The 70,396-nt window shown below is 45.6% G+C and overlaps 3 protein-coding genes and 1 long non-coding RNA gene across 4 annotated transcripts; 3 read left to right on the top strand and 1 right to left on the bottom strand.

Annotated features, from left to right (window-relative positions):
• The first annotated feature begins 1,523 nt into the window (after positions 1-1,523).
• Positions 1,524-8,790, top strand: Fga (fibrinogen alpha chain). Its single transcript, XM_050158796.1, has 6 exons — positions 1,524-1,670; positions 3,768-3,896; positions 4,228-4,411; positions 5,365-5,510; positions 6,003-7,137; positions 7,910-8,790. Exons 1-6 carry the CDS (start codon positions 1,617-1,619, stop codon positions 8,629-8,631), a joined length of 2,370 nt encoding a protein of 789 aa, XP_050014753.1. The 5' UTR covers positions 1,524-1,616; the 3' UTR covers positions 8,632-8,790.
• Positions 8,791-14,662: 5,872 nt separating this feature from the next.
• Positions 14,663-16,904, top strand: LOC126511582 (uncharacterized). Its single transcript, XR_007594737.1, has 2 exons — positions 14,663-15,537; positions 15,883-16,904. It is a non-coding gene; the product is annotated as an uncharacterized lncRNA (long non-coding RNA).
• Fgb (fibrinogen beta chain) lies at positions 16,780-24,447 on the bottom strand. The gene is made up of 8 exons (XM_050158823.1): positions 24,297-24,447; positions 21,229-21,420; positions 20,588-20,771; positions 19,434-19,661; positions 18,867-18,980; positions 18,424-18,549; positions 17,771-18,056; positions 16,780-17,165 (listed from the first exon to the last, which is right to left on the bottom strand). Exons 1-8 carry the CDS (start codon positions 24,372-24,374, stop codon positions 16,937-16,939), a joined length of 1,437 nt encoding a protein of 478 aa, XP_050014780.1. The 5' UTR covers positions 24,375-24,447; the 3' UTR covers positions 16,780-16,936.
• A 5,707-nt stretch (positions 24,448-30,154) lies between these two features.
• On the top strand, positions 30,155-44,016 carry Plrg1 (pleiotropic regulator 1). The gene is made up of 14 exons (XM_050158854.1): positions 30,155-30,280; positions 32,040-32,146; positions 33,422-33,564; positions 34,127-34,180; positions 34,627-34,717; positions 35,346-35,433; positions 37,555-37,656; positions 38,374-38,466; positions 39,772-40,023; positions 40,572-40,674; positions 41,546-41,654; positions 42,376-42,515; positions 42,912-43,105; positions 43,860-44,016. The coding sequence occupies exons 1-14, from the start codon at positions 30,272-30,274 to the stop codon at positions 43,917-43,919; spliced, it is 1,545 nt and encodes a 514-aa protein (XP_050014811.1). The 5' UTR covers positions 30,155-30,271; the 3' UTR covers positions 43,920-44,016.
• The last annotated feature ends 26,380 nt before the right edge of the window (positions 44,017-70,396 follow it).

Raw genomic sequence — 70,396 nt, forward strand, 5'->3', positions numbered from 1 at the left:
AAGGGACGACACTTGAGGATTAGGAGAATGTCCAGCAAACATTTGGGTGCTCAGTAAGTACTCGGTAAAATGCTAGTGGCTGCTGTTACCAGGAGTGGCTTCACGGAGGACCAGGATCAGACAAAGGAGGACTGGTTGCCAGCTAACAGAATACCCCGTTAAGTTTGAATTTCACATGCACAACAACAACATTCTAGTATAAGTATATTCCAAATATGGCAGAAGACAGGCATGCACTAAGATATATTGTTCGTCTGAGATTCATATTTAACTAGTCATTCTCAGATTTCATTACTAAATATAACAAACAAGTCAAAGGCTTCTTCTCACGTTGTTGAATCATGACTGATTATGTATATGCTTGATGTAAAATAGCCCGTTTGGCTAATAAGCATATGAATCGCCCCATTTAATTATCTTTTTCTTTTCTCCTTTTCTGATTTCCCTCATTTTTTTCGTCTCCTAGTTACCATACTGTGTTCCCATCTCTGAGCTCCACGTTTTACGATTCATATAGATGTGAAATCACGTCTTCCTGTTGAGTTTTTTTCCAATTAGTGTGGTGTCCTCTAGGCTCACGCATGTCTCCCCAGAGGCAGGGTTTTCTTCTCTTCCCGGGCTGAGCAGTAATCTCTTGTATTCATCCGCTGAGGGGTAGTGGGCCGCTTCCCTAGTGGGGAGCTGTGAATGACTGTCGCAGGAAGTCAGCTCCAGACCCAGCTGTTGCTCTGTGGGGGAGACACAGAAGTGGGTCAGTGGGTCACACAGACTTCCACTGAGCCCAGAGGAACCGGACGTGGAGATGGAGAACCAGTGAAGAGGGCCCATGTCCAGAGGAACAGTGAGGGAGGAAAGGGCGCTTTCCACAACATCTCTGTCCTCCACTAACGACTACCACTTTCTGCCAGGCAGTGGTGGCAAACACTACTCTGAAAGCCTTGAAATAATGCACCCATTTGTTCACTAACATGTGTAGTAGGTTGTCATTGCCTTCATTCTTTAGTGTAGGACACCGATTCCCAAGGATGCAAAGTAGACTTCATAGGAGCACAGCGCGCCAGGGACCTGGAGTTGGGATCGTGGAGGTAGGTGTTTGGCACCAGTGGCCGCTATTTTGACACTTGAACGGAGGAAAACCATATGTTTAAAATAAGCTCACTAAAGGCTTTCAAGCCATTTTGAAACTCGATGAACTCTGAATCCTACACAGAGTCAAATGTCACTGGTTATAGCTCTAGTTCACAGAAGTGATAGATAGATAGAATGTCCTAGCTCCCCACACCCTCCTGCTGGTGTGGAAATGGTTCATCTTCAGAGTCCCCTACTTCCTGGAATGTGGACTTCTCCCCCCAACTGCTGGCTGCACAATCAAATGCTACCATTTGCAACAACTTATCAGAAGCAAACAAGCTACAGAGAATTGAGCAAGAATTTCTGGGATGCCAGCTTTATGGTCAGAGCAGAGGACTCGGTGTGAGCTTTGGCTCTTCGAGCAGGACAAAGGTGATGATTAACTCAGCCTCCTGCAGACTTAAGTAGGATGGGAGCTGAGAGTAGTCAGTCCTCCTGTCTTTGGCTGCAGTGACTTTCATGAGCCATCCTTAGACACAGGAAGGATGCTCTCCCTGAAGGTTGCCTGCCTCGTCCTGAGTGTGGCCAGCACTGTCTGGGTATGTCCTCCTTATCTCTCATGTTCTAGTATTTCTCTTGCAAGGTGCTTTGAGTTTGGAGTCTACCAGGTCTAATATAGCAGACAGACTATTATACCAGGTCTATTATAGCAGACAGACTAATATACCAGGTCTTCGTTCTAATACCTGTTTTGTTTTATAATTGTCAGGCCATGGAGGCAGATTCCTAGATGGGCCCCACAAGTCCACGGGTAGTGTGATGTCAAGGGAAAGGCCATGGAGAGGCCTGAAGGACCACATTCTCGAGGGGTCCTGACATCAGTCATACAGGGTCATTTGTCAGATTCAGCCTTTCAACACGGCACTTTTGTTTGTTATAGACTTTCATGGTGCTGGGGATTGATCTAGCATCTGGGTGTGCCAGGAAAACTTTCTACAGCGGAGTCACACTGCCGGATTGTCAGCCTGGTGAATCTCCCCGAATTTGTCCTTCTAGAGTCTGGAGACATCCCACTAGCAGAACAGAACAGTTGAGAATTACTCTCTGACTTGCGCTCTCTGGCTGTTTGTCTGCAATGAGCAGAACGCTTTAGGTTTGGTGTTACTGTTCTCTAGCTTTTTTGCTTTGTTTGTCGTGGTTTGTTTGTAACGTTGAGGACTGAACCCGGAACTTTCTAGACGCTAACAAGGACTCTCCGATTGTCCTACATTCTCAGCTCTAAAAGATAGTTTTTCTATCTCTTTGAAGACCTGAAGGAAAAAAAGCAAATTTGTTCCCCTTGAAAACATACAGCATATTCAGAAGGACTCGGTTATGAGGCATTGTGTTCTTTGGATTTGTCTGCTTTTTTTAGATGACATGTAAATACTGAAAAAAAAAATCCAAAATTAAGCTCCAAAAACATATAAAAGAAAGAAACCTAAATCTGTGGGGCTTCTGGAGCATTCTAATTTACCAAACATGTCACCTATGCCCAAGGAACGCAGTGACGTCTTGATTAGTGATCCAGGCAGCGTGTTATTTCAGTTGCCTTCTTGCCTCGCCAATTCCTAAATCTTGATATCAGAAAGTAAAGAATAAAACATTTTTTTATTCTTTTATTTAGCTAAAATCACCAGCTAAGGCGATATTTCTGGGTAATTCATAGTTGTTATTTTCCTAATCTCTTATTATTGTATTCAATTTCTGTCTGCTTTATTGTTGGATTATTTTATTCTGGAATGCAATTGAATTTACCATTATATTTCTGATACAAAAGGATTCTGCTCGTTCTTTTAAAGGAATTGTTCTTCGTTCCTTTAATTATGATAATTAGGGTTATTTGAGTCCTCACTAGTGAGACTTGGTCTGTGTTGACTAATTATCAGGAGGAACTACCCAAACAAAAGCAGTGACATTTAAAGGCTTGTCAGTTGGCCGCGCAGAGTGAAAACAATGGACCCTGAACGCCATCTTCAGCCATTGAACTACAAAGTCTGCATTTGGTTTATAGCTGAGAATTTTTAACTCTGCGTTTCTAATTATAAGGTGTTAAAAAATTGCTAGCTGCTGACTACTGCTTTAACTGTTTATTGCTTTCACTGTGAATGAAAATCTGCAGTTGCATGATTGTAGGACAAGAACACTGCCAACTCCTAACTCCCTACGTTTCTGCCCTTGATCAATGCTTGCCTGAATCGTGGACCCTCTCCAGAGGTTACCATAGAAACCTGAAGGCGCGAGGGAGAGAGCAAGAGGGCGCGGGTCTTCGCCTACAGAAGGACTTGCAGGAGGAAGAACTAGACTTTTTCAGCTATTTTTTTCATCTGTGGTCATGAAAGGAAAAAAAAAAGATGGAATTTAACTAATTCTGCTAATCCAGATTATTTTTCGTTTAAAACCCCTGACAGTTAGCAGGTGTTTAATGAACATCAAACACAGTTTAAAAAAAAAATTCACGACCTTTATCTCCTTTGCTTCTCATAATGACTTCATAAAATAAGTAGAATTTTCATTTGACTGTAAGAAACTGGCCTTTTCCCTCTGCCTTTTCTTTCTTGGAGCTTGTGAGCATCACAATGTCTCCACCACGAGCATCATAATGGCTAACATTGTTGCCTCTGCTCCCTTCCCTATGTCTGAATGAACCCTTGAAGACCTCAGACACTGACACGGGAGGTGAATTCTTGGCAGAAGGAGGCGGAGTGCGTGGCCCAAGAGTTGTGGAGAGACAGCAGAGTCATTGCAAAGAGACAGACTGGCCCTTCTGCTCTGATGACGAGTGGGTAAGCCGAGGACCTGATGAGCAGGGCGTCCTTCCTTGTGGGTCCTGGAAACCTTTCCCCATCAGAGATAATCCAACAGGAAACTAGCTCCTCATAGGGTCTCTGGGGGGATGCCTGAACAGTAGGACTTCACAATTCTCAGAACCTCACACAAGACTAAGTGGTCCTTCACTCTGGAGTTTCCCCATGGCCTCTTAACTAGTCCTCGGAGCTATCCTGGGTGGATAGTTGGAAGAGCTGGGGAGGGGAAGCTGCAGGAACTGTTTTAACAAAACTTACTAGGAGACAGACCTTTCATATAATCCCGCCCCCCCCCCTGCTTTATTTTCAGAACCACAAATGCCCTTCTGGCTGCAGGATGCAAGGTTTGATTGATGAAGTCAATCAAGATTTTACCAACAGAATAAACAAGCTCAAAAACTCACTATTTGATTTTCAAAAAAACAACAAGGATTCTAATACGCTGACCAGGAATATTATGGAGTATTTGAGAGGGGACTTCACCAATGCCAACAGTGAGTAGGACATTTTTAATGCTCAGACTTTCTAACGAAGACAACAAAACCCCCCAATTATAATGTTTCCTTGCAGCTACCATGATCCTATTCCAAAGCTCTCAGCGCAGAAACCACTCAAGTTTAAGGAGATGTATGTCATTTCCAGAAAGTTAGAGAAGTCAGCTTAGATTTTTAACATCTCGTATATTGAAAATCAGGAGAGGCAGACTGTCCAAACAGCTATTTTGCTTCCGGCCCTTAGACAAGGAGTTTCAGAGGTCAAGGGACTTCTCAAAGACACAAGTTAGATGTCAGCTCCAGATTCTGCTGAGTCAATTACATATTTGTTTTTTTAAAACAAAAATTGAGATACAGGGCCATGCTCAGTGTTCCCCGTAGGACTCTCCAGTGCTGGGAAGCACTGAGGTCCCTCTGGACATAGATAAGAACTTCATGGAAGTCCCCGGTCTTGTACACTGAACCGTTTAATGTCAGCGACGCAGCCATAGCTGGCAGGTGACTGACCCTGGTAATTCCCAGAATGCTTAGAAATGATTTCAAAGTTCCAGGTAGAAAAAAACATAACCTCCTCAACATTAATATATAATAATAGATTCAAGTCCCTTGAGTGAAGTTACGATAAAATAGTTGGATGTGATCAAACTCGCTATTTACCCAACCTCTGTTTCAAACTCCAAAGTTATTTCCTTCTGGATTTATTTAGATTGCCAGTCCTAACTAAGACACGTGGATGGCTTCTGTGGGGGACAATCTAGTTAAGTCTGAAGCTCGCAGAATACACACCCGGAGAACAGGCTGCAAAGGAATAAAGTGTGGAAATGTTTATGAGCAATTTTCCGTTTTCTCGTTTGTTTGGGTGTTTGGTTTTCTGTTGTTGTTGTTGTTGTTGTTTTGCTTTACTAACCAAATCAGTCTGCAGCCACCTGAATGCCTTGAATTTTCTGTCTCAGACTTTGATAGCACCTATGGCCAAGTCTCCGAAGAGCTGAGACGCAGAATTGAGATCTTGAAGCGCAAAGTCGTAGAGAAAGCACAGCAGATCCAGACTCTGCAGAACAATGTCAGGGCTCAGCTCATCGACATGAAGCGCCTGGAGGTAGGTGTGAAGCCCAGGTCCCCACTCCCTTGGGTTTGTCTAAGGAGGAGGAGGAAGACGCTAGTCTTGTGGAGTGGCTGCTGTGTCCATTAGCCACCCAAAACAGAAGCGTCTCCATGCTAGAAATGAAAACAGAAAAAAATCTTAAAGGGTAAACACAGCTTATTTCAAAAGAACACACTTTGCCCTGTCTGCCCATCACATGCTGAACCCTTGGCTCCAGCCTCACGAGGCTCTTCAGTGAGGGCTTCCATTCACAGGCATTAGTAACTTTCTCTTTCCCCATTCAAATTTTAAAATGGATCCAAAGAGCTCCCACTGCCTAACCTCCCTGCCCCTGCAGGGCTTCCAGTGATGATACCTTGGGAAAAGTGAAAAGTGTTTTTTCCCTGGTAGTCCAAGAAGTGAAACCCATTTCCAAAATATAAACCAATTACCAGGAACCAAGTTTGTCACGAGACATAATTCGTTTCTCTGTCTTCCTCTCTTCAGGTGGACATTGATATCAAGATCCGCTCTTGCAAAGGGTCCTGCAGCAGGGGTGTGGTCCATCAGCTAGATCTGAGGGACTACGAAGAGCAGCAAAAGCAGCTGGAACAGGTCATCACTAAAGACCTGCTTCCTGCCAAAGAGAAGCAGCACTTGCCAACGCTAAAGATGCTTCCCCTTCCCGACTTGATTCCCGGAACTTACAAGAGCCAGCTTCAGGAGGCCCCTCCAGAGTGGAAGGCATTAACAGAAATGCGGCAGATGCGGATGGAGCTGGAGGGGCTCGGGAAGGGTGGGAATTCACGCAGGGATTCTCGAGGAGACTCTACAACACATGGGCCAGAGGCAGAGGCCGAAAGCCCCTTGAGACCGACACCTGGTGTCTCTGAGCATAGGCGGCCTGCAGGCTCCCAGCCTGGAAGTGAGGGAAGCTGGAGCTCCTGGGCTATGGGGTCTGATGGACGCGGGGGTTCAGGAAGCTCTCAGTCTGGAGGTTATAGGCCAAATAGCTCAGGCTCCGGAAACCCCATGCCTAGCAACCCGGACTGGGGTGAATTTTCAGAGTCGACAGGAAGTAGCAGCCCAGCAATAAAGAAAGAGTACCACACTGGTAAACTGACCACCTCTAAAGGAGATAAAGAGCTCCTGATTGGAAACGAGAAAGTCACCTCCTCTGGTACAAGCACCACCCGCCATTCGTGCTCTAAAACCATTACCAAGACTGTTACGGGTTCTGATGGCCGCAGGGAAGTGGTCAAGGAAGTGGTCACCTCGGATGATCCCTCTGATTGTAGTGGAGGCATTGACTTAGGCGTGGAGCATAATTTTGGTGGCAGGTTTGACTCGTTTCCCCAAAATCTCCCGGACCACGCTGAGTTTTTTGGCAGTCACTTCGACTCGCTCTCCTCTAACTTCAAAGAATTTGGCAGTAAGACCGAGGCAGTAGGCTCTGACATTGGCTTAGAAGACCCAGGCTCCCACGTTCCTAGTTATTCTTCCAGTGGTAAAACCTCCACTGTCAGAAAGCAGCAGATCACCAAGACCTACAAAATGGCGGATGAGGCAGGAAGTGAAGCTCACGATGCTGGAGAAGCTCGGACCACTAAGAGGGGCCGTGCCAGATCGCGGGCATCGAGAGGTATCCACACTTAACCCCCTAGATTAAGTTAACCGTTTCCGCACCGTTTCCTAACCTTCTAGAGTGCCTTGTTGAAATCGCACTTTTCCTTTTTCCGTCAGTTTTTCGTGCTAGACTGTACGTTCCACGGGGGCAGGGACTTTGCCGCATGTCTATCTCTGTAATTCCCAAATGTCTTAACAGTGCATTCGTTTCTCAATAAATATATTTCAAATAAATGAACAAATCCTTCTGAAACTCAATTCTGAGTCCGTTTAACCGAATCCATGCAAAATGTGTGCCATGATGACATCTAGCTCACTAACCTTAAATTTGGTGTTACGTCTCAGTTGACATTTAGATCGGGTTAAAAATTGTTCTCTTACTATATTGATTGATGGATGCTTAGCCACCGCTGATGACCATCTGCTATTAGTATGTGCAAATAAGATTTAGAATCCATTTGAAGAAAGTTTGCACTTTGAAGACATAAGTATTCTTTACCTATTTAAAATTACATCTCAATGTAGGTGTGTCTTTTTCCATGGGAGGAGGGAAGGAAGGAAGGAGAGAGGGAGGGAAAGAGGGAAAGAGGGAAGGAGGGAAGAAGGGAAGGAAGGAAGGAAGGAAGGAAGGAAGGAAGGAAGGAAGGAAGGAAGGAAGGAAGGAAGGAAGAAAGACAAGCAGACAGACAAGCAGGCAGGCAGTAACTATCTTCTTTAATCTGGGCAATGTTTTCTTTGTAAACTTATATGAGAGCAACTACTTCCAACCAGCTTAATTTTTCTTTTAGACTGTGATGATGCCCTCCAAACACATCCTTCAGGTGCCCAGAGTGGCATTTTCAGTGTCAAGCTCCCTGGATCCAGTAAGATTTTATCTGTTTATTGCGATCAAGAGACCAGTTTGGGAGGATGGCTTTTGATCCAGCAGAGAATGGATGGATCACTGAATTTTAACCGGACCTGGCAAGACTACAAGACAGGTTTCGGCAGCCTGAATGACAAGGGGGAAGGGGAATTCTGGCTAGGCAATGACTACCTCCACTTCCTCACTCTGAGGGCCTCTGTCCTCAGGGTTGAACTAGAGGACTGGGCTGGAAAACAGGCTTATGCCGAGTACCACTTCCGGGTAGGCTCTGAGGCCGAGGGCTATGCCCTACAGGTCTCCTCCTACCAGGGCACAGCGGGAGATGCTCTGCTAGAAGGCTCTGTGGAGGAGGGGCCCGAATACACCTCACACAGCGGCATGAGGTTCAGTACCTTTGACAGGGACTCGGATCAGTGGGAAGAGAACTGTGCCGAGGTCTATGGGGGAGGCTGGTGGTACAACAGCTGCCAGGCTGCCAATCTCAACGGCATTTACTACCCCGGGGGCACCTATGACCCCAGGAACAACAGCCCCTATGAGATAGAGAACGGGGTCGTCTGGATCCCCTTCAGAGGGGCTGATTATTCCCTCAAGGCTGTTCGCATGAAAATCAGACCGCTGGTGGAGCAGAAGCTGAAGAAGTAGGGAGTGGGGCCTAAATAAGAAAGATGGAGTCAAGAATCTTGTCAGCGTCTTACAAGTTCCCAGGTGCTATTTTATTGTTCTTTGTACTGTAGCTAACTGTAACAGAGATGTATTCCTCCTCCGAAAAATAAAACTATACTTTTTTTTTTCACCTTTAAATACTTCTGTGAGTTTCAAAGCTTTTGCAAGGAGATGCCAAGGAATACTCATTCCGTCAGGAAGAGGGAGTCAAACCTGAGCTCTTCATGGCCTCCATGAAGGGTGCTGATTTAAACATGGCTCTTCTCAGACCGCCAGCCACAGGCCCCCTGGGAGGACAGAAGTTAGTTCCTTGGGTTTTAAGCTGACTCAGACTAAATAGTCTCCAGTGCTTGCCTGCCTTTGCTCTCCACCTTGCAGTTTGAGTCAAGGTCTCTCACTGAGCCTGGAGTCTACCAGTTTTTCTAGACTGACTGGTCGGTGAGCCCCACAGATCTGATTGATGGGGTTACCAGGGTGTGTCTCTGCTCCTGGCTTATTGTGTGGTTGTTGGAGAGTTGATACATTCTTCTATTTGCACATGGCTGGATCTTTACTGACAGAGCCAAGGCCCAGGCACAGAAGTTTTTGTTGTTTGTTGCTTTTCTGTTTCTGCCTTTTAGTTTTTGTCTGTTTGTTTGCTTGTTTTCCCCACTGTAGTTATGAGTGATACAGGCAGAGAAAGCACCTAAATTGCGGCCCCCTCCTCTCCATAGCAACAGGGGCTGCCTGGCCCTTCCCAAAGCCTTTCTGGTTGCTCTTGGTACTAAATGCTACTCTTGCTTTTCCAGCACTCTCCTGGTTTCTAAACTGGAGTTTGTTGGAAGGAAACTCACCATCCCTTCCCCAGCCAATATGTAAAACCCACCCCCCCTATTGAATGCTTCTGGATATAAAAAAAAAAAAAACACTTTTAAGAATCAGCTCAATTTAGTTATTATATTCACAGCTATCAATATTTTTTTTTCTGAGAAATGATAACTCCAAATTCCACTCTCGGTTTGTTAACTGTAAGAACATGATATTTCTAAGCGTTACCAAGAATAGGTACTGGATTTGAGGATTGTACTGGGTGGGGGAGGGGGCGGAATCACTGTTGAGTTCCTTCAGAAAACTCAGCTGCTATGCTCTAGAGCTCAGGAATTGCCGCTCTTCACTTCTTGAGGGGCGATGGCAGTAATCACCCCGGAGGAAGGGATGGGAACAGACCCGTGAAAGCACAGTGTTCGAGGAAGCAGGATCTCCCTTACCAGAGGTTAGAGGTCATCTTCTGGGCTCCTTGCCTGATTCCAGTCTGAGTGCGAAGGGCTACAAGGTGCAGCAAGCCAAGCACAGGAAGACAGAGCCACCTATTCTCGTCTGGGAGAGAACGAGGAAAGAAAAACTGATGAATTTCAACGTAATTCAGGCCAGCATAGAGCTAAAGTCTGTGCTATAGAAGTTACCTAGCAGAGCTAGCCTGTGCTAAGGGGATAATAGCAGAGCTAACCTATGCTATGAGGATAACTAGCAGAGTTAGCCTATGCTCTGGGGGTAACCAAGCAGAGCTAACCTATGCTAAGGGGATAATACCAGAGCTAACCTATGCTATGGGAGTTTTCTAGCAGAGCCATGGGGGCAACCTAGTAGAGACAACCTGGAGGATTCGGGGAGCGCGCATAGGCACCTTCAAAGGCGACTCCTCCCTTCTTCCCGAGCACCATGAGAGGAGACTCAGAATGCTCCTACCACTGCCCCGTAGGCACACGGGACACACGGGAAACTTGTTCAAACAAGGGCCCCTGGCCGGTCACTACAGGCCAACGGCCATGATGCATCTTAACTTTACACCAAGCCTGAGCACAGTCCTGTATCATCAGCCTGAGTCGAGTCACCGTAACTCTCTAGTCACCTACATGATTTGAGGGGAGATTAGAGTGTTTTCAATCCTCAGTGAGCTGGGAATAAGTGGATGCCTGTAATTTCAACACTCAGGAGAATCTAAGAAGCAAAAGTATTCCAGAGCCTTTCTCCCTTGGTACAGACACACACAGCTTCCTGCTGAGCATGTTGAGAACAGAGAAAGTGTGTTTAAGTCTAAGCATTTGTCTCCCAAGGGACTTCAAATACAAAGTCCGCTAGAGCACGCAGGAGCTGCAAGAACATACAATTACCTCTAACATATATGTAGGCATCCCCACCGGAGACTGCAGGGCGGACTGATAGTAAATACACACAGGAAGCAAATAAGGCCCCCTCCCCCACCTTTACGAAGTACTGACTCAGTAAAAACTAGTGTTAAAGGAATGTAAGACTTCTAGAAACCCAAAAGGCAGACGTGTCTGCAGGAACACTGCCTTTCATTGGGAGTAGAGTTGCTGTTGTTGCGGGTAGCTAAGAAGCCCACCAAGTGAATGGAATGCGGCTTGATACTCCATCCCCAAACTGACAAGTATAACTTCAGTCGTTATGACAACATTCCAACCGTAAGCATCCTGTATTTGAATCGCATCCTAAAACTCCTTGTCAGTTCTTTACCATGCAGCAAGACAGCAAAATGACTGCCTGCAACTGAGCCTCTCTATTATAAAATCAAAGTTCATGTGATCTTAATGTTCCTTTATCGATGGTTTAGTAGGTACAGGTACTTCTTGCTGAGCCTGCTGATCTGAGTTCAGTCTGGGGAAAAAAAAAAAAAAACATGGTAGAGAGACGTGACCCACTCAGGTTTCATCCATGCACGCGGCATACACCAAATACACATAACGTTTTTTAAAAGAACAGTCTAAAAGTTACCTTAGGAACCTGAGCAAGTGAGACAGCTCAGCTTGTAAAGTGCTTGGCACATAAACCTGATGGCCTGGGTTTGATCCCAGGAACCCACGTCTATAATCCCAGCACCTCCACTGTGAGACACAGCATGCTCATACCCTCCTTCTATTTCTCCCCTGCCTCTCTCTCTCTCTCTCTCTCTCTCTCTCTCTCTCTCTCTCTCTCTCTCACACACACACACACACACACACACACACACACAGTACAAAAAGTCTTAAAAATTCAGAAAAAAACTTTTCCTTATATAATCCTTTGTCTAAAAAAAATTAGCTGTCATTCAAAAGAAAAAAAAACCACTAAAGTAGGCTATTGAGAAAATAAATTTAGATTAAAAGGCAGGGGGAATACAAAAGTTAAATGTCATTAACTTTTGAATCTTCTAGCATCATTGGCTTCTTAAATATTGATCCCTTCAGCCCATGGTGTGCACAGTGGAGGATGAATTCTGAGGATTCTCCCCAACTGCTCTCCTAAGGCTTGTGAAAAGACCGACCTCAACAGCACAGGGCCGTTCTGCCATGCATGGTTTCTTTAGTTCCTTGAAGTCTTAGTCTCTCGCTTTCAGACACATGGGCAGTTCCAGGGCTTCAGACTAACTAAGCAGCAAAGACAACGTCACAGAAGCAGCGTTTGGCACCGTGCGGTGAGTGAAGAACACAGCTAGGGAACTATTGTCCTGGGGTGGGATGCTGGGATGCTGGGCATCCAGGAGACTGTGGTGAGATTCCCTGCAGCAGTGGGGGGATGGCGACACACTCCACACTGTGTACGTGTGGAAGAGAGGAACGGTCTGCCACACATACTGTGAGATGTCAATGCACATTTAAAACATTAAGAAAAGTTTCAATCTGCCGTTTTCATAAAGGAAACTCTCAACTCCTTGTGGCTGCTTTTCACTTTAACTGAACGTTTGCTTAGAAACTACCTACTAATTTGAAAATAAGTCTACTTCTTCCTTTTTATCCCTAAACCAGGAGACAACCAGCCAGCCAGTCAGCCAAATGCATACATGCACACACACACACACACACACACACACACACACACACACAGAGGCATATGCACATGAAGCAGTAGGAAATAAAATCAAGTTTTAACGGCCTCATTTGCTCTAAGTTGATTTAAAGAACATGTAGCAGAATAAACAGATCACTGTCTTCAAGTCTTTCTGAAGTGACAAGTGATGAAATACAAAACAAAAGCCACACTCGGACCAAAGCCGGGTAACTCCATTCTCTGAACAGGCGTGTCTCTGGGGGCGTGTCTCTCTTACATTAACTGACAGGAGAAGGCAGAACTCACAGTGGGTGGCACCATTCCCTAGACTGGGGTCCTGGGCTGTCTAAAAGAGGTAACTCCTAGACGCGTGCATGCATTCCCTTTTCTTGACTGCGGTCGCCAGGACTATCTTTAGTTCCTGCCACTTTGGTCTCCCTGTTGGTTTGGACTATGACCAGGAACTGCAGGGACTCCATAAGCTGCTTTTTGTCAGGATGTTTTCTGGTTTTACCATAACAACAGAAAGACACTGGGGCACTTAGCATTTACTGAAATAGTTTGGGATGATAGATGTTTATTTATTAGCCCTAGTAATAATACAAGTTCTCTATAGGTGACAGTCTTTACACAGAAACAATTTCTGAAATATACTTGATTTATTCTCCTATTTATGCATTTGCCACCTCACTGATGGTTGGGAATTTAGTTAGTTAGTGAGTTAGTTTTTTGAGACAGAGTCTCTTTAAATATCTCTGGACGTCCCGAAACTCACAATGTAGGCCAGGCTGGCCTTGAACTCACAGATGCACCTTCACAGCTTCCAAAGTTGCTGGAGTTAACGGCATGGGGCACCACACCCAGCTTGATGGATTGTTTTAAACCGAGTGCTTTATAAATCTCAAGCACAGGGTAACATCCATAATTAATTAAAGGCAAGAGCAGGGAAGGCCTTAAGTATCCCAGAGGGGAGTGTGAGGCTAAGAAACTGGGCCCTGTGAAGTCAAGTCAGCTTGAAAGCACTGCCAGGTTTCCTGGGTGATGGCTGAGCAGAGGTCTAGCTGGCCGTCAACTCATTGCCGAAGGTGGGTGACGGCGGGCGATTGCAACAGAGGCCTCTAGAAAACATTTGCTAAGCTCACCTTTGACCCGGCCACACGGTCCCCGACCCCAAGTTTGCACACCTACACAAGGGGTTGCAAAACTGTGCTAGGCCTCTCCTTTGGGGAGATCCAGCACACACAGCAGTCGCTGGCTGTGGGTGAAGGACACAGGGTACTCATTAAACTCTTCCTGTAACTGCTCTTCTGTCTGAGCCTTTCAAAATAAAGTGTTAAGACAAGAACTAAATACAATCAGAACAACAAACAGTAGCACTCTGCCCTTCGATCACATTTGCCTGAGAAGAGACATGGGGGGGGGGATGTGATAGTTTTAGGTCTGTGGATAACCAATGGGTAAGCTTCAAAGAAATTTAAAGTCCAACTGAGAGGTCCAAAGTGAACCTGATAGGTAAGATGATTTTCACCTGGTTTTAGCCTTTGGCGACATGTTAAGGTCACCTATGAAGTCATAACAGCTTCAGGGATGACACTGTGCTCAACAGTGCTCCGTGGTCACCACTGTCCTCAGACTAGCACTAGGTCAGAAGGACGGAAGGAGCCTCTAACGAACAGGAGCATACGGGTAATCCCGAAATCCAGCTAGCGACCAGAAGGTCTCAGGCTGTTAATTGAAAAGCAAAGGATCGTTCTAGTAAATACAGGTTAGCACTGGGAAATCTCTGTTTTTAAGGCCTGCAGATTGAGCTGGGCCTGGTGCCCCAGGCGTTTAACCTCAACACTACTTTCTAGAGAGATTTCCACATGCCAGATTGCTCAAGAGGCACCTATGTCTGCTGTTTGACCACTGAAAATGGACTCGATGGTCTCTGCTTCCGTGGATCGACTGTGGCTTTATTTTAGGTTCCAGGGACTCATTCCGCCCCCCTGTGTTTGCTTAAGGGAGAGAGCAAAGGTCTGAGGGGCATGCTTTCCACCTGCTTAACTCACTGAATTTGTGTAATTCCAAATTCTACTTCCAAGTATTCTGCATTCCGAATGTGTGTGTGTGTGTGTGTGTGTGTGTGCACGCACACCTTTGTTAGAAAAAAAAACCCAGCCTACATATAAAAGAGACAGATCCAAGGCCTTGTAATTATTGGGGTTTATTCATTCAAGATTTACAAAATTACAATCTGCCCAGGCTGGAGTCAAAGCTGAAGAAAAGTTTCTCAGGGAAGCAAAAGCAACAGCCCAATGTCTGGCATTCATTGCTAAAATGTGAGCCAGTTCCGAAGACTTTCAGAAAGTCCTGAGGGGCAACAGATGGTGGCGGGGGAGCGGGGGGAACAGGGAGAGGGAGGGAATTTCAAAATCAACAGTAGTGTTTCAGATAGCGTTGGGGGAAGCACACTGCTGGGCCAGAGTGATGTTCACAGGAGTGCAGGACGTTCCTAAAGACTTTAACTTCGGGTGTTTGGACATTTTCTTTTGTTCAGGAGTGGGGTTGTTGGATCGCCAAATGAACTCATCTTTTGAGACATTCACGTTTTGTACAGTGGTCTCTTTATTTTATACTCTCATTAACAACGGGATGATAGGAGGCATGGGACGGGAGTGGAGAAGGGGGAAATTGTGATGTGTATGAAGTTACGGGAATGAGTAAGTTCTAGAGCTCCCCTGTGGCCTGACGTGCAGCACTGTGCACTTTAAAAATGATCTCCTGTCAAGCGTTGGTACCTTAAGACAATGAAGCAAAGCAGAAAGATACTAGGGAAGTTCAGGAGGTTATGGATTGCAATACCATGTGGGCAAAGGGCACATGTGTGCAGTAAAGAGATTTGATTTTGTGTGAGCATGTGCAAGCATATGCAGGCAGGTTTCCTGGTTTGTTGTTTTGTATTTGTATATGAGACGCAGGCGTGCAATGAAAGGGGCAAGAGATGGTAATGGGAGATGTTAATCATCAGCCTTGCCTCTAAGAGTGGGACTCGGGTGCAAGGCATTCAGACATTGGTAGCAAAGAGCTAACTTGAAGCAGGTAGGTAACTTGGGCAGAATTGTCTGTCTCTGGGGCAACATAGAAGATAAGTACGAGGATGGCAGGCGTGGAATAGACTGTGATTTTGTAGAATCTATGGCCACAAGGCCAGGCAAAAATAAAGCAACGGGAAAAGAGAGAGCACTTCTGAGCAGCAAATTAATCTTTGTTTACGTAAGTGAAAACTGAGAAGATGGGACTGGGGGCACTATGTCTGTACAACAGGCAGCAAGGACAATGGCGGGGAAGGAGCGCTGAGCTGGGGTCCGTTGAAGGAGTGTTGCGATGGATGCCAATGGGGAGAGGGATAAAGGATAGTAAAATCTACTTCCACCTTGGTTCCAGTGTAACTTTCTACAGAAAGAACAATCTGAGGATGATGAGAAACCTGGGCCTCCTCGTCCACCATTTCCCTAAGAGACGCGGTGAGACTTTTTCTAACTGCTTGCTTGGACTCTGCTGGTTTAAGGTCCTCGTGAGAGGCAGAACGGTCCTTTCCCCATGGACTCCTCCCCCATGGACTCTCCAGGTGTTCGATGTCAGCTCAGCAGACATTTGAGACTGTGTACACACCTTCCTGCCTACAAATTCAGATCCTGACAGCATGGACCCCCCCCCCAGATAAGAAAACAATAATTTATGATAACAGGGGCCAGTTTATGTAAAAAACCTGTTAGAAAGATCATCTTTTGCAAGATGCCTTACATGAATAAATGGGATTTTTGAAACCAGACTTATAAACATTGGCTTTCATTTGTGTAATGCTTTTCTCCAACAGGGACGGACGGTGCCTCGCCTGAAAAGCTCTGTGGTCAGCTGGAGTCAACAGACTCTGTTTATTTATTTTATTTATTTATTTTTTTTTTTGAGCCAGGGTTTCTCTGTAGCTTTTTGGTTCCTGTCCTGGAACTAGCTCTTGTAGACCAGGCTGGCCTCGAACTCACAGAGATCCGCCCGCCTCTGCCTCCCGAGTGCTGGGATTAAAGGCGTGCACCACCACTGTTTATTATGCCCTTCTCGTTAGTTCTCTGCATGGAAGGTAAACGCAGGCTAGAGAGGAAGACGATCTGACTCCAGCTCCTACATCAAGAGGCTCACAGCCACTGTAACCCCAGTTCTGGGAGAATCTGACCCCTCTGGCTTCTGCAGGCCCCTTCACTTGTGGTGCACCTATCCACACAAGCCACACAATTGAGAATAATACAAACGTAAAATAAAAAGAACACAAAAGAAATATCCACGTGCTGTTTTCAATGTCTTTATCCTTTGCCTTTCCGAAAAAGACACAACCAACGATTGTTCTGAGTTTTAGTGGGTATAATGTAACAAAGAGGATTGCAACAACATACAGTAAAAAATGTCACACATAGAAGAATAAAAGTCTACACTTAGGGGACTACTACTGTGGGAAGAAGGGCCTGATCTTCATAGACATCTTTCTCATTGAGTACCAGGATCCCTTCCAGTTCATCCACACCACACCATCATCTGTGCCATGCTTGGCCATGTCCCAGCTGTAAAGACCACCCCAGTAGTATCTGCCATTTGGATTGGCGGAGTGGCATCTGTTATACCACCATCCACCACCATCTTCTCTTGAGCACTGTTTCCGAGGATCTGAAGTTAACCTGAAAGGAAAGGAGTTTGAGGGATGATGCAGACAAGGCCCACTGTCCAGTCAGTTCTTCGGAGAGAACCCACGGGAGAGGACCGTGCTCAGTTACGCATGGTACTCTTGCCCTTGAGTCCTGAATGCAAAGCTCAAAAACAGCAAAGGTCTTCTCTGCCCCCTGACGAGAAAAGAGAAACAGCTGGGCCTATCTGGTCTAACCCTGAAGAGATGGGATTCTTTTATTCTGAAAGAACTTATCTGACACTGTAGTATGAGAGACCCTGAGATATGAAATGGTCGTTTCAGGAGACCCGTTAGTGAATAAGAACACAGACGTTTATGTAGACACACAAAGCTCAAGGAGTTAACACTCTAATTGCTGTTCTGTGTCTGAGTAGTTACCTGGCTTTGGGTAAACTTGTTTCTCTAAATTTCACCTGAAGGATGAAACTGATGACGTCTGCCTTACAGGTGGGATGCTTTTCACCAATACGTCTGGAGTTCCAGACAGGGGCTGCCTGATACACTTCAGGTATTCAAGCATGGGCAGTTGTTTATAACGTTAGGTACACTAATGGTGCCGAGACTTTTTAAAAAAGGAGCCAAGATGGCAGCGCTTACCAGCCGTCGTTGTCCCTGTCGTACGTGCTGAAGAACATGCCGTTGTGGATGGTCATGGTTCTGTTTATCCCCACCAGCTGAGAGGCTCCCTCCATGAGGGCATTGCCAGCCGTTCCTTTGTATTTGTTCACTGAGACTTGGTACTTGTTAGCCTCGTTCTGCACTGTGAACCCTCCATAATGGGCCTTCACTTTGTCACCTTTCCAGTCCTCCATTTCGATCAGAAGTTCTGTGGGTCCCATCCTGGTAAGCTGGCTAATCTTATCGTTCCCAAGCCAATATTCACCTAGAGAAAATGAATTCAAAATATCAAGGGGGAAAAAAGGGGCTCTGGCAACTACGCGCCGCTCTTCTACCCTGGCAACCACGCACCACCCTTCCCACCCTGGCAACCACGCACCCCCTGGCAACCACGCACCACCCTTCCACCCCAGCAACCACGCACCGCCCTTCCACCCTGGCAAACACGCTCCTCTTCCACCATATCTTTAGCTCCCACATTTATTTAATTTTTTAACTTTTATTTATTGTGTGTGTGTGTGTGTGTGCATGTGTAGAAATCTAAAAACAGACCCTTATCCTTGATGTTTTTAATGGGGAAAAAAAAACCTCATTAAACTTGACGAATTTCATTTCGCGCCCCAAGTCTTTACCTGGCAGGCCACAGTACTTCTTCCCATCTTCGTTGGTTGCAATATTTCCAAATCCTTGTTTGTATGGGTCCCATTGCCGGCCAAAGTCGACACTGCCATCCTGACGGTTCTGTATGACTGTCCACCCTTTAGAAATAAAATTAGCCTAAGGTTACCAGTAGTAACATCACTCTGAGAGGAGAGTCTGAACCCGTCGCCCATTTGTTTGATTTTTTTTACTTGCTTATGTTCGGTTCTGCGTGTAGATATTATAAAGAGATAAGTATGAGGGGAGACTTCTTAAGGTATTTGTGAATGCCAGGCCCCACAGGCCATCTTAATGCAGGCGTCAAGGATCTTTTAAAGCCTTTCAAATACCAGATTGGATTTCCAATCAAGCGGGTCCTTGCCAGCTGTGTAGGAGCAGAGCCGTGTTCTCACAGAACGCTGACTGATGGGCTCACCTCCGTTTTCTGTCTTCATGTCACAGTAGACTCTGTACGGTTTGATGGAGGTATCCGGCTGGATCAGATACATTTCGGATGTCTCCCCTCCTTTCCTGATGATCTCCTCACACTCTGCAAGAAAGCATCACCGGAAACACAGTCTTCAGCCACTCATTCTGACTACACTGGATACAAAGGATCGCTTTCTCACAAGCATTTGGGAATAATGTCCTATGGGTTGGGCCTTCTTTTCACTGACAATCAACTTAAAGTGTGAAGAATTCTGTCAAGTGAATTATAAAGCTCCCTTTATCTCCCATCCCTGCAAACAGGGCACACGGTACTAGGAAACACCTCCATCTTCCCACGGCCCACCATCTGTGTATGTCCCGTGCATGCTACGCAGCAGAGCTCGGTGGAGTCATCCGCCAAGACAGCGCACAACCAGCCCAGGGCACAGCCGCAGTATGCAGAAGATCATTCTGTTCTGCTGGGGGAGAGCTACGGTGTTCCCTTTCCAGTCCCTGTGTTTGGAGAGCGCTACATCTCCTGGAGCTCTAAGGAGTTTGTGTGCGGACTCGTTACCTTTGCCGGACACCACGGGGATGTTGCAGCTGACCGTGCACGGGGTGCGGCAGTAGTCCATCTGCGCCGAGATGTCAGATTCGAGCTTTTGTATCTTGCTCCTCAGAGTCTCCAGGATTGAGCGGAGCACACGAAGGTTAAGGGGGATATTATTGTTCACTGTCTCATCAATATATATCCTCTGGTCTTCCAGAATAGAGGAATACTCATTTATGACATTTTCATTATCTGGAGAAAGCAAAATGATGGAGGGATGGTTGGCGTTTTTTTGCCTATGAAAGTATATCTAGCTACATAAATATGATTTTGATTTTCTGAGAATAAATAGACTGAGGTATCATCAAGCAATCAGGACTGTTGAACTTAACATTATTTAATAACGAACATTAACATTATTTGTCTCATGGTACATATAAATTGGCATGCAGTCCTACTGCTACTCCAGAGATTTGCCCTGGGTACAAGCTAAAGATCATATGTAGAAAACAACAACAACAACAACAAACTGTGTCTTTCTTTGGTGACCAGTATCTGAAGACTTCATCCCCACAAGAAACATTACAGAGCAGAGGCACCTGGCGGCTTGCACACCCTACCTAAAGAGCCTTGGAATTGGCGAGCGCATCTCAGGATTCTTTTGATTGCTAAATGACTACACTTGAGTGAGCTCTTCCTAAAGCCTGTGCTGCACTGACACTCCCAACTGGCTCCTCCCCACCAGGTTCACAGCTCTCAAGGTTTACAAAATCAGGTGTCCCTGCGTGTGTGTTAGTTTATGCCACGCCGACTGTCCTCACGCTCAACACCTCAGGGGTTCAACTCAGAAACACTAAGTTTTTATTCTGTGCATATTATCTTCCGAGTCACGAGACAGATGTCTGATGGGCTGAAAATAAGACACCATAGGGACGTGACTCGTAGAAAGCCATGGCAGTGACAGCCACACCGAGACTTAACTCTCGGGGAGTCCTAGTCAGGTGAGCTGCAGTCGAAAGTGCCTGAGGCAGGAACCAGGGTAAGCAGGGTAGCAGGGGCAGAGAAACCAGCCCCAAATGGCAGTTAGCCTCAGATGTTTAACTACCCACAACTGTGAATCCACGGTTAAGGGTCTTCATGCTATAAACGGGTCACACAGAAACCCCCAGGATGGCTACCTTTAGCCTGGGCCTGCTTCTTTAGCCACATGTCTTTGAGCAGCTTCATGTACTGGAAGGTGGTGGAGGAGGACTCCGAAATGGACTGTATGTTGCCTTTTAACTCGGCGACGCTGGCCTTGATTGGCCTTTCCTGGTTGACCAAGGTCTGCTGCAATTGGCACCCTGTAGGACACAGCACTCCCTGCAAATGAAGAAAGCAGCCGGCGTCAGAGTGATGGATATTTGTTTAAAACATACACTAGGGAAACCTTCGGGATCTCACTAGTCAATTAAATTTGATATTCCGTTTTCTTTATGGAAGACCAGAAACCTTAGAATTATCAGCATACTCTTAAAAAAGAAAAGAAATAGTCCTTGCCATAGGGAAAAAAAATGTAATCGGGCTATGAAAAATTTTACCCAACCCAGTGAAGAAAGTAGGCAAAATACAAAAGAAAAGGCAATGTCCAAATTGTGTCCAGACCCAAAAGTCCAATAAAAGAAGGGTGAGTAAAAAAAATAAAAGATTCAAAGAAGTTCATATTTTGAATTTTAATTCTTAAAAGAGCAAAATAGCAGTAATAGAGATGTTGGTGCATGAAATGTTAAGCTTTCTCTACACAGGAGACCCACGCAGTAAAAACCACTAATGCCCCTACCAGGTCTTGGTCGGCGTGAAGACAGCCTCCTGCATCAGGGGCTTTTCGTTCCGCTTTCTTCTGGCTGGCAGCAGTTTTGACTGGACGGGCTCGATAACCACCTCCACTGATAGGAGGCGGGGCGGGTCTCAGGCTAGGAGCCTCTTCCTTTCTCCTATCAAAGGGTCGGTGACCACGGGCATCCAAGAGTCCCTACAGAAACCAGGCAGGAACACAGCGCAAGGTTAGAGAAGCTGTGAGACCTAACTAGTCCATCCTCTTGCTTCAGCTGAGGTAGCACCAGCCTGACAATGACTGGCTACAGGTTTCTCCGCTGGCTGCCGCAGAGTCTCTCTCTCTCTCTCTCTCTCTCTCTCTCTCTCTCTCTCTCTCTCTCTCTCTCTCTCTCTCTCTCTNGTCTCTCTCTCTGTCTGTCTCTGTCTGTCTCTGTCTCTGTCTCTGTCTCTGTCTCTGTCTCTGTCTCTCTCTCTCTCTCTCTCTCTCTCTCTCTCTCTCTGAGACAGGGTTTTTCTGTAGCCTTGGAGCCTGCCCTGGAACTAGCTATTGTACACCAGGTTGGCCTCAAACTCACAGAGATCCACCAGCCTCTGCCTCCCGAGTGCTTCAAGTGGAGGATCAGCAGCAAGCAATGCTAAAGCTAAGGCCTAGTGGCTGGGTGGGGCTAAGACAAATCTAACCCCGATTGTGAAATCTAAACTTTGGGACACACAGGATTGTCAGGAATCAAACTGATCCCAAAGAATGAATATTCTCCATCCACTTGGTTTAGTAAATCCCTACAGTTGTTGTTAACCATTTTCCCTACTTTCAACTTTTATGAGCTGAAGATCCAGCGCTAAAGCTAGCATGATCATATTTGAGACAAGATGATCTATCTAAAGAAAACTTACTAGTCATAAGACAATGACTCTAACACGTTACAGAGAATTAAGACTGTGTGGGATAGGGTAATGCTTGGGTTCAAGGCTTGACCTGCTCTTTGGGAAGGTTACTCATGACTCAATTTTCCCATTTATAAGATAAGGACAACCACATCTTGTATTTGCCTTATAAGATCATTATAAAGATGAATTATTTTTACCTATGACACCCTCCGAACTATCCTTGGCTTATTATAAGTTCTCATTATTATTTTCAGTGTGGCCATACTTCAAAGATATTCCTGATAACTCCACTGTTAATTCTTCCTCTAGTCTCGGTTTTCCATAAAATTGTTAAGCTGTTCTCTTGAAACTACCTAATTTCTGTGTCAAACATGATGTCATTTCCATACTTAGTAATTTTCAGAGTTTATAGACAGCACTAAAGATTATTTAAGAAGATGCCCAAGTAGAAGAGATGCAATCAGGTAGGACGGTTTTGACGTGAATTAAATACGTTTATCATTTTTCGTCGCAGATGAAGAAACCACACAACTGGGAGCAACAGCCGAGCTCTCTGCTGGTGTCAGCTAAGCCAGCACATGAGCGGCATCTGAAAATTTACTGTCATGTGTTCATTAAATCATTATTGTGTTTTACATTTAGTGGGGCGGTGCAAGGATTGAAACCCTGATAGACTGGCTTCAGATTCACTGGCTTAATTACTGATTGAATCTCTCTTCTCTCTGTCTCTCTGTCTGTCTCTGTCTGTCTGTCTCTCTCTCTCTCTCTCTCTCTCTCTCGTGTGTGTGTGTGTGTGTGTGTGTGTGTGTGTGTGTGTGTGTGTACTGCTATACACTTCTAATGGGTGAGCGTTCAGGATAATAGGGAAGGTGTACACTTCCATACTTAAAGACACAGCCCTAATCAGAGCTTGTCTGCTCTAAAACCAATTTAATGAAATGTGGTTTTGTTCACTGCAAACACAATTATGAAGAAGAAAACTACTTGTTTTACTTGTTTTCGACTGTTGGATGCAGGTGACGCTGTCTGGCTTAACTAGAGAAGGTAAAGTACAAATACTCAGAGAGCCAATCTTGCCTAACCCAGACAATTTTCTTTCTTTTTGTATGCTCAGATAATTTGTATTCTTACATGCCTTTTAATCCAAATGATCCATAGTGAATCTGCTCGTTGCGATATTAATGTGTATTCTGGTTTCTATTGTAGATAATCTACTAAACAGAGTGAATTTCATTTTGATACAGTTAGTAATGACATTAAACTATTTTCTTAAACACACTTCATTTTCATGATGTCAGAGTGATACGAATAATAAGTTGGTAAAGCTAACACTTGGACTGGGTGTGATGGCTCAGGTCTACAATGCAGTTGAGGAGCTGCGTCAAGCCAAGCAGCACCCGGCTGAATCCCAGCCAAGCAGCACACGCATTGAATCCCAGCCCTAGGGGGTTAGAGGCAAGCGAATCACTATGAGTTCATGAGAGGCCAGCCTGGTCTTACTAAGAGATTTCAGGACAGCCAGAGCTACGTAGTGAGACCCTGTCAAAAAGAAAGAGAGGAAGGAAGAAAGAAAAAAAAGAAAGAAAACACGAGGAAGAAAATTTCTACAAGTAAGAAAGTTATATTAGTAATGACAATGAATGTTACCTGTTATAATTTTAATCTGAAAAATACCCCAAAACTTCATTTTATGATTTTAAAATTATAATTCTTACCCATATTCAGTAATCTTGGGAGTTATATATTATATTACTCAGCAAAAGCAAACAGTCTACCATTTTTCCCTTTCAAAAGACTCGTCTTTTACCATCATAGAACCTATAAATTTCCAAGATTGTCATTATAATTGCAATAATGTATTGCAAGAACTAAGTGAAAACTCATAGAATTAGGACAAGACAGAAAAGCACATCACACACTGATCAAGCCACCTTCACCCTGTGAAAATAAAGGTGATTAAACCAGAAAACAAGGTACGACCTTGAAAAATATGAGAAAACAACATATGACCTTGAAAGATATGAAACACGTTGAAAGTCAGATAGGTCCCTGAAATTAACGATTCAGTTTTGTAAGTACAACCAAGGCTACCTTAATTTAAACAGCTATACACTCAAAATTATGATTCCTTAATTTTATATTAACAATATTAGTAGCAATTGATAATATCTATAAACAAATCACCGCATCATCGTAGTCATCGTCAGCAGCTTGAGTCTGAACTGAGAAAACACACAACAGCAGCAACCATAGATACTTCATGGTTTTGGGTTTTCGGAAAATTCCAAGCAGCTGCCCTTTGCCTGCAGACTTAGCTGGGAGACTGTCGGTCTTATATATAATGGGTCCCTTCTCAGGCGTGGCTTCAGCAATGGTCACCTCCCGTTAGTTAATATTTGACCTTTAGGTCACTTGTTGGCTGAACCGCTTTATCATTTGAGCAACATCTTCCCAGCAAGCCTTGTTTACCCGTCAGAGAGCTCTTCCTCACTGCCTGTCTAAAGCGGACACGCGGAGGCTCTTCAGTTCATTCAGTCAGAGGCATGATGGGGAAATGGGGACATTCTGAAGAGAGCCCCACGTCAGAGGTCTCGTAAGATGTTCTGACTGGCCCAGGAGCTCACAAAGAAAGTGCAAGAAAAAAGTCTGATTCAGACCAAACCGTTTGGCCTGTACAGGAAGGGCTCAGGGAAACTATAATCTCAGTAAAGAGAAGCATATACGTTCATGCCTTGTGGCAGTCACAACGTCGCTTTTGAAAGAGGCCACTGAAGTCAAGTGTTAGTGTACTATCGTGTGCCTATCCTTTCTTGTAGATGCTGATCAGAATTATAAAATAACCATTTGTCTAGGCTGTAATAGACAAACATCAGAGAAAAATTAAAAGTCCTGGCTTCTATTTCTGCCCTTAAGACTTTTGTATTTTGCCTTTTTTTTAATGGTTATATTTTTCAATCAATTCTAAAAAATATTATATCACAGATAAAAGGTTCCCATATTAAGATTATCATTATAGTAATGAAACACACAGTCAACATTTCATTTTAATATTATACTATATACCTTATTTTGTGTTATATTTACATGAACTGATAATTTTACAGATGTGAAATCTTCATATGTCTCTTTCAGTTAGTGTGGCCATACAGTAAATGTGGCCTGGTTTCTTCTGTCATTTCTCAAAAGCCATCACGTCTGTGTTACCGGCTCATCCATCGGCAGTAAGAAGAATCAAGAACCTATCCACCTACCTAAATCAAAGGACATCCAAAGTCAACAAGTCACGTTTCCTGCAAGTCATTGCTCAAAAGCACTTCTGGGTTTGGGCAGGAAGTGAAACAATCTCACAAACTTTACAGTTTGAGAAGAAAGAGCAAACAATCTGAGTTTGGAACAAAGTTTCAAAACAGAGACATTGAATTTCTTTTCTTGATAGTATGATGTATTAAATTATCTAGCTTAGACTGTGGAAGCAAAGTCTGAGTTTAGACACAAGAAAACACTGATCTCCTTCCCAGTCTGCGCTTTATTTATCAAGATGCTTAAGCATTCTTTGAGATTCTTTTTTATTTTATCTTTTTTCTTGGAAAAATACACAATCTGACAGAAAAATCAAGTTTGTATATGTGTGTTAATCAAAAGGAGATATGAGAATATCCTTCGAATATAAGAAACACATCCTAATGATGTTTATATTTTTGCCGATTTTAAAAGAATGATCTTGAAGAGGCTGAATCATGTTTCGAGAATGGTATGGCTACATTTCCAGTCTCTGACAGGTCTCCTAGCGGCAGTGTTAATCGTTGCAACGTCTGGGCCTCTCTACAGATGTGCGAGGCAGATCTTGTCAACCATGGAAGAGGAAGTTCTTCAACCACCTCTCCATGCACCTCAGACTGGCAGTCTGAGATTCAACAATCATTTTCCACACAGTGCCTGCGAGCCTTCCAAAGCACAGGTAGGGTGCTAGGGGCTGGGGATTACACTGAGGAGCAGAAAAAGAAGGCATCCCAACCACTAATCCCAGAGTAAACACGTGAGCTGGTCTCCGTGGATACGTGCCTCGCCGGTGTTCATTGCTCTTATTTAGTTCTTAAAACCACCACCTTCCAAAGATGATGAAATTGAGGCTCAGGGGTCAACTCTATTACCTACAGGAACAGAGGTGGCAAGGGCTGGTACCAGACTTGACCGAGTCTGCCTAACTCAGCAGGCCGTGTTCTGTGCCCACTAAACCGCACTGTCTAATGGAATGCATGTACAAACCAGTACCAACTGTAGAGTGCTACCTGTACCTTATGTCTGTTGCTGCTGCCATTGGGGCCAGCTCATCTATGGTTATTGCAGTCTCTATGATTGGCATACTCATTCTTAACCTCTTTCATTTATATTTTTCAGCGTGGTGTATAGTGTGGGCATGGATGTTCAGACAGATGTTAGGTGATACCTTGTAACATCTTCTTTTCTCTAGAGTTATAGGCAGGTAAACAGCACCTTGGGCTGTCTAGCAGTTCCAAGCAGACGATTCCATTTCAAGGAGAAGACACACACTAAATGTTTAGCTTTGTTTGCACTGTGCTGCCGTTGGTGGGAAGGGAAGGGAGTGCTGCTTGCTGAGCCAATGCCGCTGTGTTTTTCGTATTAGTCGATCTTGTTATGTAAGTCAAGGGCAGTCGATCGGTGACAGAGAAAACATGACCCATCCTGCCCAGCAGCTTTCTGGTGCCAAAGACAAAGACTTGTGAACCCCAATTATCAAGACACTCTTCTTGTGACTTTTTCAGTTCCTCCGAGGCCCAGCCTACATAACACAAAGCAATCTGGACTGAGTAGCAATTTTTGAATTCTTCCTTTGTGGCAGGTGAGGTAGCTCTGTGAGCAATAGAGGCAAGGGTCTGGACTTTATGTGGAAAGACAAGAAAGAGAAATGAGCTACAGCAACCTGGGCTGAACCCTACAGCCAGAGAAGGCGTTCGCACAGTGACTGGGTACCAACCTTCCAAGGGAAAATGGTCTTTAAAATGAAAAGGGTTTCTGAACTGGGCAGCAGGGGGTGGGGGCGGGACTGAGTAGCAACGATTGCCTGTATCACACGCCAGCACCTGAGGTACTTCATATCTGTCAGGTGACTGGGTTCAGAAATGCATGCATGAATACATAGGTAAGACGTATCAGTGACCTTGCTTGCCTACACAGGCATGATTGGAAACACTCCAATTATTAGTCTTTTCGCATGCTCTCCTTGGCAACAGCTTAAGAATAACTGTCCAGTGGAAATTAGCCCTGGAAAGTTGGAGGCCAGAGAGAACTTCCAGCACAAACATGAGAAGAGTGTGGCTGGGACACCTTCGGTCTGCCTGTCACCCTCAGCTGGAGAGAGCATGCGGAGGGTCACTGTCTCTGTGGACAGCTGCCTTTGTTGACCTAGTTGACCCTTGAGTGTATAGCTGACGAGGAACCCGGGGAGCAGGGAGAACAGGGCATTTTTTTCTCTGACCAGTTACAGATCACAGGTGCAAGAGCAAGAACAAGGTGCCCCTCTGCTTCGGTTGTCCTGAGACTCTTGGGAGTGAGAGAGTGGGACCTCAGTGGTCCTGTCAGGACGACGCCACTACGGGCGACTAAGAGCGGGCGTGCTAGCCTTACCCCTTGCTAACCCTACCAGTCTCCTAAGCAACTTGAAATCTGCAAAGAAAGCAAGTAGAGCCTCGAGGCTTGGCAGCACCGCAGAGAGAAGATTCGGCTGCTGCGCTTCAAGAGTGAGAACGTTTCTCTGATTAATCTTTTGATTCTCCAGTTAAATCTGATAGGCCCTAGGCCCTTCCAGCAGTGCCTGGTCCCACTTCACGGCGCCTATCGCGGCTCAGCAGCCACGTACACTCTTTGAAGGGAAATAAAGATTTCTATTGTTGGGCGAGAACAGCTTGGTTAATGAAGAAAGGCTTTCCTTAATATCCACATTACTGTTTTCACACACACATATGCAGCAGTCATCTTTATCACGTTTGTCCTGTTGGCTTAAAGGGGGGAAAAAATCTTCTGCACCCTCGTGAAGAGCCACAGTGCCATCTACCGTCCATATAAGGCAGAGCAGGATATTAGCCGGGGCAGAGATTGATCTTTCCTGCCTTCTTCCTGCCTTCCCTTCCCTTTCTTTTGTTTATTTTTCTGTTTTGTTTTATTTTCTCTATGTAGTCCCGGCTGCCCTGTGACTCAGGTTGGCCTCAAACTCAGAGATCTGCCTGGCTTGGCCTCCCATGCGCTGTAATTAAAGGCCTTCTGATTCTTCTAATGGTTTTTCAAGACAGGGTTTCTCTGTGTGGCCCTGACTGTCCTGGAACTCACTTTGTAGACCAGGTGAGCCTTGAACTCTTGAACAGGAGGCAGATCCGCCAGCCTCTGCCTCTGAGTGCTAGGATTAAAGGCATGTGCCTGCACCGCCAGCTGCAGATGCTGGATCCCTTCAAACACCTAAGGAAAGCCAGGTGGTAATCCCAGCACTCAGGAGGCAGAGGCTGGCAGATCTCTGTGAGTTCGAGGCCAGCCTGGTCTACAAAGGGTGTTCCAGGACAGGCTCCAAAGCTACAGAGAAACCCTGGTTCGAAAAAACAAACAAACAAACAAACAAAAAAAACCTAAGGAAATAGGAGAAGGGCCACATCAAACAGAAACACGCAGGTTCCTATGTAACACAGGAACTCTGTCTATGATATTTGTGAGTTATGGATAACAGGGTCACCTAAGCCCTCTATTAATCTGTCGTTAATTTTCACATGGATGACATAATTCAAGAGCTGGAAGAAGAACAAAAATCTAGCGTGCTTTTTCTCAGTATATTGCTGTTACAACTCTTTTAGAAAGTTATGCTCCGGATGACTAAATATTGACAGATTTAGTAAGAGCTGTCTGGCAGCCATTACATTACCATAGATATATTAAGGTCTTTCTTATGTTTCTTTAGTATTATTATGATTTAAAATTTTCTTTGCTATGGTTACTGCTATCTCTAGGTAAGTTACAATATTATTTAAATCCTCAAAATGTTTTAGAGTTATGGTATTTTCTTGCAAACTGTACCACCATTGGCCACTTTCACAGAAAATAAGGTCCTTAGGCTAAACTCATATTTAAATTTATAAATGACTATTTTCGGGCTAGAGAGATGGGTCAGCCCTTAAGTTAGGGACCAAAACCAAAAAACTAAGGGACACTAGAGCCGGGTGGTGGTGGCGCGCGTCTTTAATCCCAGCACTCGGGAGGTAGAGGCAGGCGGATCTCTGGGAGTTCGAGGCCAGCCTGGTCTACACGAGCTAGTTCTGGGACAGCTCCAAAACCACAGAGAAACCCTGTCTCGAAACCTGCCCCCCCCCCCAAAAAAAAAAAAGGAACACTAGAAATTACTGCCTTCAGGTAAAAACGCTACTCTAATGATGTTATGAATTTAAAAATAATTTGAGAGCATTGATTCATATTGCTATATTTGTGTTACATTTTCACGCTCATCAAAGTATCCGCCGTATTCTCTGAGGACGGAGTGAACTTAATCCCAGTTCAGGAAGAGGAACGATTAGTGAAAATGCCTTATTTAAGATTGCAAACACCAACGACATCAATTATTTTTACACAGAAAAACATTTGAAAACGCTAGATCATAAACCACAGATTATGCCTGGGTAAAAGACAAAACTTCAATCCTTTAGCATCAGGCCAAATAAAGTAAAAACGGCAAGTTGTCTATCATTTCTGCGTGAAGGAGCATTAAACTTCTTCCGGGAGCAGGTCCGACCCTAAACTAAGCAGGGCTCCAAAGCTGGCGCGCTCCCTCTGCTGCTGCAGGAGACTCCGCCCTCCGCCATGAAACCCCGCCCAGCTTCTCCCCGCCCCACCCCTCCGCCCGAAGATCCCGCCCATCCCCGCCTAAACCCCGCCCAGCTCCTCCCCGCGGCTCCCGCTCAACTCCGCCTCCGCCTCGGCCCCGCCCCTGCGGCTAGACCCCGCCCCCCGGCCTCTCCCCTTGCGGCGGGCGGCCAATACGCGTGCGCGGGTGGCGTCACTTCCGCCGACGGGCTCCAGTCTCCGGAAGGAGCCGTAGAATAGTGGCGGCGAATTCTGCGTCGAGTTAGTTGGCTGCTGGAGGAGCTGGCTGAGCCGCGGCGACAATGGTGGAGGTAAAGTAACGCCCGGGAGTCGTTTGTCTCTGGAGCTGTGCTTTGCCCACGGGCGTACGCGTGCGAGATGCAAGTGCTGGGAATCTGGGGAGAGGAGCTGTGTAGCCGAGACTGGGGGTCCCGGGATCTCGGGGCGAGAGGAAGGCCGATGGCATCCCGGCTCCGAGGTTCCGTCGGCGGGAAGCCTGAGGGAGAACCTTGCGGTCCGTGTGTGTCCCTGGGAGCTGGCGCTGTCCCCGGAGGCGGGGCTTGGGATTGCTGGTCCAAGCTCTCCTGTCAGTGCGGACTGTTACTTTACCCGAGTAAAGCCTGCCCTGCTTGATTGTGGTTTGTTTTCGCGTCTCCCAAACGTTTCTTAATTTCACCCGCTGCATTCCAGACCACTGCAGTGCTTCTAATCTGGCCCAGCACCTTTTGCTGGGACTGATGAATGAGCTTCAGGCTGGTCTAGGTGCTTGTGTTTAACGAACACACTGAAGGAGTGTCCTTCACTCCTTCACAAGGAGCTGTATTCAGCCTCCCTCACCACAAACGTAAACAAAATGTGAATTGGACCTACTTTACTGCTTAAAGCTCCTTTCTGGCCCAGTGTTACTAGAATAAAAATGTAGGTGTGGCAGAGGTCCGAACCTCAGCCACCCTTGGGGTGGGAGCTATTGGAGACAGGGTTTCTCTGTGTAACTCGGGCTGTCCTGAAACTCCTTCTGTAGACCAGGCTGGCCTCACCTGCCGCTGCCTCCTGCCCTAGTGCTGGGATTAACAGTGCGCCAGCACTGCCCAGCCCTAGGAAGCCTCGTTTTATGCTGCAGCCCTCAGTCCCACTGCGGTCACAACTGTGCTTCTGTTCTGGCATTATCTGAACACCTCTGCCTTGGCCTTTCCCTCAGCTTGCAAAGCTCATACCTCTGTTCTGTGTCAGGCTGTCTCCCTTTGCTTAAATATCACCTCAGATAAACCTTTTGTAATTACAGTTAGCAATATTTTTTTCCTCTGACTCATCCCGTTGCCCATTTTTATAGAACCTCCCAAAATGTGGAATTATTTTGCTTATTTTTGTCTGTTATTTCTTGAGCACACTCCGTGCCAGATAGAGTGCAAGCTCAGTAAATGGAGTAAACATTACTATCCTAGGTTTCATTCAGTTACTTTACCCAGTGCTCCGGCCAGACAGGAGCTTTGTCATCTTTGCTGTTGACTGCACCACCTAGTTAGATGGTGTGGAGCGTGCATCCTGCTGTGATGTGGGAGTGTCATATATCAATCTGTTGATTTCATTGGTTAAGCAATAAAGAAACTCCTTGGCCCTGATAGGTTAAAACATAGGTGGGAGGAGTAAACAGAATAGGATGCTGGGAGGAAGAGGAAGTGAGCTCAGACTCCACAGCTCTGCTCTCTGGAGCAGAGGCCCTGCTTCGCTCTCCTGGGCATACGTGATAAAGCTCCGACCCAGGATGGACGTAGGCTAGAATCTTCCTGGTAAGCGCACCTAGCGGTGCTACATAGATGATAAGAAATGGGCTAAATTAATATGTTAGAATTAGCCTAGAAGAGCCTAGATAGAAATGGGCCAAGTAGTGTTTAAATGAATACAGTTTGTGTGTTGTTATTTCGGGCATAAGCTAGCCATGCGGTCGGGATGCTGGGGATGCAGCCCCGCCGCTCCTATTACTACACTGCTGTGTATTTAACATTCCAGTGTTGATGTGGCTATGTGGGTCACCTGCGGTTCCATGTGTGATTTTTGGTGGCTTCTTTGCAGGAGGTCCAGAAGCATTCTGTACACACGCTGGTGTTCAGGTCACTGAAGAGGACCCATGACATGTTTGTAGCTGATAATGGAAAACCTGTGCCTTTGGATGAAGAGAGGCAAGTTTTGTTCCTTTTCAGTCACTGAAGTATTTAAATTTTAAGATTGATAGAAGAGTGCAGAGAGAAGGTGACATTTAAAAGTGTAAAAGCGGCGCAGACACTCACAGGCTACTTGGGCAATAGCCAGTGGCTTTCAATCATACTATAAGTGGTTTACTCTCTTTTTTTTTTTTCTATTGTCTTATCTTTTACGGTAAAAATCCCATTAGCTGGTCATAACTTAGAAATATCCAGTGTGATGGTTTTAAGGAGAATGGCCCCCATAGGCTCATGCATTTGAATGCTCCGTCTCCTGTTGGTGGAACTGTTTGAGAAGGATCACGAGGTGTGACTTAGAGGAGGTGTGTCACTGGGGTGGGCTGTGAGATCTCAAAAGCCCACACCATTCTCAGTTAGCCTGCTCCCGCTCCCCCCTTCCCTATGCTTGTGGGTCAGGTATAAGCTATCCACTGCTACTCCAGCACCCTGCCTGCTCTCTCTTGGTCCCCAGTTGAATAGTCAAAGACTCGAACCCTCTTGAACCATGAGCCCCAAGTTAAATACTTTCTTTTATAAGTTACCTCGGCTGTGGTGTTTGTCACAGCAATAGAAAAGTAGATTTTTTTATTTTCGATGAATCAGCTTTCTACTCTCAGAGCAATCCTTGGTGAACTGGCATTGGCCGGTCCCTCTACTCCGTCTTTGCTCCTTAGAATAATGAGCACTTTTCAGGAGCATATTTTGGTTCTCACCAGCCTGAGTCTGGGATTGTGTTGTGTGCAGTACCCTTCTTTGTCCTTTGCTTTTTCTTTGATTTGCATTTTTATTTAATTTATAAGGTGGATTTTTTTTTGTAATGTAAGTATATTTCTCTCGAAAACGAGCTAATTTAGTGCTGTCATTGGGTCTGACATTTTAGTTAACTAGCAAGTTATCATACATTTGAAGGTTTTTTTTTTTTTAAAGCTATATTAGTTTGTCCATGCCTTCAGTTCAGTTGGACCCTTGAGGTCTCATTGAAAAAGCCTTTATGTTTATTGGGCTGCAAACTAAGGTCCTACTTGGATTTAATGAATACTGTATGATATGTTATGAGAAAAATAAATATATATGGTATGGAAATGTTTTGGACTTTTGTACTTGTTAAAATACTATTTAACTTGAAAACACCCTGTATGTGAGCGGGAATAAAGTATTAGCTCATGTGCTCGTTTTCTGGCTATATGAGTATTTCATTGGTGAATGTGTTTTCAGTACTTAAGGATGCATTTTGTGTTTTTGATTTTTAAATAGTCACAAGCGGAAGATGGCAATCAAGCTTCGTAATGAGTATGGTCCTGTCTTGCATATGCCCACTTCTAAAGAGAATCTTAAGGAGAAGGGACCTCAGAACGCAGCAGAGTCATATCCCCATAAACAGTATCCTGCCAATCAAGGTGAGGTCTCTCAGGCTTATATGTGAACTTTTAAAATAGAAAAAAAAAAAAAATGTTTTCTTAGTGCCCCACTAGGGAAGACTGATAACTTGTACAGTGGAAATTTTGACTTGTCTCTTCAGAGTAGTAGCTGAGATTCATTGCTGATGACTTCTTACTAGAAAACAGGATGTAGTAGCAGGACTCTTAAGAGGTGGACAAAGTTTCAGTGGAGTCTCCAGGGAAACATTGAGGTTTATTACGAGCCCATGGGGAGACCATCTGTGTGGTCTGTAATTCAGGAAGATGAAGTTGCAAGGAACAAAGAGCATCTCGTATTCCATGTGAAATTATTTGCCCAGGTAGTTGTCAGTGAATAGGACAGCCTGTGTTCTCAGCACGGCTAGACAGAAATGCGTGCTCACTCTTGCTTTGGTAGAGGTTATAGGCAAAATGATCAACTCCCTTGATTTCTGCGGCTCCAGTTTAGTTCGAGAGGAAAACTGTAGTTAATGTTGATGATACATTTTAAAAGATACTTGAATAAAGATAAATATGCTGGCAATGAATTTATTTCTTTTAGGACAAGATGTTGAATACCTGGTGACAGGTACCCATCCATACCCTCCAGGACCTGGTAGGTGACACCAAGGCTGTACTAGGCCCACACCACTGCCTCTTCTGTTTAGACAAATGTGTAGGTGCCTGGATACGTGCATGAGTAGGTGTGGCTGAAACAAGCACGGATGCGTGTGCGTGCGTGTGCGTGCGTGCGTGCGTGTGTGTGTGTGTGTGTGTGTGTGTGAGGTTTAAATAACTGCTATTTGCTTGTGAACATACTGTCTGAATCACAAAAGTTAACTTTATTAAGTGGTCTTTTGTGGCTCTTAATGCCCAGCCACTTGTATTCACATCTGAGCTGTGTGTTAACCAGTGTGTATTGTGAGAAAGTTAAAAGCTGAACTGAATCAAGACTACCACGCCGTCACTGCTTAGAAACGCCTGTGTTTCGCTCCAGTTGTGTTTGCAGTGCAGGGGGTTACGGTCGACAGCAGTACTGACAGGACGGCTTTATGTCCACAGGTGTTGCCCTGACCGCCGACACCAAGGTCCAGAGAATGCCCAGTGAGTCAGCCGCACAGTCCTTAGCTGTGGCGCTGCCGAATCAGGCCAGGTACGGCTGCTGGGCTGTCACAGAGAGTCCCACCATTGCAGTTGTTGCTTGTTAATGTGTGTGCATTTGGGAGCCAGCTGCTACCACTAGTGTGCCATTAGAAAGAATCCTGTGTGTGTCTCTGTGTCTATGTCTGTGTGTGTGTGTGTGTGTGTCTCTGTGTGTGTGTCTCCGTGTGTCCACCACGGTGCTCATGTGGAAGTGAAGGACAGCGTTGGGGAGTTGGTTCTCTTTCTACTGTAGGCTGAGGTTGGAGTCAGGTGACTAAACAAGGCCTTAGCCCACAGTGTAACTCCTGTTCCTCCCTTTACTTGTGTAGGGTTTCTTACTGCCCTGGGACTCAGCAAGTAGGTTAGCTAGGCTGGCAGGCAGGCAGCCCTAGTGTGCCTGTCCTGTCCCCAGTGTAGGGATCACAAGCACATGTCACCATGCTTTTTCTTTCTTTCTTTTTTTCTTTAGCAACAGTTTTGGGAGTTGAACTTAGGTCTCATGCTTGTAGTAGCAAGCACTTCACCAACTGAGTTGTCGCCCAGCTGGCTCACAGAAGTCATAAGAGAAAGTTTGTTTGTCCAGAACACATAACTAGAGAGGTGCTGAGTCATTATTTCATGACTTTTCCATTCTGCAGAGCTGATGCAAATCGTACTGGACCTGCTGGGAGTGAGTACCGACACCCAGGAGCTTCTGACCGTTCCCAGCCCACAGCGATGAACTCTGTAAGTCTCCTGGGTCAGAAAACTACAGAATTGTAGCTTTTGGAACATGATTCCCTCCTTTCCTTCATCTTAAAAGTCTTACGTGGATACTGAAGTCAACACTGTCCTGGGATCTGTTAATAACATAGCAGCCCAAGATAGTCCTTAGCATCTCACAGCCCTGAAAACAGTGCTGGAGCCCATTTGGCAGAGACCACATTTCAGAGCGGATCTGTGTTCAGAATTTCTGTCTCCTTGGGAGGATAATTTAAGTTTTTTCAAGATAGGGTCTCAGGTAGCCCAGGCTAGCCTTGACCCTATGTCGCTGAGCTAACCCTGAACTCCAGATCCTGCTACCTCCACCTCCTACAGACTGGAGATTAACCCAGATCTTTCTTGCATGCTAGGCAAGCAATCTCCCAATTAAGCTACATCCCTTGGCCCAGTTTAGACCGCCTAAGGGTAGATTTTATAGCTTTAATGCAGTTTTGGATTAAGGGGGCGATGCTGATGGTAGATCCTCTAGGTTGTGTATTCCTTATTTAATGGCTTGCACTGTGAGTGCTTTGGATTAGATCTTAGATTTTTTTTTCTTGGAATACTGACACATGTTTTAAAATTACTTACAGGTGCGTGTTGACACTCCATCTATGTAAACAAATGCCCTCTGATCACTCTCACCTCCCCCCTTAGCCCTCCTCCTCCTACAGATTCCTCCACTTCCATATCTCTGTGTTTGTTTAGTGACCCATGGTTTAACCAGGCTGTGTGCAGACCGTGGGTTTGGAACTGTCCATTTGAGCTTGGCGGGCTCAGCAGTAGGTACACACCTGAAGACAACGACCCCTTCTCTCTTAAAAATCTCAGTAGTTTGTAGTCTCTGTCCACAGCTGATTACCGATGGGACCAGGCTTGTGTAGGCCTGTGTACCCCTCTCTGTCCACAGCTGATTACCGATGGGACCAGGCTTGTGTAGGCCTGTGTACCCCTCTCTGTCCACAGCTGATTACCGATGGGACCAGGCTTGTGTAGGCCTGTGTACCCCTCTCTGTCCACAGCTGATTACCGATGGGACCAGGCTTGTGTAGACTCAGTGCCCCTCCCTGTCCACAGCTCATGGCTGATGGGCCAGGCTGTGCAGGCCCAGTGCAGGTTCCTGTGACTGCTGCAAGCGTAAGACTGCAGCTGTGGCGTTAGGCTCAGAAGATGGCATTGCTCAGCGCTTCCCTTAACTTTTGTCTCTTGGTTTCTTCCCACTTCTCTTCCGCAGTGTTAGAGGAGATGGTATTATAGGATTCCTAGCTGTATGGTTTTGACCAGGTTTATGGTACCAGGTATGGGTTCCCTGCTGTGGAACAGGCCTCAAATCCAAGCAAAGAGCAGTTGGTGACTCCTTTAACAGTGACGTCACTAGTACACAAATGACCACATCGTGCCTCGCCAGTTGGTACTGAAGTTCATAGGAGTCAGAGCTGGGGAGGATCATTGATCCTTTTCTCCTCTGAGAGCCTGTGCAGAACTTCTGAAAAAGTTGGCTAATAGGGAGAGTTTCCATTTCAGTTCCCGGGTTGTTTTCTCTGTGTCTTACAACCCAGGTGCACGGTGTCTTTAGCTATAAGGCCTCAACATCTGGTGGGCAATTTATTAGCGAATATATTAGCTATTGTGCGCTCAATCTGAAATCTAAATTAGGCTTGGGTATTGGAGCACTTGCAAGTAAATTTTTGGATTAAGGATGCTGAGCCTTTGTCAGCTAATACATATTTTAAAATAATATTTAGTTCTATTAGAAAATGGAGCGATTAAGGGAGGTTACCAAGTTTTTGCCTAAAGTTGATCGACAAGTAGTTGGCTCAGTTGAATTTTGAAGTGCACAGGGATATCTTTCAGAGTACAGGACTCTGTCTGCCTCAGGTGTTTTTACTTTCTTTTTAAAAATATGGAACATGCAGCATTCTGGTGAAGCTTTATACCTGTTTTTTTAAGTTAAGAAAAGGTTTTTTAGGTGTCTTCCTCTTCTGTTAATGGGGGGAAAACATTCTTTCATACATCGTCTTTCAGTTTGCACTTTTGAATTAGTGGCTTAGAACCTTCAATGTGTCAGCCATGGTAGTTGTGTAATCTGATGATTGTCTGATCTAGATGATCATGGAGGCCGGCAATACCAAGAACTCTGCATTAATGGCTAAAAAAGCCCCTACAATGCCCAAACCCCAGTGGCACCCACCGTGGAAACTCTATAGGGTAAGTGGATCTGCTCTTCCTTCTACCTCGGAGCACATTGAGGGCTTCCTGTCAGCCAGGAGTGAGCTGGCTTGTTTTGTTTTTAAATACAGTGCAGTTTAAGGTATTGGTGGACGGTACTAAATGTGGAGAGCAGATAATTAAGAAAGAGAAGCATTTTCTGTGGCAGTGAAGAAGATTCCCTAGAAGCTTTTTGGCCTGTGATCATCCCTGCTGTAATAAACTATAAGATAAAATATGAGCTAGGAACGGACAGCCAGCATCCCCGTCCTCTCTACTGGATGTGTGGGTCTGATGGGTGTCCACTGCCATAGTCATGACATGGCTTCACGACGCACTAAGTACTGCTGTAGTTAGACACGCTAGTCCTGGCAACTGCTGATTTGTTTCTCTTATTATACTTGCATCTTTTTTTAAAAAAAAATTATGCCATGAAATTGAAAGTGTGTAATAGTTGCTTCTTGAAAATAGTGCTCTTCACTCAATGATTTTGAAATAAATTGCACTCGTTTTTCTTGGCTAGTAGTAGACCATTGTATAGATGGACCTCAATTTTGTATTGATTCTCTCATTGAAAAGAAGTTCATTTTCTCACTGTGAATTATATAACTGTCCATTTTTATAGAACTGTAGTTTGATGAATGCAAGGGTGTTAAAATTGGGTGCATTTTAAATATCATATGGATGAGTCTGCTCACTTCCCTTTCTGTTCCCTAGGTTATCAGTGGGCATCTTGGCTGGGTTCGGTGCATTGCTGTGGAACCTGGCAATCAGTGGTTCGTTACTGGCTCTGCCGACAGAACTATAAAGGTAACAAGGAAGGTGCTGGGTCTGTTCCTTAGGTTACTTCCTAGGAGGAATTGATGCTGTAGGTTCTTTTTGAGATTGCTGCGTGCAGTAAAATTTACTGTCAGAACTGCAGCAATTCCTGTTTGCAAAGCGACATTCAAACTTGTTTTGTAAACATGTTAATGGCCTACTGTTAATTCTATGCAACTGTTACTGAACCGAGTTTTCATCCTGTGATTGCATAATGGAAGCATACTTCTCTGAGGAGATGTAGGGGAAGTACTCTGAGAGCCTAGACTGTACGCGGCGTGCACTGTTAGACCCTCACACACGTGCATTTCAGTATGTCTGTGTTGGTCTATGTTGATAGCCGGTGTATGTACGACCGGCTCTGTTTTATTCCCTTTGGTGTTGTATTTTTGAGTCGGGGCCTCTGTGTGTAGCCCTGGCTATCTTGGAATGAGCTCTGTAGACCAGGCTGACCTCAAACCCACAGAGATCCACCTGCTTCTGCTTCTCTCGTGCAGGAATTAAAGGTGTGTATCACTATGCCTGGCAAAAATCCTCTTTTTTTTTTTTTTTTTTTTTTTTAAATTTTGAGTCTTGTTTTTCTCACATAGCATTGTCTTAAAGATACTTTTTTTTAAAAGATTTACTTATTTAATTTATTATATATGCAATGTTCTGCCTGCATGTGTCCCTGCAGGCCAGAAGCTGGCACCAGATCTTATTACATGTGGTTGCTGGGAACTGAACCTCTGAGCCATGTCTCCAGCCGCTTAAAGATCCATTCTTTAGAAAAGTTCAGTATTTTAAATGGGTAGACGGTGCAGGTAATTCTATAACCTGCTTCTTACTGTTCAACATTAAAGTTTTTAGTTTTGATGTTTTTATTGTGGTAAGCTGTATTTTTGTTTAGGTAGATTGTCATAACTACACGTTAGCCCGAATGGTACAGAAAGCGCAAGTTTCTTTCCAAAGTTAGTGAGCTGGTAGTTGGACCATTGTGCGGGTGCACTGGGACTGAACGCAGAGATGTAGTGAGGGTGGACGTTTTCATTGTTGGTACTTTTCTGGGTTCCGCTGTGCCCTCGGGTGCTGTGTTGTTGGTATTTTCACCATCAGTAAGCCTAAGCATTGGGGTATCAGCCTTGTCGCTGCCTGCAAACTCTTACCCAGTCTGAATGTGCGCTTTTTCCTGCTGTTGTTTGGAGAGGAATCAGTGTAAACCGTCTTAGTTTTTATGTGTACAGTCACTGTTATGTCACTGTTTGCAATTTTGGTGGGAGGTAGCCAGGGTAAAGCAAAACAATTCTTTGATTTCAGATTTGGGACTTGGCTAGTGGCAAATTGAAGCTGTCCTTGACTGGGCACATCAGCACGGTGCGTGGTGTGATCGTGAGCACGAGGAGCCCCTACTTGTTCTCTTGTGGAGAAGACAAGCAAGTGAAGTGCTGGGATCTTGAGTATAACAAGGTCATACGGCACTATCATGGCCATCTAAGTGCGGTGTACGGTCTGGATTTGCATCCCACAATCGACGTCCTGGTGACTTGTAGTCGAGATTCAACCGCACGGGTGAGTGAGCTGCTGCTGTGTGCGTGTCTTCGCACATGCAGACGTGTGGTTTTCCATAGAGAACAGTGGATTCACGACGTCCGTGTTTCCTCTTGTCAGTGTCCTGCCCGCACATTGTGACAGCTTCCAGTTCTTAGCCTGTGGTTCCCAACCTGTGGGTCGTCCCTTCGGGGCTAACCAGCCCTTTCGTAGGGCTCACTTAAGACCATCCTGCTTATCAAACATTTACATTATGATTTATAATAGCAAAATTATGGTTATGAAGTAGCAACAAAAATCATTTTATGTTTGGGGGTCAGCACAACATGAGGAGCTGTGTTAAAGGGCTGCAGCCTTGGGAAGGTTGAGGACCACTGCCCTGGGCTTTCACAGAGGTCGTCCACTAGCCGTTTAATTCTCTGATAGATCAGTATCCGATCTTTGAACTTCCGTCTCCTGCGCCTCTGTCTCCCCAAAGCAAATGATCATTGTCCTCGTTTGTGCATTCTCTTCGTTGTGTCCAGACGGCTGGTGTCCTGTTTCAGAGCTCTCTGCTTGTGTTTTCACAGATCTGGGACGTGAGGACTAAAGCCAGTGTGCACACGTTGTCCGGACACACAAATGCAGTTGCTACTGTGAGATGCCAGGCTGCAGAACCACAGATTATCACCGGTACGCTGTGCTTCTCCGCCCTACCCCTTCATTCGGATGCCCTGCAGTCTGCGCCTGAGCTGTTGCCCCCCCCCCACCCTCCCTCTGCTGTGCTCTAGTGTCTCTTTGTATTTAGTCATGGCGTTTGAAGTTTAGGATTGCAAGGTTTCTTTCTTGTGCTTTTTATGTATCATAGGATGTGTTAGCTATTGTAAAGCTGTCTAGAAACTGCTGTTAGATGTAGGCACGTGTCAATCTAGAGTGTCATGACTCTCGTTCTAGGGAGTTAAAGTTGGAAAACGCCGCGCCCCCAGTACCTTCAGAACAGGCGCGAGTCTTACTTGAACGACAGCGGGACTTTACTAAGACCGCAGATTAATTCTTTCACTTGATTTTGTTACCTAGAGGTACTAAGACACAAGATCCAGGCTCCCCCAGTCGCTGGAGGATAAAATGCAGATTGCTTTGATTTGCTGTTTATATTTTTTGATAGTGGATCGGGTATTTTATTTATTTTTTTACTTTTAAATTTTTATGTGTGTTTGGCCTGAGTGTATGTTTGTACATTACGCGTGTGCCTGGTGCCCACACCAGACAGAAGGGGTCAGGTTCCCTGGAGCTGAGTTACAGGTTATGCAGCACTGTGTGGGTGCTGAGAACCTAATCCAGGAAGAACTGCTCTTAACCACCGGGCTTTCTCACAATGCTTCAGTCGGGCATCTTCAGAACTGGGTTTAAATAAAGCTGCACGTTTAGAACTTTGAGGGGATGCCTCACAGTGGCAGGGCTTCCAGTTAGTGTGTCGTGTACAGAGGAGCACGTCATGTTTACCATGTTCTAACGTGTGGATTCTGCCCATGTCTGTCTCTGTGTGCGTGTCTTTTCATTACAGGGAGTCACGATACCACAATACGATTATGGGATCTGGTGGCTGGAAAGACAAGAGTGACATTGACGAATCATAAGAAATCTGTCAGGGCTGTGGTCTTACATCCACGACAGTAAGTGTGTTTGCTAATCGGCTTTTCTGTCTCTGTCTCAGTGGAACTCTAGCACCAGGACTGCGGGCCGTCCTGCATCCCGTGCTGCTTTCGGACAGACTGCCGCTGCTGTGCTTCATGCTCTGTGGAGTGAGGGAGGCAGTCCTTCCTCATAGTGACAGATAGCCTGAGCCATGGGAGACCTGCACGGCAGAAGGGGGTGGTCCCAGCTAAGTACATTTGGGACATGCTCTTTACCCATCATAGCCTGGGGCATATACATTGTCCTGTGACATCTGAGACAGACACAGAGTAGCTTCGTCCTTAAGGAGGAAGCTAATGTACGGGGGTGGGGGGGTGGGGGTGTGGAAGAGGAGCACAAGTCACTCAGGTCAGGTCACCCCGACTCACCTCGCTGGGCCCTCTCCTTCCCATTACTGTCTCTTCTTTCCTTCCTCTCTCTCTCAAGCCTCCCTCTCTTTCCTTCTCTCCCTTTCTCCAAAATTGCCATAGGGTTTTTTGCCCATTGGGTGTGCACATTTGTTATGCTAAGTCAGCGTAGAACACTGAAGAAATGAAAGCATTACTCTGGGATTTCAAATGCCTTCCACTGTTTGAAAGGCTGCTGGGCCTTGATATTGCTGAGCAGAGATATTGATGACTTTGCGCTGAAGTTGTCTCTGTCTGGGAGATTTTGTAATGCGTGGACTTTCCCATGAACTCCTGTCAATCTTTATTCCAGTTACACATTTGCATCTGGGTCTCCAGATAACATAAAGCAGTGGAAGTTCCCTGACGGAGGCTTCATTCAGAATCTCTCCGGTCATAACGCCATCATCAACACGCTGGCAGTCAATGCCGACGGAGTACTTGTGTCTGGAGGTGCGCAGGGTTCTGTGCTGTGTTGTTCGCCCTTCTGTTGAAGTGGGGGAGCTAGCGTAGTTCCTACAGCATCACAGCTGTGTTGTGATGGTGCTCACTTGACGGGGTCTATGTGCATGTTCATGATGTCTTGATAACCCATGCAGCATGTTGTATAGTTAGTCCTCTTGGAATTCCCGTGTGATGAAGGTAGGGGTTTATGCTAGGAATTGTCCCGTGTTTGGTTGGATTTCAAATGTTATGAATTAAACACAAATGAAAGTGCTAAAACCTTATTAGGGAATTTGAGTGAGTGTGTGTGTGTGTTCCGTCTTTGTAGCGCTGTTGTGATGTTTAGCTCCTGGGTCACCTGAGCTGTTGAAGGGATAGAATCCTAACCACGCCTTTCCTTCACAGCTGATAATGGCACCATGCACCTTTGGGACTGGAGAACTGGCTACAATTTTCAGCGGGTCCATGCAGCCGTCCAGCCTGGGTCTTTGGACAGTGAGTCGGGAATATTTGCTTGTGCTTTTGATCAGTCGGAAAGCCGGTTGCTAACAGCAGAAGCCGACAAAACTATTAAAGTTTACAGAGAGGACGAGACTGCGGTAAGTGCTGCTTTCCATGTATGCTTCTTGCTTCAGATTTCATTTAACTGTGTGCTTTGTAGAGACAGGGCTTCACCTTGTGTCTCTGCCTGGCTTGTAACTCACTTTGTAGAGACAGGGCTTCACCTTGTGTCTCTGCCTGGCTTGTAACTCACGTTGTAACTCAAGCTGACCTTAGGATTAGAGCAGACTCCTGCCTCTGCCTCCCCAGTCAGGGATTGGGCATGAGCAAGCACCCAGCTTTTTACACGCCTTTAAAGTAAGAGCTGCCACACCAGTTTAGCAGGGCTTCTCACTTGATTGCAGAAAGAGAAGGACTCCTTACAGTCCTGAGGGATTTGTCATCTGCAGTGGTCAGCTTGGCTTCTGTGTGATTCAGTGATGCTGGTGGCTCCATTGTTACATTACCTTTAGACCCAGTTCTTTGTCAGTGCAGTTACTGGGAAAACGATGCATTTTAGTAGCAAATAGTAGACTTCTGTGGAAATGAAATCTGGAACCACAAGTGTGTTATGAACAGTGGTTTCTACCATGGTGGTGTAATATCTAAACAGAAATCTGACTTTGAACATGTGATAAAGCCGTTCCTCCTTTATTAGACTGGATAATGCCAGAAGTTGGTCAGATGGTTTTAAAATCCTCAGGATCCATTAAACATGTCCTGCCAAGTAGTGTGGTTTAGCAAAGACAAGGTCTTCGTGTGGGACAAAAACAAACTGGTAAAGTAACACTGTGTTTACTGTTCTGTTTTTAGACGGAAGAAACTCACCCAGTCAGCTGGAAACCAGAGATTATCAAGAGGAAGAGATTTTAGTGGGCACTGTCTTCATGGCTGTCCCTCTGTTCCTAGCTTGGCGTTGATGCGGAAGTCACTGCTGCTTTGTACTTTACAATAAACTGCTCCCTGTGCCCATCAGCGGTGTTTATTTCTAAAGCAGACAGCTAAGTGCAGTGCAGCCATCAAGAACGATGGCTCACCGTGTGTAGTCAGGAATGAGTCCAAGTGAAGCTGCCCTGGGTTGGGGCAGTTTCAAGTTCTGAGGTCGCATCCTGCATGCTGTCGTTGGGTGTAGTAGTTTTCCAGGCTGATGGAAACTCCTGGAATCCTTTGCCCTCTTTCCTTTCTAGGAAGAATCTGACGCGTGCACCCGTGCGCACTGTACACTTGCTCTCTGATCCTTTACACTAACCCAAGGTCCTGTCCATAGGGACGCATGCGTTAGGATTGTGATCCGACATTTCTCAGTAGTCTCTGGAAGGAAACACTAGATCATTAGGGCGGGGCTACTAAGATTGCTTATGTAAAATGTACAAGCATTTTTGTAAGCTAGTGCATACTCAGAATTAATGAAGTCGCATCAGATTGATGGCAATGGCTTTGTGAGGTGAGGTAGTGGAATTACAGGAGAATATTTAGTCTGCTTTATATATTTTGATTATCTTCAATTCTTAATGCATGTATTTTAGAAACCAATACTAGGAGGAAAATCAGCGTCCTGGAGAAGCTAACGCGTGTCTCAGAAGAAAGCAAAATCGGTGATATCTAGTCGCTGTCTTAGGATTTCTGTGCTGCGATGAACACCATGACCAGAGAGCAAGTTGGGGAGGAAAGGGTTTATTTGGCTTACACTTCCATCCCTGAAGGGACAGGGGCCTGGAGGTGGGAGCTGTTCCAGAGGGTATGGGAAACGCTGTTCATCGGGGCTTGCTCAGCCTGCTTTTTAAAGACAACCAGGACCACCACCCCAGGTAAAGCCCCCCACACAACAGGCCAGGGTCTCTCCCATCTATCACTAAGAAATGTACCCGACAACCAGATCTTATGTGGCCATATTTTTTCAGTTGAGGTTCTCTTCTTTCAGATAATGGTAGCTTATGTCAAGGTGACATAAAACTAGTCAGCACAATCCCTAAATGACGTTTGTACGAGAAGGTGGGTGTGTCCCTACCATCCTGCCCAGTAAGGTTTCAGATGGTGTGTTGACTCACTGAAGGAGCACTTTTAGAAGTGAGCCTTGTGCTGTCCTGTTATGTGGCAAAGGTTTTCACAAACTGTTCTCTCTAGTAGATGATCGTGAAACAAACGCATTCAAAACAGGTTCCCCCAAGCTGGAAGGCAGAATGGGGGTGCGTGACTGAGAACTGTTGTACACGGATGGCTGATACTGAGCCACCAGCCCCGTTGTGTAAGCTGGTCCAGTGATCCCTGTGACTCGTGTTCTCCACTGGCTGCTTCTCTAGAGACCCTGCGTGGAGATGGATGTTCTGCATTTCGTTTGCTTAATCTGAACTGTACTTGGAACTGCCACCGAGGTTCATCTCCAGATGGGAAAGAGGAAAGAAAAGGGAGGGTAGTTGTGGGGTATCTGAAAAGTATTTGCTTACTATTTTTATTGTGTGTATGTGTGCACCCATGACACAGTACACATGTGGAGGACAAAGGACAACTCCTCCCACCCCTGTATATTATCAGAATGGAACTTAGTCCCCTGGCCTGTCTGGCACGCATATTGGCCATCCCTTGTAGGCGGAGTTTCTCTGTGTCTTGGCAACTGCTCCCAAATAACCATACTGAGACTTATTAGTTATAAATGCTCAGCCAGTAGCTCAGTTTTGTTACCAGCTAACTCTTACATTTTAAATTAACCCACATTTCTTATCAACACCCTGCCGTATGGCTTGGTACCTTTTCTCAGTCAAGTCCATCGCCTCTCCACATCCCCTCACCATTCTCAGCATCCTGCCTTCTTCAAGCTCTCCTTTGTCTAAAAGTCCTGCTAACCTCGACCTGCCCAGCTATTGGCCAATCAGCTTGTTTGTTAAACCAACCACAGTGGCAATCCTTACCATTCCGCAGTCCCTCCCATGCCCCCACCAACCACTAATCTGTGTTTGTCACCCATAGATGTAGTAGGACGCTGCTTGTTCATCCCGGCCGCCTAGAACCAAAATAACCACACAGAAACTATATTAATTAAGTCACTGCTTGGCTCATTAGCTTCTTACATATTAATTTCACCCATTTCTAGTAATCTGTATATCACCACGTGACTGTGACTTACCAGGTAATGTTCTGGTATCTGTCTCCTGTGCGGCTACATAGCATCTCCCTGTCTCTGCCCTTCTTTCTCCCAGCATTCAGTTTAGTTTTCCCCACCTAGCTCTGTTCTACACTATCAGTCCAAGCCAGTTTCTTTATTAACCAATGGTATTCACAGCATACAGAGGGGAATCCCATATCACATGGATATGTTGGTTCTGGCATCTCCATGGAGTGGACTCATGAATATAGTCTTTCTTTTCTGCCTTCTTCCCCTTGGACGGTATTTTCAAGGTTCATCAATTTTCAAGGTTCATCATGGAGAGTTGACTGAGGTTTCTGTTCCGCCTGGTTCCCACAGTCATTAAGTCCCAAAGAAATCAAACAGAGACCTACATTAATTATAAACTGATTGGCCTATCAGCTCAGGCTTCTTATTAATTCTTACATCTTACATTAACCCATTATTCTTATCTGTGTTAGCCACGTGGCTTGGTTCCTTTTCCGTGACGAGGCAGTCACATCTTGTTATCTTGCTTCCTCCCTGGCTGGGTCACAACTGTAGACTGAAACTTCCCTCTTCCTATACTTGCCCCACCTCTACTTCCTGCCTGGCTACGGGCCAATCAGCATTTTATTAAAAATAATACAAGTGACAGGATAAAAGACCATTGTCCCACAGCAATGGAGTGCTCCTTTTTGAGGCTAAACACTATTCCCTTGTGTGACTTGTGCCTCTCCACCCAGTATTTGACAGATCTTTTTGAGTGAATAGACTTTTATACGTTAAAATAAACCACAAATAAATTCTACTAGGTGGCTTCTGATGCATTTAGAAGAAAGACCCTAAGCTATTTAGCCCTCCTAACTTGTTAAGCAAGTCAAATACCCACTAGCAATAGACTGAGCCACTCTAATGTTCTGTGTTGTAAAGGACAGGCATTGTTTCCCCTCAGTTTTTCAGAAATTAAGAAATAAAGTTGTCAAATAGGTAATACATTTTTAGGAAATGGGCAAAAGCTTGGGGTTACACAAAGGGCACATTGTATCCAAATACCACTCATGAACTACATGTAGGCAGGAAATAGTCATATAAACGGTCTTTTAACGTTTTGCTGTTGCTAATGTCTTCAGAACAATGTGCAGATGTATTCTGCCTTTCTAAATAATTAGTAATGTAACCATGGTAGAAACCACTGTTCATAACACACTTGCTGTATGCCTGGCATTATTCCAAATGATTTTACATATATTAGCACATAATACTTAAAACTAAAACCAGCTACATAATTTGCACGCCTCAGAGCAAAATGAAAATTCAAGGCCTGCTGTTTACAAACCGACAGAAGGTGCCATTAACAGTAGGTCCTACAACATAAAGCTTCCTCCCTTTTTTTTTTCTGATGCTGTTATTTTTTTTTTTGGTGTGCTACTTAACATTCTAAATAAAAATATAAAAACAAATATTAGCATGAATCTTAGCATTTATCTTTACATCGCGCAGTGTTCATTTAAATGCAAATATAAGCACTTAATTTGTATGCAAGCTCAGCAAACTTACAATTTGTATTCCCCAGCTCATATGTGCCTATGCATTTTTGTGCTTGCCAGAATGGTGGGGAATGCACCAAAGTCAGTGGTTTCTTCCCCAACAACGTCAGCAAGTACTCCACTGCCGAGCCGCTCTCCCAACCTACACTGTATCTCTGTTCGGCTGACTTGGAGGTGTTGGGTCACCGGTGCCCAGGAAAGCTGCAAGAGAAGGACAATGGGAGTTCAGTCTTTCCCCTTTCCTTCTAGGTTGTTGTTGTCAGCCCAAGGGGTTAGTTACTCTGGGAAGTAGTGTGTGTGTGTGTGTGTGTGTGTGTGTGTGTGTGTGTGTGTGTGTAGTGGAATGTTATGTGTGTAAATCTGTGGGTGGGTGGGTGGGTGTGAGTGCAAGTTCCAGAGGGCACCAGAGGCATCAGATACCCCCTGGGACTGGAGCTGCCCCATATGAATATTCAGGACCAAACTATGGTTCTCTGCAAGAGCTGTATGGGTCCTTAACCACTGACCCATCCTTCCACTCCCTGGGAAGCAATCTCAACTTCCTGTCTTCTCTCTCTCTCTCTCTCTCTCTCTCTCTCTCTCTCTCTCTCTCTCTCTCTCTCTCTCTCTCTCTTTCTCTCTCTCTCTCACACACACACAAGAACATGTTAGACCTTCAATAATTGTTTTCAAATGTATGGATGCCTTCCATCTAACAGAACGCCAGACTTTCTCCTCTCTTGACTTGGTTCTTTCATTTACATTCTCGGGTCTGTTTGTACAAATGTCAAACGCCGAGCAGTTCTGGGGTGTGCAGTGTGTTGCCAAGTATGAAACTGCCTCTTTGGTTTTAGGCAATAGGCATGCACACACGTGTCCAGAAGTCCTTGGAAAGGCTCTGAGAGGGACTGGGGAGGTGCTAGCCCGAGGTACGAGCTTTCGGAGGGCGCTGACATTGCAAATACAACTAGCTACTAGCAGTGTACTGTGCGCTCGAAGTCACCCGAGAGGACAGATCTTAGGATTCTCACCGTACAAATAGTGACTATAGAGCTAGAGATGTGGCTCAGCCATTGGGAGCACTGGCTCTGGGCTGGAAAGATGACTCTTCTTCCAGAGGTCCTGAGTTCAAGTCCCAGCAACCACATGGTGGCTCACAACCACCTGTGATGAGATCTGTTGCCCTCTTCTGGTGTGCAGTCAAACATGCAGACAGAACACTGTATACATAATAAATAAATAAATCTTTTTTTGGTTGTTTGTTTTGTTTTTGAGACAGGCTTTCTCTACAGCTTTGGAGCCTGTCCTGGAACTTACTATAGACAAGGCTGACCTCGAACTCACAGAGATCCACCTGTCTCTGCCTCCCCACTGCTGGGATTAAAGGTGTGTGCCACCACCACTCAACAATAAATAGATCAAAAAAGAAAAAAAAGCTGGCTCCTCTTCCAGACCAGCTGGGTTCAATTCCCTGAACCAACATGGCAGCTCACAACTTTCTGTGATTCTAGTTCCGAGGGGTATGGCGCACCCCTTCTGGCCTCTGTGGGCACTGCATGCACTTGGTGCATAGACATACCTACAGGGGAAACATCCATGTACATAAAATAGACATTAAAAGAACAGCTGTTTCCGAGGTGGTGGAAATAGTAACGAGACTGATAATGTCACAGTGCATATGTACTAAGTCCCATATGCTCTTAATACACACATCTTACTTCTCAATTGTCCCTCAGTACAGCTGAACTATTTCATGAAGTGTGTTCAAGCACCACATTTAAGTTCCTTCACAATTCTGTGATTTTTATGAATAAACCTGTTTTGAAAGATATAGTGGAATGTGATTATCTAATGATTTGAATGTATCAAAGAGACATATTGGTAAGAACTGCCTTTTTGGGTTTAATTTAGTAAAAACTAGAACTTCAAATTCCTCTTTCTTTGGTGAAGGGATGACAGAAAACACACTTCTTACCCGATTTAAAATCAGCATCCTCCTGTTCCAAACATATAAGCCCCCAATGTTACACCTCACCTGTTCTGTTCCATGAGAAGGGAGGGAGATAACACTGACGATTGCCAAAGATTTCAATAACTCACCGCATAAGGGGGTCATTGACCAATCAGCACTGCAGGACAAGGACAGGAGCCTTTGCTTCTCCTGACAGCCAAGAGCAGGGGCAGAAGCAGGGCTTATAAGTACAAAACCCACCAACATTGTTGTCAATTGATATACAATGCAAGGCTTTCAGCCCAACCAATCAGATCCATTTGTTCCGTCTGTGGTTAGAAACAGCCATGATGTTGCTAAAGAACTAAAGATTCATAAGGACGATGTCTATGGTTTAGGGAGGATGTGGGTCAGCCATTGGAAGCTCCCCTAGGGTTTAGGAACCTGAACTTTATTTCACCCTGCAGGTAAAATGGCAGTACTCAGGCTAAGGTGCTTTTGTCTGTTCCCTTCACCTACACTCTTCCTCAGCTCTGCTTGATTTTCTTCCTCATGGATCACTGTAGGGGGTGCGGGGGAGATCAGCCCAGGCTTACTTGCTACATAGTTAATTTACGATCCTCTTGCCTCTACTTCCCCAGTGCTAGAATTACAGGTGTCCTGTTTTGTGAGAACTTGTGATTTATCCAGGGCTTCCTGCGAGCTAGGTAAGCTCTCTGAAACCTGTTCCTGGTTCGCATACGTTGCTTCTGTTTTACAGATTTATTTTCTATTTTCTGATTCCCTGATACATTAGTTATTTTTTTTTTTCTTGCTGCTGTGATTGATGTCTAACAAGAAGCTTCTTAAGGGAGGGAGGATTTGCTCACACCTACAGTTTAGAGGGATCCAGTCCACCAGGGTAGGGAAGGCATGGATGGAGTCAGGAGATGAGGCAGCTGGTCACATTGCATCCACAGCCAGGAAGCAGAGAGAGATGCCCACGGGGCTCGGCTTCCTTTCTCCTCTGCATTCAGTCTATGACACCAGCCTGTGGCATGGTGCCACCCACATTCAAAGCAGCTTTTCCTAATCACTTAACCTTCCTGGAAATGCCTTCATGACATGTCTAGAGGTGTGCTTCAGTGCCTATTCAAAAGCCCATCAAAATTAACACCCAATAAATATGTTCTGCATAGAAGCAGGGGTACACCATTCATGAGCATATTCTGTACACAGAACAGGTGTTTGACACATGGTAGGTACTTAATAGCCTTTGTTAGAGCATGAAAATCAGAAATCCCAATCATTTAGAAATGGAGAGAACTGCTTTCCAGTGTTGTGATTTGGGCTTTAAAAAATTATAATGAAGGCAAGCTACTGAGCAAATCATCAAATGCCAAAAGATAAGTGGTAATGAAAGTCATTTTAATGCGGTTAGTTTATACTTCGATGAATTTCAAATGTAATCAACAGTTAGCAGAAAGCTCATCAGTTCCTAAGACCAAACACGTGCTAAGATCAAGCCGAAGGTGAAGAGCCGCTCTCAGCTTCTCACTTCCCAGCGTCCCCAGGGACCTTTGCCCCGTCTTACACTGGTCCATGCACCCTCTACTGCCCTTCGCGGTTATAGCTTGTGGCTTGAAACTTCCATAACGACCAAAAACCTGGGGACATAATTTCTGTAGTTTCTGTATTGCCGAAGAATTCAACTCTGAAGGGGAGACATGCTACCCAATGAATTTGCCTTCCACCCTTGCTGACTTCTTGACTTGGATTAAGGAATTTAAAAAAAAAAAAAAAAGCGAAGCGATCCTGTGTCAGTGGTAAAAAATATCTTAATAGTTTGAACGTAGAACTGTTCTCTGTTAAGAGGCCTTGAATTGAGAGAGTGCCTCAGGTTAAATATACTCGTTGTTTAAGGGATCATTGATCTTCACCAGGTGATGACGGGCGTGTTCAGATCCCGGGGCCTCCACTTCCCCGCAACAGGACACTGACAACAGACTCCGCACTCGGCATCCGTAGGCGGGATGTTTCCTCTCAGCTGCCTTACTCCAAGTCCCTGAAATGGGGCCACCCACATTTTTAAGCTGGGTTTTCCCACCACTGCTTTTGTCGTTTGTAATTGCCCCCAAAATATCCATAAGGTTCTTTCCTGCCAACTTCTATCTAGGGACCATCGTGGTTCTAGACACTAGGAGAATAACATCTCCAGGCCTTGGTCAAATCCACGTGGTTTGTTTTAGGGTCAAATTGGGACGAGTCTGGACACTGTGCACAGCTTTTGGGTGAGCACCACACTGAAGACTCATTAGCTGGATGGCCACAGTCTTTGGAGGCGGAGCCAAATTTTGAAAATTTATTTATGGCAAACAGGTCGTGTTAATGTATTACATACATTATCACCATTATTACAGTTACTATTGTGTAGAGGAATTATAGCTTGTAAAAATAACCTTGATTTTTCAAATGACACAAAGAACTCATTTTAATTTTATTGCTTTGTAATATTATTGGTTTTGCTAGCTTATTTCATCAACCTATTTATTTATTTATTTATTTTGGATTTTTGAGACAGGGTTTCTCTGTAGCTTTTTGGTTCCTGTCCTGGAACTAGCTCTTGTAGACCAGGCTGGCCTCAAACTCACAGAGATCTGCCTGCCTCTGCCTCCCGAGTGCTGGGATTAAAGGCGTGCGCCACCACCGCCCGGCCATCAACCTTTTTATATTATGCAAATGTAGATAGCTCTTTCTATGACTCAGTCCATTCTTGTTGGTAGGAATTTATTTGATCAAATGTGTAATATAAGATACACTGGTTAAAAAAAAACCCATGCCCATATTACATTATTGGCAAACATGCATAAAGAAAGGGCAGATGTTTAACTATTTCCCTGCCGTTTACCTGGATTGAAGGGCAGACAGTGTAAGATATTCCTTTAAGAACTCTTGTTAAAATGCCTTTCAGAGGAGACATAGATTTGAGAGGATATCAATTTAATGTAACTTCATAGATTAGCAAATAGCTCAGTTTGACTCTTCCAGATTGGCCAGACATAGTGGGTGCGTTTTTGGCATCCAAGAAGTTGGGAGGCAGGAACAGGGGAATTGCTACAAGTTCAAGGCCAGCCTGGTTTGTGCACCGAGTTCCGTCTCAAAAATCCAGATCAAAAAATTCAATCTATGAGTCTACATTTTTTTTTATCACTAACGTATTAAGCGTCTCACTGTAAATACTGTAGTATTGATCCTAAGAGTCCCCCCAAGGCCCACGTGTTCTTTAAGAAGTAGAGTGTGGTAAAACAAAGGAAAGAGGAACCTTGGCCTCTCCTCACCCGTCTCGCGTCCCTTCTCAACTACCACGAAACGAGCAGGCTCCCTTCGCCCTGAATTCCCCTCTTGATTTATTGTCTGCCGTGGGCCCGAAAGCGGGGATGCCAACCGGTAATGAGCTGAAGCCTCTATAACTGTGACCCCAGGCAAACTTTTCCTCTTGTAAAGTGACAAGTATTTGTCACAGCAGCAGAAATATGACCAACGTAATGAGCTTAACGATGTACAGACAAATACCTACACCTTCAGCCCTGGTTCAGCCCCCGACCCCACGTCTGAACCGTAGGACATTGTGTTCCTTCTCTTGGGGAGATGAAAAGAAACGTGTATTCGTCCCAGATAGAGCAATGACCGACCAAAGAAATGACTATCCTTGTGGGGGTTACTTATAAGGATTTTGGATGACCCGAAAACAATTGTACATCTAAGTGTTCCACCACAGAATGGGGTTTGACCACAAAGTCTGCTGGAGCCCCGCCTTTAATTTCCTTCCCACCCAGATAGATACTAGCAGCTCCACAGGACCCCCATGCAGCTGGGGACAGGAGGCTGTGCCTGGCTGGAATCTTAGATATGGACTTAACAATCATCCCTTATCTCCTCAAGATAGGTAGAGGATATCAGCAGCGGTTTCTAGATGTCACTGTGGGGCTCTTGTTGTAGTTAGCACTCCTTTCCCAATGAGAGTCAAGGAGAGAGATGTCGCCAGTGGACCAAAGCCAGGAGAGTTCCTGAAGAGTTTCCTTCCTTCCCAGGCCACATTCTCATTTTATACTCCAAAACCACAAGGCGCTGCAGGCAGGCAAGCAAGCAAGGTTTTACTGAAGTCTATGTGGCAGTCAGCAGGTTGCTAAGGGCAACGACTCATTGTTTCAGTTATTCCTCCAGGTCTTTCTGTTTCAGGTAGCAAGGGAAGTCTTGGCAAACAGGCAGCGTAAGCAATGCTTTAAATCCCTAAATAGATCAATAAATCGTTATCTAGTAATTGTTCTCTTCTGCCTTGCTGTACTTCAGAGTCGCAGTATTGTTGTGTGACTACGGGCTGTCTTGTTCTGGTGGCCACCGCAGCAGTCTCTGCTACAGGAGAATGATAATCAGAAGAAGCTGCTTCTCTGTGGCCTCATGAACAAAGACAGACTTTGTAGGCTGGGGACGTAGCTTGGTTAGCAGGGTCCTTACCCAGCATGCACTAAGTCCTGCATTGATCTGTGCATTGAATAACCCGAGTGTGGTGAGACAAGCCTGTAATGCCAGACATAGCGGCAAGAGGATCAGAAGTTCAAGGTTATTTTTGACTACATAGCAAGTTTGAAACCAGTCTGTCTGGGATACATGGGACCTAAGCTCAATAAATAACATGAAATAAAATAAGTGCGGGTTTCTTGAGGCAAATGGGCCAAAGTAGGCACCAGTTAGTTCTAGTTCTGGGGAGAACTGTATTGCTGAGCAGGGTGTCTCGGCATACTCCTGGTCCTGCGGGTGCATAGCTTTATATGTGGAAAGCACGCATGGTCTATGGATGCTTCACACCTTGCTAGAGTCGCCTTACTCCAACAGTCAGGATCCGGCTAAGAATGTTTTCCCTGCAGGATGCTTACGATCCTAAGGTACCTTTCGTCTGTAGTAACTGAGGCTCCCCTTGGACATCGAGCTCCCTTTCTGGCTACCTAAAACGCCCTTTATATCATACCTTGCATGTTTGTCCACAGACAAGTGCACCATGACACACGCGCTAAGAAGATGGCGCCAGTGTGGAGGTCAGTGGACTACTCCAGGGAGGTGGCTTTCTCTTTTCATCTTGCATGTTACAAAGACTGAACTCAGGTCTTTGCCAGCCGAGCCATCCCACTGGCACTGCAGAATCTATTTTAGCTTTAATTTATACTTTTGCTTTTGAGGGCTGAGAATCTGAATCTCTACAAATCTACCTTAAGATATTTCATTATGAGAGAATTGAATTAATTTTTAGGACTTCAGTAACCTTTTCTTTCCTCATAAGGGCCATTCATTCGCCTGTTTTATTCACTTAGATGAAGCCCACTGGAGCACAGATCATGATTTTCAAAGCTATTTTGAAATAATGGAGACGCTGCCCAAACCTTTAAAGGAAAGGGCTTACTTTAATAGGTTTTCAGGAGTATCCTAGCAACCGCACTATCATGAAATTTATCAGGTTCTCAAAAAGAACGTGCGCTAAATCCAAGAACAAGACACGTCCACTTTAGTTTCTCAGGAGCTTTTTCTTCATTGTTCCCAGCGTTGGTTCTTCTCAGACGCCTTCACTTTGGAGACATCACTAGTGCCCATTAAAACAATATTTCATGTTACTCTGCCAAGGTTAGGTCACCGAGCGACACCAAATTCTGCCTGCGAGTAGACGGAGTAGATAGATAGTTTAAAAACTGCACATAAAAGGCAAAAGGATAGCATTGGGTTTTAACTTCTGCGCACACAGAGGTGTGTCACGAAACCTGGCTCCCAGAGACAGCAGAGGCTTAGGAAACACATTCATCGCTTCTGACCTTGTTCGTCTTCAGTCTTCAGTGCTGTGGAAAGATGCTTTGTTCCGCCCCGCTGCCGGTCTTCCGTTGTTTCCAGTCTGAGGACTTAAGGAGGATTCTGAACGCAAATGGAGGACTCAAAACACCTTCCCAGATGTGTGGCCAAGCCGAGCAGGAAATGGTGTGAAAGGGACATGCGTTCTGTAGGTGCAGCTCAGACCTTAGCAAACTATTAAAGAGCCCTTACGGGTGTAGTTACAGCTGGCCAGGGAGAGCACCTTCATGGAGCACTCAGAGGCTCGAGTCAGCCTTAATCACCAGGAAGAGCACCTTCATGGAGTACTCAGACGCTTGAGCCATCCTTAATCTCCAGGAGGAGCACCTTCATGGAGCACTCAGATGCTCGAGTTAGCCTTAATCTCTAGGAAGGGCACCTTCATGGAGCACTCAGATGCTTGAGCCAGTCTTAATCTCTAGGAAGAGCACCTTCATGGAGCACGCAGATGCTCGATCTAGCTCCAATCTCAGCCTTCCTGTTATCTGAAAACAATCTGAAATCATACGTGTCAGCCTCAGGGGACTAGCATTCATGAGCTCTGCTCTGTAATCATAGACTGTCCGCAGGGATGTGTCTGTGGACACGCATGTGAGCGCTGCACACAGACAAGCATACAATTATCTTAATTTAGTAATACGATTATCTGGTTATAGCGACCTAGCAGACATGCTAAGAACGAACATGGCGAATGTCCAGAAGAACAGATTAGTGTGCCCAGCATTCAGAAGCTGACGTCTGTAATGATAGCTTTCTTCTGAGGCAATGCCCTTTAGCGAGAGCTGGATTTATAAAGACTTCACTTCTTTTCAAAGTATTAGCCATTCAGAAGGGATTCGGGCATCTCATCACACTAAGTATTCTTTATGTTCTGTTATAAGGGATGTCAGATAGTATTCTTCATAAGGTTTTTAATCTAAATATAATCTGAGCTATGTAGACATTGACTGAGTTATTCTTTGAGCTGTGTGAGCATTCTTAGGTTCTCCTTTATCCATGTTTAAATACTTAGCCCGACTAGTCATTAAACTTTGGTTGTCTTGGTTTTATCCTTCGGTTTCCTGGAACGGTTGGGTTATGAATTCATTTTGGTGCTGATGCTGATGACCACAAAGGAGCCAGGATGTCAGAGGCAGAAGATGCTGGACCCCGACGGCATCCCTGTGTGGTTCTCCTCCTTTATTTCTTCCACCGCCAGCTCGGTCAGTGTTGTGCTCTCTAGAGGAAGAGAGGCATCTATAACATGAGCCAGACTGATTGAGGAATCCCACAGGCTAGAGAGGCTTTTCAAAGAAAATTCATTTGTTCAAACAACACCCCTGGATTCTTATCACCTTGGCAGCTCAGGAGTCACAAATCACTGGACAGCAATTATTCATTGACTAGCCACTGTGTGGTGAGTTAAAGCATACTGGCTTGACCTGGAACTCCAGAGGGAAGACTTTCTAAAACACATTCTGACATGGGTCAGAGCCAGTCAGAAAACACTGGGAAATCCTGGACCAGCCAGACTTTAATTCATCCTTCTTTGTAGATGGAAGTTTCTGTCCTGCCAGGTCCCCTAGCCGTTCAATAACGTTCAGATAAACACGCAGAGGCTTATATTAATTATAAACTGTTTGACCTCTTGCTCAGGATTTTTTCTAACTAGCTCTTAAACTTAAATTAGCCCATAATTCTTATCTATATTTAGCCATGTGGCTTGGTACCTTTGCTCAGTAAAGCATTCTCATCTTGGTTCCTCTGTGTCTGGATTGTGACTGTATCTCTGCCTTTCTTCTTCCCAGAATTCTCCTAGTCTGGTTGCCCCACCTTTATGTCTTGCCTAGCTACTGACCAGTCAGCGTTTTATTAAACCAGAATGAGTGATAAATCTTTACTGTGTACAAGAGCACTTCTTTAATTTTCCTTTATGCAGAATAAAATCAACAAACAAATAACCATCTGGGAAGACTGAATTCCCGTCTGTAAATATTTACAATTCAAGGGATTGAGGTCTTAGCTTTACACTGCCATTTCCAGGGGCAGGAGGTGAGTAAAGGGAAGAGGGACAGGAGCAGTGAGGACCAGGCAGAGCTCCACCTAACCCATCTCCGTGGGCACAGCACGGGGAGCGCTGTGATTCCTACAAGATGAGCAGAGGAAGGCAGAGACTGAGAGGAACCCAAACACCCCCTGGGTGGGAAGATCAGACTGAGGCCAGTTCTGAAGATGGGTGAGCAGATTTCTCTTCAACCAAGTGTGAGCATTCACTGGTGGGAATAGGACTTTCTCAAAGATTGTGGAGGGGCTGGAGAGATGGCTCAGCTGTGAAGAGTACTTGCTGCTCTTGGAGAGAACCCCAGTTCTGTGTCAGGCATCCACGTCAGACATCCCACAACTTTAGCTTCAGGAGAAATCTGGGGCCTCGGGGCACCTGCATGCACACAGCATTTTTCTTTTTAAAGAACTCTTGCATAGAGTAATGTAACGTGGACCCTAAGACTGCTGATTACTCCTAATGGAACTCTCCATCTTGATGATCTTGAAATAATTTTCCCTTTTAGCTTTCCAGTTCTCGGTCTGTAGCTACAGCTTCCAGGATCACAGGCACCCTGCCACTAAGCTGGAGAATTGAATTCTTACTGTTAATTAAAAGAGAAGAGCATTCAACGACACCAGAAACAAAACAGCGTGCTCTTCTGAATGCCGGAGCTTAAGGAAAAGCAGTCTCTTTAGAGGGGGACGAGAAATTCTAAATGGGACTTGTGGTCGCTTTCAAGCTGAAGCTGGTGGCGCGGGTGCCTTGGAACCGTTGGCTTTTATTGTTTCCACGCAAACCCGAACCAGGGCCCCTTCTCTGCCCCCGCAGCACTTAGCTTGGCTCGCAGATAAAACAAACCTGTTGTAAGAAATGGAACCAAGAAATGTCACAGATTTCTGTGACAGTGGGGAAGTGGAGAAGGAGGAAGCATTCCCCTCCTCTTCTGCAGACTCTCCAACCCTCAACCATTCAAAGGAAGTGAGTCCTTGGGCTTCAGACTGTCAACACTGTCACAAACAATATGACATTCTAGTAATAAAAAAAATACTGCAACTGGATTTTAAAGCAAAAGCTATGAGATTTGGAAGAAAAGAACCTTGTTGGCAAAGCTACTGCCATCATCCTCACTAGGATTTGTTTTTAATAGACATGCATTTACTATATGCAAGACATGCATTTACTATATGCAAGACATACATTTACTATATGTAATACATGCATTTACTATATGCAAGGCATGACATTTAATGCCGTAGGAGAGACCGCATTTTGACACCGCTTCCTTTTTGGCATTTGCACTTGACATTCCCGTGTCTCCTTAGAAGAACCTGCCTGTCTATGCTGCCTGCTCTCCTAGGGTACAACAGAGCCTCTGTTTGGAAGTCAGCAACTTCTTCTTTGTCTAAGTTGTGGCTTGAACACTTATTAAATGATCTGTTCAGACTGCATGATTTTAGAAATTTGAGAAAAACGAACCTAAGAAGTAGTTGCATAAAACAAGCCCCTGCATGCAAAACTAATATGTTTTCATGGGTGTCACTTTCTGATTTCCGAGTCCATTGAAATGCTATTTCTGCTTCTCACTCTCTGCTCCCTTGGGAGAGGAGCAGGCAAACTATCACCTCGCCGTGCCTGGGAACAAGCCTGGGAACGGTTTTCATCCTTACAGACAACTGGAGGAGCAGTCAGTTTTGTCTCTCTTGCAGCGTGGAGCGGTGGGAAAAGCAAATGAAAGGGTCTGTGATTGCAAAAACAAACACACAGAGGAGCACAAAAGCGTGGCATGGAAAACAGGGCTGCAAATGCCTCACCAATTTCCCTTTTACTAAGGAAGAAAATCACATGAATTGTTTCTGTCTAAAGTACTCTACTGGAAAAGGCAATTCAGTCTCCTAGCAACCAGCACTTCTCTAGATCAGAAAGCTGGTCGGAGGGAGGGAGAAACTCCAAAAGCACAAAGGACAGAGCAGAATTCTCCTGGGACTTGGAGGGAGGGAGAAGAGGTGTCCTAGGCCAGCTCCATTCTCCCAGTGCTGCCTGGCCTCAGGCTCCTCCCTCACAGGCTCCAGACAGGGTCGGCAACCAGGTCGGCAAAGATTGGAATTCCCTGGACCCAGCCTGCCCTAAATAGTTTTCAGGAAAGCAACAACAACAACAACAAAATCTTGCAACATTCTTTTCTTCTTTCTGCTCATGTGTTCTGATGTCACCAAAAAGTGTGGATTTACAATCTCCCAACCCCCATTCCCAACAAGTGAGCCCGTGCAGACACTGACAGAGACAACTCAATCCTGCCATCACGTGCCTAGAAACAGTCTCCTGTCTCACGGGTAATATGCCCAGCCCCTCAGACCACTTCCCGCTCCAGACGCTGAGAGTGGGTCCCAGGTTAGCCACAGTTTCTGTCTGTCATGGCTGCCCAGACGCCTTTCATGTTTGCGCCTGTACCCGAGCATCCGGCGGAACTCTGGAAAGTGTCTACTGACCGTATTGTCAGCTTGTTACAAAGCAGACAAACCCTAGTAGCCATGTATGAGAAAGGGATGGAAAGGGGTGTGAGGCTTCTGGCACCTCACCAGGCTCCTCCTGGTCCTCTAAATCCTCACACCTCATCAGCCTGGAAACTTCATGAAATGCTGACTACATCAAAGTCAACCTCAGGTTCCTCTTTGAACCTGAGGTGGGGCCGAGTATGGAACTGGAAGTGCCAATCATCAAAGCCTGTGATTGGTTTCCCTGGTAACAAGTGTCCATCTTTAGGCTATCCAGGAGCCACCAGCGAGTTGACTCATTAACATACAAATCACTTCATCCTTCCAAGTCCCAGGGGTTTTGCAAGTCGTACGTCTGGAAAGCAGAAGAAAACAGAAGCACATTAAAAAAAAATTATATCGTACTGGCACATAAGACCAAATTAAAATAAATTTACATTAAAGCTCAGTTCCTGGCCAGCCTGCCACCCTCATGCTCCCTCACTGCATCTGCTCAGCCCAGCGTCCTGTCACGCCCCAGAGCAGCGCCCAGGAGTGCTGAGGCATCCACCATGGGGATGGCGATTCCTGATGGACAGCTTGACTCTATCTGGGATGAACTACAATCCGGAAGTGGAGGGCGCACCTGTGCTCCAGATTTTGAGGCAGAAAAGCGACAGGCCTTTGATGCAGATCTTGAGGCAGGAAGACACCTTTACTCTGGGCCATACCTTCTGCTGGAAGCCTATCTAATAAGGACAACAGGAGAGGAAGGGGTTGCTCATTCTTCACTGATTGTCCCATCTCGTTAGCAGGTCCGTTCTTTCTCCAGTGTCGGAGCCTCTGAAAAGTTTCTGCACCCCATAAGCCTCTCTGCTGATGTAATAATCAGAATCAGACCAAATCAAACAGAATTAGAAAAAGCCCAGGTTTAATGGATACCAATGCTTCCAGATGACTTTCCAGTTCCTCAGAGAGGAGATGGGGAGGGAAGACTGGAAAACCACATGTTTGTTCTCTGAGTTGCTATTTAAATACCCTGTAGGAGTGGTCTTGGGCATCTCTGGGGAGGAGTCCTCATTTGGCGGGTTTTCTCAGGGGTGGAGTCTGGACTGAGGCAACTTCCAAGGAAGGGAGCTTGGGGGTAGAACTTCCACCGGAAAATTCCGGACTCTTTGGGTATATGGATGCCAGAGGCTAGGGTGAAGCGTGAACCCAAACATTCCAGACTCTTTGGGTAAAGGGGTGCCAGCTCCGGTCTGACTACTTCCTGTGGGCATGGAGTGACTTAACGGAGGTGAGAGTTGGGAGTTGGTGGGCTCATGCTCAGCAGGAGCTGTGGCTGAGGAGGCATCCGGTTCACCGCCATCCTGGAGACTTCGGGCATCTGTTCCTTGAGGGAGATGGGAAGGCAGGTTGCTAGGAGGAGAAAATAGATTGTTATTATTGGCTCTATGAATGGGGCTAGCCATGGGAAGGGTGATTCGCTGCCAGAAAGAATGGGACAGAGCAGTGCCCTGGTTGCACAAGAGAGGCATGGGTGAGTAAGTGAGACACGAGAGCAGGTATATCCTTTAAAACCATATTTCAGTTGCTGGGTAGGTGCACATTTGAGCCTGGAGGTGGTACCAATGGTGAAGTCCCATGAACTGGTGCAGGTAGAGGCATTATCTGCAGAGCCCTCTGTCTTGGCCCAGACAGAAGGAGTGACCTATAAAACATGCTTGGAAATGGGCGGGGTCGAAATAGGCTCTGGAGACTGTTAGTTTTCACCAGACCAGATTTCTTGATACAGCAGCAGAAGTTTTCCCAGGAACCTGCAGGCATCTGTAAGACAACTGGAACAGATTCACATCTTGGTGTTTCAGCAAAAGGTTGTTTAGCAAATGGCTAAAAGGCATGGCCATTTTAGAGGACAGTTAAAGGAAATTGGAAATTCTGAACCTCTGAAGATACATCTGAAGCCTGTTAATTCTGGACTTAATATGAAGCCTGTGAAAGAGACACACCTGTTTGTATTTTTATCAGGAAACTTAACAATGACGGAATGAGCTACCAGTACGTTAACTAGCTACTGACAGCATATCCCGGGAGGACCGTGCCTTGTCTGCTCTGCTGCTTACCTGGGATGGAGATGAGAGGTGGCCGGTTGTCAGCACAGACGAGGGGTATGGGAACTCGGGAAGGTGGAGTATGGGAACTCGGGAAGGTGGAGTATGGGAACTCGGGAAGGTGGAGTATGGGAACTCGGGGAAGGTGGAGAACGACAGGCGACTCTCCATCTGGATCTTGGCGACCTCCAGTCCTGTCTAAACTTAACGGCTGTTGAGAACAATTTTGCCAGGTGGTAGTGGTACGTGTCAACTTCCTGGGCCTGCTGGGAACGCACCAACATGCAAAAGTGAGACGAAGCTCAGGCAACTGAGTCGTGCGAAACAGCTCTGTGTGGGACTCGAGGGGACAGGGAGGAAACACGGGGCTCAGTTCCCTGCTGGCGTTCTCCAGCACTTTGACCATACTTGCTACGGCAGCCGCAGCGGCTACTGTTGTCCTGACATGGAGAGAGAAAGCCAAGAGGCCCGTTAGACCCAGGGCTAATCTCGCACTTGGCTGTCAGCTAACAGTTTCCATGATGGATCCACTTAGACTTACTTTCCAATATCGAATCTGTTTAAGAACCACGAACTCGTAATTAGCTATTGACTGTGAAAAAAGTATTTATAAAGCATATCTTCTCTGCGATCACATGACTCCTATGTGCTGCAGAATTGCAGAATGCCTGGTGACGGTACCAGTTCCCCATCGCTGGGAAACCATGCTTAGAACAGACTTGCTTCTAAACAGGCTTGTATATGCGGTGAAAGAACAGCTAAGATGCAGAGCCCAAGAAAGGCCAGAAAACAAGGTTGCTTTTTATTTCCAAGCAGCCCTGAAAGGGACAATTTATGACATTTGCTTTGTGGTGATTCTCTTTGGGGATGGGCCTCATCCTGTTGTTGGAATGCCACTAGATGCTCTCTGTCCTTGCATGTCCTTGCACCTCTACTGCAAAGACTTCAGTAAGGATGGACCGAAGGCACCAGCATGCCTCAGGTCACATCCCCTAGGAACACAGGAACTCTGGGAGCCATCTCAGCTCCTGGAATTGCATCCTCTGACATCTCTACAAAGTTGCCTACTGATTCCTCACCGTGTGTCCCTGCTGTTGACTGGCAGGTACTTTTCAATCGGTGTTATTTTTGTACATACTTATAATTCTAAAGCTGGGGGTGCTGGGGCACACAGCTGACACCAGCGTTCTTGAGGTGGAGGCAGCAAGGTTGTGAGTTCAAGGCCAGCCTCTCTCCCAATGCTGGGATGTGGCAGCGAGCTGCCGCCTTTACAGACGTGACCGAAAGTAAAGAGGACCAAGCCCTGTGGTGTGCTATTTTGTCTATCACTTTGGGCATAAGTATTTAACAAATCTCTTGAGATACTAATTAGTACATTACAAAACGGGCTTTTAGTTCAGCGATTTTACTCAATTGCGTATATGTAATACAACATTCTCATCCTGTTCGTGGACGCTTAGGTTAAGCTATGCTCAATAGGTATTAGTGCAGTTTTGATTTATTATATTTCCCAGGTTTCTATAAATTTGCTTTATTTTACCTGAGCAAAAATCTTTATGCTGTCAGACAAAAAAAATCATTTCTGTGTTAGGATTGTTCTATAAGCTGAAATTTGCGCACAAAAATCATTATCCTTGAAGCCACGCAAAGAAAATGAATGCAGATTCAGATTAGATACTTCTCTTTAGACAGGACAGATCTCTTACAGGCTTACATAGGATGCTGGGAGCACCTGCCAGGACAGCTGACCTCCAGTCCTGGGCTGTTCCACTTCTTAGCTCTTTGGATACGGTGTCCCTTGCACCAATGTGCCTAGTTGAAGAAAATGCCCCTCCTTCTCTTCTATACACAGACTGTCCAAAGACGGTGATTTAAGTCTCCAGAGTCCGCCAGGTCCACCTCAGAAAGGCCTGGATCATCTGCTCTGTCCCTGAGAGCACGGCTAAATATGTCCACAAGTTACCCTCCAGGGAGAACGCCAGAAGTTCACACAGCTCCCCTGAAGGGAACAATCACATCAGGACGTGAGTCCTGGTGGTTTGTCCTGCTCTTCAGGAGCCCCGGCGCCCGCGAAGAGCGCGTTAGAGCTGGCAAGTCGAGGCGCTGGCTCCTGCGGCTCCTTGGGCTGCTTCCTCACCTACTGTATCTCCATCTCGGTGATGCTGGGACTGACCCACCCCACTGTGAGTTGAGGAGCACGTAGTTTCTAGATGCCTTTGACACCTCACAGTCCAGTGACCGCTTTCAGAAACGCTGTATCTTCTTCCCCTTTAAAGTTGCTGCTGTGCCTACAGTCCAAGTATTCGCCCAAGTAATCACCGTTTTTCCGGTAAGCAGCTCAGAGGACCTCTGTGGGCCATGCTGTGGTCAAGGCGCCTGTTACTTCTCCCCGAGGGCTGGCAGCACACAGCCCTCTAAAACATCAGATCAAAGGGCTTCTCTGGACCATCGAGAGGCCTGCATCTGGTAAGGGCCCTTCGCTATTGATCAGTAGACTAACTGAGGAAGATCAATAGACCTCTATCATAGAACTAAAAAGTAAAGTGTTGCAAGTTCTGATAATTAAGACCTGGGCAAAGGGAACAGTGAGGGACTCCAATTTTCAGTGTATGCAGGAGGAACAAGGTAGAGGACGGCTTTGCGTGTCACTTCCTCTTATGGCCACGAGATGGCAGTGTTCCAAGCATCGCTGCATAGTGATGCTAATGGAACCAAAGACAGTTTCTGCAGGTCAGCCCTAGTGAACGCTGCCCAGGAACCTCGGGTGTGCGTGCGAGTGGGAGGCAAGCAGCAAGGGAGGGACAACTAGCTGTTTCCTTTTCTCAGCACATCTAGAGGTGGAGCTTGCACCAGGGTCTACGATATATTTAAAAGGTTATAGCTCCGTGACCTTTTCTTGAACTCTAAAGATGAAGCTGTTGAAAGCCTCGAGAGAGGAAATAAGGGAGATGGGAGGAGGCTGGGAAACGAGCGGGGGTTACGTAGTGAGGAGTGCGGCAGGCTGGCCTGGATTTGATTCTGACTCTCGGTGGGGCTTTTAAATAGGGAGGTGGTGGGGATGGGGTCATTCACTGGGCTCAGGAAGGGTGACTATGTTAGAGCTTTCTAGGCTGACACTGTGCGCGGAGGGAGCGCACTCAGCTTGCAGATGTAGGCTGGCTTAGATCTCCATGTTTCCGTGTTTCCAGTGGCTTTCGCATCTTTAACACAAAGATTAAAGAGGGAGGAGGACAGAGTTGCGCTGTATTTGAAAGCAGTAAATACAGATAGAGCTCACTGATTATTTCGAGTTTAGGAAGAGAGGGAGGAAGGAGAAAAGGGAGGAGGAGGAAGTTGACAGATGAATGGTTATATATTCCAACTCAGGGATTTATGTCAGGTAAAGAACTAATGTCTTGGGGAGAAAGTGATATTGGAGTCTGGAATGTGCTATCTGTTAGATTCAGTGACATCATCATTTGGAGAGGACTGGCCATTAGGTCAGAGCGACAGTCCATGGGGAAGAAAAGGGGAGTATGATCTAAATCAGATCTGGTTATTAGAATAGTCTAGATAGATAACTAAAGCTGTAAGGGACAAGGGCAGAGAGGGTGTCAATAGTGGGGACAGTGTCTCTCCTCAAATAACAGCACCAGAGGAGCATTTAGGTGAGGAACCAGTCACTCTTGTTTAATACGATGGCACAGCCAGAGACGATACAGACCAGACCATGTCCAAGAGCCTACTTATTCCAGGAGCCCAGTGAAGCCCTTCCAGGGAAAACCCAATGGGAGAGGAGCCAAGTGTTTGGTGGAGGGGACAGTGTACTGGTAAGGAGGCTCTTACAAGTCAAGGAAAGGGGCCGAGCAGTAGTGGCGCACATCTTTGATCCCAGAAACTGGGAGGCAGGGGCAGGCAGAACTCGAAGTTCAAGGCCAGCATGGTCCACAAAGTGAGTTCCAGGACAGCCAGGGCTCCTCAGAGAAGCCCTGTCTAAAAGACAAAACAATAAAACTACCCCCCCCCCCGCCCCACCACCACCACCAACAACAACAAAACAACTCAAGGAAAGGGATTTGTTGACTGAAGAATAAACTCAGTAGCAGTTCCCACTAGGTTCAGAGGTTGTATTAATTTATATTAGTCCATAAATTTATCACCATTGCTGAAGGCACTAGGCAGAAAGAAGCGGACAAGGTCCACCAGGACTTGACATGGGGTAAATGTTATGTGGGAAGCACCAGGAAGCAAAGATGCAAAGCCTGGTTGCTAAGAGATGGGCAAAGCCAGAGTGGCCTTGGTGAGGTGGGAGCTGAATAAAGATGAGGCATCCTCTGGGTGCCAGGAGCCTTCCTGCCCCTGATTCTTCTGTCATTTATCTCGCGAAGTCATCATCATCTAGTCCTCTACCTCCTGGTAGACTGCGACTCTCTGGGGAAGGGACCCTTTCCTACCGGTTTATTCTATGGATTCCCAACACATCTAGTTAAAAGATTTCTTCCCCACCCCCGCCGGAAATCTCAGATAAAAAAATGAAAAGTGTTTACACTCCCCCTGGGCAGCCCATGTTCTTGTGTGGGGGAAAGAGTTGGATTCCCGCAGACAAGGCAACTTGTCTCTCTGTTCGAAAAAGAAAGGACATTGTCTCTCTTACACCTCTGTCAAATAAAAACCTTTCTAAAGTTAACTAGAGTGTGATCTCCAGGACCTCACGAGTTAAAAGCACGGCTCTGGGATGTTCTAGGGCCGCAGTCTGAATTAGCAGCCAAAGCTCACTCTGACAGCATATTCTTAATGGTCCTTCTGGTCATAATTTTGCTCAGCTTCATAAATCAATGTCCTGTTTCCCTCCAGGGCTACTAACTAAACCCGAATACTAATTTTCCCTTTAGAACTCCATATTTGGAATTCTGGGTGTGTTTCATTTATGAAGAGTGCTTGATTGGACCCGCCCTTACTCTGGTTTTGGAGAGGGACAGCAGGTAGATTTTCCCTGGCCTCAACACTGGCATTCTGTTTTGTTTCTTGCTCCACACAGGCAGGTGACAACAGAGAGGAATTTCTCAGTATTCCTCACGCTGCGTCCTTACCTTCCGCCATCCTTCTTTTGGGACTCATAACTTAGTCTCTTCATATAAAACAGAAGTTTTGACAGAATTAGATGGGTTTAAAACCAAAGTCACTGATAGCTTGGTATAAAACCAAAGCACTTCCAGAACAGTGCGGTCTATATACTGCACTGATACCACGAAGCCTCGGTCTGTGCTACCATCTTAATCTCAACTGAAGTGGGTTGGGTTCTTCTCCCATACAATTGCTTTTTTTTTTTTCCAAATCAAAATGTCAAGGGATGCTCATTTATATTATAGTTTATAGACTTGTTACATTTTAGTGGCAAGAGCAAAGTCATTTCGATTTATGGCAATTTAAAATAATTGCTCTTTTCAAAATGCAAGGGAAATTAGCTGGCCTGGTGGATCAGTATGCCTGGCAGTACGTCTCCATATGTCAGCTTGCTGCTCTCTGCACCACCTGCCTGAGTCCTCATCAGGGACCCAGACCGATGAGATCACTGCAGCAAGCTATAGATCTTGGCTGAGTTAACCGGTCTGCTTTCTCTTGGTAATGAGGAGAGTGTCTCCGGAAAATGGGCAATTGGAAGCTGTCACCTCTCCGGGACTGATGACTGATTGCTATTGTTTTGCATCTCTGTAGGGTGAGCGCCATTTATTAGGGACTCCTCGGCCCTGAGCGGTTACTGTCCAGCCTGTTTTCTAGGCATCGAGACATGTGCTGTGCTGTGTAACTGCTGAAAGCAGACCCCAGCAGCCACCCCCCCCCCCACACACACCGTTCTCAGCACACTGGCTTCACCTGCCTCGAGTAGACTTAACAATAGGGGTCGGAAGGCGCTCTGCAAGGTGGCTTTGGCTGGGGGCATAAAACACTTTCTGAAATTGGTTCAGAATGCTTTTCCCTCTGAGAATATTCGGTGTTCCCCAAAACTGGATGTGAAATTCCACAGACACCAATCCTAAGAGTATAGCAACACTTTCAGTAATTGCTGATTTTGATTAGAAAGACATGTTTGGAGCTTAGAAGTAATAACTGAGGGGCAAGAAAAAATCAGGATACTCTTCGGAGCACTACTTATATTAAAGACACTTGTCAGGGGGAAGGTTCCAAGTTGTTCGTCATTGCTGCATTATACAGAAAAAGGAGAGAGAGAGAGAGAGAGAGAGAGAGAGAGAGAGAGAGAGAGAGAGAGAGAGGAGAGAAACTTGGGAGAAAATAACAGCCCTCTCGAGGAAAAACTGTAAAGTCACAGAGCTGGAAAAGACTTTAAAGAAATTCAGCTCCAAACCATCATTTCATTTGAAGTTACAGCAGTAATGAATGCGCTGCTACCACTAACACAGGGCGAAAACACCGACTCTAGAGTGTATTTAAGCTCCGTGTTATGAACACTTGGTGGGTTTGGTAAGCATTTAAAAAAGCACCGGTGTGTGTGTGTGTGTGTGTGTGTGTGTGTGTGTGTGTGCTGCCGTTGGAGCCCAGCAAATGAACATTTGTCTAGTATTGCCTGAAGCCATTGTTGCCATACCCAGCAACACACAACACCGTCTGATGAAGAAGAACATCAACAAAGGTAAGGACATTTAAGAATTACATAGTGGTGTGTGTGTGTTTGTGTGAGTGTGTGTGAGAGATGAGATGTGTGTTTGGTGTGTGTGTGTATGTGTGGTGTGGGTGTATCTAATGTTTGTGTGTGTGGTGTGTATGTGTGTATGGTGTGTGTGTGTGTGATGAAATGTGTGTTTGGTGTGTGTGTATATGTGTGTGTGTTTATTTGGTGTGTGTGTGGTATATGTGTGTGGTGTGTGTATGTGATGTGTATTTGGTGTATGTGTGTGTGCTGTGTGTGTGGTGTATGCGTGTATGGTGTGTGTGTGATGAAATGTGTGTGTGTAGTGTGTATGTGTGTGTGGCCTGTGTATTTGGTATATGTGTGTTTATGGTGTGCATGTGTCTCACAATATGTATCTTCTAGTGGCTCACACCCCCTTAGAAGCCCCTGCTGCATTTCCGTGTGAGTGCGGGCTGTGCAGATGAATGGATTCTCTGTGTGTGCATTAGTGAATTCCTCACCTCTCGGGCCAGTGACCTCCATTGAGGAGATTTCATGGCCCATTATGTAACACTTCCATTTGTTTCCACAGTCGGGATTTATTTCTCTCCACAATATAACCAGAACCCCATTTTCCAGCTGCTGGGCCAAATGCTTTGCTTTCGAAGTCATCTTTGTTTTTCACTGTTTACTTTTCGCCTCCCACAGGTCACCGGCGACCAAGTCTCCACTGTGCCTAGGCTCACACCCACAGCTTCATAGCTACGGCTGCTTTATTTCCACAGAATTCCTCTTGCTCTCTAAACAGAGTGCTATCTTTTGTGCTGATATTTTTTTTCCTAGCAACATTTTTACAAATATAAAACTCAGGAGAATGCATTGAAATCAAGTAACTTCGTCTTGATCCTGTGATTTCCATCTGGAACGGATCTTTTGGGAAACTGTCTGCCGGATGCAAAGCCAGTGCTGGGATAAATTCCACCCTCTGTGCCATGAAAACGCCTGGGTCTGTGAGAGGACAGCACACACCGGAGTGGGGGTGGGGGTGGGGTGGGGGTGCAGCCAGGCGGTCCACACCCTGTGGGGGAGGGCTAGCAGGCTGGGTGCTTCCATTCCTTTACAGTGACTGCTGCAGCAAATTATCACACTTGCAGTGACCTCAGACAATGCAACTTAGCTGTCTGCTCTGTAGGTATGGTCAAGGAAAGCCGGGGTCGAAGCCTTGGCAGGCTGCACTCTTCGGGAAGCTCTGTGGGAAATGCTAGCTCCTTATTTTGCAAGTTTGCAGAGGCTGCAGGATTCCTGAGCTCCTGGCCCCTGCATCCCAGCTTCTGTTTTTCTTGTTCCATCTCCTTCTTGAGTTTTGATTCTCCCACTTCTAAGAATCGGTGTGACTACACTGGGCCCTAATCATTCCCTGACCTAATTACACCTGTGTATTGCCATTTGCATAGGGCAATGAATTCATCCACACAGTCCAGGGTCTGAGGGTGGACGTCCTAGGGAAGGGCAGTTCCTTCCTACCACAAGGGTTCACAAGGATGCGCCTGGGATTAAGGGACGTGAGGCAAGAATGAGGCAACGTTTCCCTCGCTTTGCAGTGGGGCTTTGCTGCCGGTGACACTCTTGCAGAAGGGTTGAGTCATAGAATCTTTCACGCAGGACACCTGCAAAATCGAAGGGCTGG

Source organism: Alexandromys fortis, unplaced genomic scaffold, assembly GCF_014885135.2.
Source record: "Alexandromys fortis isolate MF-2015 unplaced genomic scaffold, M_Fortis_MF-2015_v1.1 scaffold_102, whole genome shotgun sequence".
Taxonomy (NCBI): Eukaryota; Metazoa; Chordata; class Mammalia; order Rodentia; family Cricetidae; genus Alexandromys; species Alexandromys fortis.

Coding starts and splice junctions, on each gene's coding strand:
- Fga (XM_050158796.1), top strand. CDS start 1,617: ATGCTCTCCCTGAAGGTTGCCTGCCTCGTCCTGAGTGTGGCCAGCACT. Junction 4,412..5,364: donor GGACTTCACCAATGCCAACA/GTGAGTAGGACA, acceptor TTTCTGTCTCAG/ACTTTGATAGCACCTATGGC. Junction 5,511..6,002: donor TCGACATGAAGCGCCTGGAG/GTAGGTGTGAAG, acceptor TCCTCTCTTCAG/GTGGACATTGATATCAAGAT.
- Fgb (XM_050158823.1), bottom strand. CDS start 24,374: ATGAAGTATCTATGGTTGCTGCTGTTGTGTGTTTTCTCAGTTCAGACT. Junction 21,421..24,296: donor ACGATGACTACGATGATGCG/GTGATTTGTTTA, acceptor TGGTTTCTGTAG/GGACTCTTGGATGCCCGTGG. Junction 18,550..18,866: donor CATGAAGACAGAAAACGGAG/GTGAGCCCATCA, acceptor TTATTTCTAAAG/GGTGGACAGTCATACAGAAC.
- Plrg1 (XM_050158854.1), top strand. Junction 35,434..37,554: donor AGCCCACAGCGATGAACTCT/GTAAGTCTCCTG, acceptor TGTCTGATCTAG/ATGATCATGGAGGCCGGCAA. Junction 43,106..43,859: donor ACAGAGAGGACGAGACTGCG/GTAAGTGCTGCT, acceptor TTCTGTTTTTAG/ACGGAAGAAACTCACCCAGT.